General features: G+C 40.2%; 2 protein-coding genes and 1 pseudogene across 2 annotated transcripts in view; 2 read left to right on the top strand and 1 right to left on the bottom strand.

The window, feature by feature from the left end:
• Positions 1-4,149, bottom strand: part of MLANA (melan-A) — an 18,919-nt gene extending 14,770 nt beyond the window's left edge. Inside the window, exon 1 of the mRNA XM_036737693.1 lies at positions 4,073-4,149. Within this exon, the coding sequence (XP_036593588.1) occupies positions 4,073-4,149 (77 nt within the window). The remainder of the gene's footprint in view (positions 1-4,072) is intronic.
• Positions 4,150-26,405: 22,256 nt separating this feature from the next.
• On the top strand, positions 26,406-26,755 carry LOC118831488 (60S ribosomal protein L37a). The gene has a single exon (XM_036738858.1). The coding sequence runs from the start codon at positions 26,411-26,413 to the stop codon at positions 26,687-26,689; it is 279 nt and encodes a 92-aa protein (XP_036594753.1). The 5' UTR covers positions 26,406-26,410; the 3' UTR covers positions 26,690-26,755.
• A 13,674-nt stretch (positions 26,756-40,429) lies between these two features.
• LOC118832177 lies at positions 40,430-42,058 on the top strand (annotated as a pseudogene).
• Positions 42,059-57,167: the final 15,109 nt, after the last annotated feature.

The following is a 57,167-nucleotide window of genomic DNA, read 5'->3' as shown; positions in this document are numbered from 1 at the left end:
AGCAGGGGTAAAGGAAGACCCCTCTGAATGTCAAAACTCAGTGGGAGATACAAAGCAGGTGGGAAGTACCCTACCTAAGAGCAGGGGGATGGGGAGACATATGTGAAAATTTACCCCAATGTATTCAGGAGTGGAAAATGGATACTCATTTGAGCAGGGCAGAATCTGAGGAAGTCCTTTGTAGTCTGGGGAAGAAGGAAAGGATACAGGCTCTGACTGTGCAAATCACTGACAAGGTAAAGTGATTCTCCTCCTTTCTAGGTCTTGTTTTTAAAACAAGGGGAGAAGGCAGGGCAATTGGGGTTAAGTGACTTGCCCAAGGTCACACAGCTAGTAAGTGTGTCAAGTGTCTGAGGTCATATTTGAACTCAGCTCCTCCTGATTCCAGGGCCGGTGCTCTGCTCACTGCGCCACCTAGCTGCCCCTGAAAGGGGTCTTCTATGGAACACATCAAAGAACAGAAAGAGTCCGTACTTTGGTGTCTTCCTGGCCCTGAGCATGAGGACTTGGGACATTGTCAGTACCTCCCCTGGTTCAGGATCCCCTAAGAAACTTAAGCCAATTCCTGAGGAGGAACAACTGCCTGAAAACTTCAAGAGCAGAGGATTAAATACCCAGAGCCACCCTGTCCCTTGGGATTAAGGTATTGTAACATTGTCAGTCTCTCCTGGTCCAGATGTTGTACAGCTAGCACCATCTCCTGGGAAAAAAAACAACTGCATCTATAGACAGAAAGTCAAATAATAGGGAGTAAGTGGGACACAAAGCTGAGGGGCAAGGGTAAGTCTCTAACCCCACTCCCTGATGAGTACTGTGAGTCACACAGACGGCACCATTCTCCCCTGGGGTAAGATGAAAGTAACCCTCCCTGGGCTCTAGGGTGAGTCCTTCTGCGCTCTTCACTCTGTAAATAAAAATTGTTCTGTCTGATGCCTCGTGAACCTGAGGACTTTTAGGGGTTGGCTTGTCTTGGCTAGTGACATTGCCAGATACTACCTGATTAGATACAAAGTATGAGAAAGCAGAGATTCTCAAAGTGACCCAAGCACATTAGATTACAAGAGAATTTCTGACACAAGGATTATACACTAAGATGCGAATACTTCTTATGCTAAAATGCTCTAATCTTAATATTAGCATCTACACAAAATTCCCTAAAGGAGTATTTCTAAATTTGGGTCATCTCCTGGCATCAAAATGGCTCCATTTCCATCTTTTACACCACTGGCCCCCACATTGTGACCTACCAGCAGATTTGAGGGTCCTCTCAACAGGTTGTTACCAGCAGCCTAGAACTTGAAGAGATCTTAAAAGATTACTCAGTGAAACCTTCTCACTTTGCAAATGAAATTGTATGAAGAAAGCTAAGAAAGGTTAAATTACTTGCCTAAGGACCTTGAGTATATAGCTGGCAATTGGACCCAGATCAGCACACTGCAGTTCTAGTATGAATTCTAGGGTACCACACTGTCCTTCTATACTCTTTCTACAAAGGGGAGGTGCACAGAGGAGTGGCCCTGGTACACCCTACTCAATCAAGACCCATCCAGACCCAAACCACTGTTAAGACAGACCAAAAGAATAGCCCTACATGATATGAGATAAAAGAACTTTTCCATGAAGTGAAATCTCATTTGAAGCTATGTGGTTAATCTAAGAATTAGATGAATTTCTTCAATTTCAGGGCCAAAAAAATCCTGCATTTTCATAGGCTAAGAGTGGAAAAAACATGCCCCTGTATCTATAGGTTTTGCACTCCTTAACTTGAAAACCCAGTTTCCTGGGAATCCTAGCATAAAGGGAGAGGACCCGCCTCTTGTTAACTGCTTGACTATTCAGCGGTCCACCTGCCACTTCCATGATCATAAGGCTTTGAAGAAAATCAGAAATAACTTCTCATTAGGAAAAGAGTGGGAATTCCTGACCTAGGCCTTTATAACAAATACTTGCATTTATAACTTAATCCTCTTAAGTTATTAAATATTGTGGCCAACTTTTTCAAAGGACCAATATCTCCCATCATGGGTTTACAGAAAGGCATGTCATGAATGAGGGCAATTTTGTCTTCAGGATTTTCATTTAGAAAGCTCACCCACCTATTACTACCAATCAGATGAAGGGAGTAAATTCCATCTAGTTACTGCACATTAGCAGTTTTCACAGCCTGCCTATTTCTGGACTTATTCCATTCTAAGGACTTTTCACCAAGTGACTGCCCAAACCAGTCTGTGTTACAGACTCTGCATTTCAGCTTCTAAGGGAGGCTGGACTGACCTGGAAGTTTGAATTGGCCATCTACCAGAGAGAACTGAATATCAAGATTATCCCAAAAGTTTAGGGCAGTTTTAAATTTCAGTAGTTTAAAAGTGCTCTAAGACTTCTGGATGACCCTATATAAAAACTTGGATTAGATCATGTCATTTCTCTGTTCAAAAATATTCAGTGACTGTCCATTACTTTACCTAGTAGAGTTCAACCTTCTCTGGCATTCAAGGCCCTCCACAGTTGGATGCCACCTGACCTTTCTTGCCTTATACTTTATGGTACAGCCAACTTTATTATTCTCTGCACCACCACCCCCTCCCAGACATGCCCCATATCTTCTTACCTTCAATATTTTTGCTCACCCTCTTTTCAATGCCTAGAAATACTCTCATTCAGCTTCTTCTCTTATAGAATTCCTACCCATCCTTAAGGCCCAACTGAGAGGACACCTCCTCTGGAGACGTTGCCTAATCCTGCCTGGTTATCAGTTCCTTTCCTCTCCAGACCTCACAGAACCTTTTCTTTTCTAATTCTCTAATATGTCTATAAGGTAATGCTGTATCTTATCTCCCTACTGGACTAGAAATTCTAGGAGGGCAGGGATTGTGTCTTAATCCAAACTATAACTCTCCTAATGTCTAGTGCAGTGATTTACAATACAATGCAACAAATGTTTAAGCCCCTACTGTGTACTAGGATACAAATAAGAAAAAGAAAGATAATCCCTTCCCTCAAAGAGCTTACAATCTAATGGGGGAAGACAATACACAAAAAGGAAGCTGAGAAGCTGATGGAATTGGGGGTGGGGGGAGGGTACCCTGGTAGGGGCATGTAGATGGTGGAGTCTGTTCCAAGTGGAAATGAAGAGTTGGCAGGGCTTCTGAGCCTTCCTTAAATGGGCATTGGGAGGAGTTTTTTGCTCTGCCCTCCAGCCCTCCAGAGCAGAGACTAGTGCATACATAGCAGGCCTTGAATAAATGTTGACTTCGTTGTACTACATTGTTTTGTCCCTCTCTACTACTCCCCCACCCCCACCCCGGATATTTCTCCTTATCATGAGATGTTCTTCCCTTACTGTTCATTTGATGATTATACTTGTTTTATTCACCCTGAATTAGTACATTAGTTCCCACCGGTGTCCAATAACATATACCTAAGGAAAGTCTATCTGCCCATCTGTTCTCATGGGCACCATTTCTTACCCTCACCATTGTCCCATCCCACCACGAAGTAAGTCTATTCCTGGAACTTCTGGGTTTGGGCAATTCATGCTATGTAGCCTTAGAAGAGACTCCCTCATTTTCTAGATGAGGAAATTGAGGCAGGGAGAGGGGGAATGATTTACTTAGAGTCATAGAGGTGACAAGTGGCAGAGCCAGGACTCCTGACTCCAATTCCAGTCTCTTTCCACTGTACCACACCACTTATCTTCCATCTCCTGGCCACCTTCAAAACCCGAAATACATCAAACTAAGCACAATTATTTTCAGAGCATGTATTGCAGGCAAGGTCAGAAAGCCGGACAGTATCCAGATTGGGAGCTTTGGACTCAGTTCCAGTAAAACAGAATTCAGACAAAAATGCAAAGCCCACCTTTTTTTACCCTAGATGACAGCACCTGGCCTCAAACAATCCTGAACCTGGCTTCTGCCTAACTCAATCAAGTAGAAAGTTTCTTCCCCTTGCATCACACATTCTGTGAGAACAGACACAAAACACATTTATGGACAGGCACACACATTCTGGGATAGATAAGTCCCCATCCACAAACTACAAGTTGGAAATCTGCGTTGGGTTTTAGACTTACTCTTCCGCTGTAATGTGAGAAGGAGACTTCTTTTTCTTGAGGTAGGCATGTATAAAGTGAGCATTTTCTTTTGGCATCTTGTGAAGGCACGGTAAAAGTTACCTAACAGGAAGAATGACACCAAGATCATTTATTGAAACCAGAGCTAACTCAAGGGTCAATCCCTATGGTCTTAGTATCAGAAAACCTTCATTCAAGCGGGGGCGCCTACATTTAGATGCTGCACAGTTCCTGGCAAATATCTTAACCTCTCTGAGTCTGCAATAACATGTGGATGCTATTCTATCAAGGGTTTTGCTTACCTGTGTTTTTGAGAAATGTACTTTTAGCAGGGCTTGTTTGGGTGGCTGTTGGGAAGCTTCTGCTGTAGCAAAACAAAATGTGTCAACCTTTAAAAATAAAAGAAAATGGGTGGGGGGCTGGAATTTGTAGCCAGCCTCAAAGGAGCATTGTGAGGAAACATTTTCTAAGCAAAAGAAGGAGGCAGGGGAAGAAAGGGAAAGGAAAAGAGAGGAGATGAGAGGACAGGATTTTTTGATTATTAAAAAATAATAGTGGAGGAGAGAATTTGTTATTATTAAAAATAATAATAGCTAACATTTACATAGCAGTTTAAGGTTTGCAAAGCACTTTACAAATACTATCTTATTTGACCCTCACAACAACCCTGGGAGGTAGGTGCTGTTATTATCACTATTTTAGAGATGAGAAAACTGAGGCTGAGAAAGGTTAAATGATTTGCCTAGCGTCACACAGCTAGTAAGTGTATGCAGCAGAATTCAAACCCAGTTCTTGCTGACTGCAGGTACAATGCTCTCATCTACTGTTCTACCTAGCTGACAAGACAAGTCAGATCCACGAAGGGGTTCTCTTGCCACTTTAAGGGGCTATATCTTTAATAGTCTCCTTTAAAACCCCAAATCAAAGCAGAATAGCAGGTGGAGATTTTTTCCCCTATGACATTTACTTATCTTTCCTTTTGACAATTCTAGTGATTTTCAATTATTCAGTCCCCATGAGGAAGTATATTAATGTTCATTAAATAGGAACCTAATGAACTAGAAAAGGAAGAAGCTTAACTGTATAAATGACCGATTCCATGGAATATATGAAGGTAATTAACAATCTTAGTCTCCCTGTCTCCCAAAAAAAATGACAGCCAAACTCCCATATCTCAGATGAATAATGTAATGACAGGCCCTAAGTATCATTGTTCCAAATTGTATAATCCTAAATCAATTACTATTAGGTTAATTTGTACTTGTAAACCCATACCTTATGCTCAGATCCTAATAAAACTGAAACTCAAGATTTTAACCTTAAATAAGAGTTGTGTGCTATGGAGAATTTTATGGAAGGTCATGGACAACTATCATACAAGATGAGAAATCAAAAGGTCTTGTGCTCTGCCCTTGGGGAGGGCATGCTCACACTGTGAAAAGCTCTTAAAACTGCCTGTGCAGGACCTTAGAGATCATCTGGTCTAAGCCCCTAAAGAGGAGATGAGGAGCCCACCAAGGGGGAAGTGTCTTTGCCTGAGACCACCCGGGGAGTAAGCAGCATAGCTTGTACTAATGAGCAACTAAAAATTTAATAATGGTAACATTAATAATCATAATACTGTAATAATGATAATTACTAGCATGTACATGTGATTAACGTTTACAGAAAGGAAAGATACCACTAGGAAGGAATTGCTTAGCAAAGAGGAGAGTGCCTTGGCCTTGAGACTTGGTAAAGGTTTTTCAAAGAACTTTTAAATATTCTCATTAATAATATTTATATTTTAATTATATTATTCAAAATTATTTAAGTAACTGGAGCATGTGTTGGGGGGCACAACAGAGGGTCAAATTGGACAAAACATCTAAGGTTCCAAAAAGGTACCTAAATAATTCTCTCAGTTCTCTGATCTCCTTTTTGAGGAGAGATGAGGAAGAAAAAGCCTAGGAGGAAAAAGAAGGAAAAGAAACATTTCCACAATTGTGGACCTAGTGAGAACTATCTTCAATGTTCATGTTTTCCTGAAAAACAAACTCAGGAATGAAACCACTCCCAGGTCAGTCAGGAAAGAAACTACACTGAAAGTCAAAGTCTATGTGAAGAAAGGTGACTGGTCAGCGGAGCCCATGTAGGGTTTCCCAAAACAAGTACCAAAATTAAAGGAAGAAAATCCTGGATAAATAGAGCCCTTACCTTCCTTGCAGATCTGCCTTCTGTTCCGTGGCTGGTGAGACATGTGATGATTAGTCCTCTTTTTCTTAATCTTTTGGTTTCGGAGTTTTACTCCCATGATGATCACGGGTTAGGATTCCTGAGGCTGCAGCCTATGGAATTTATTTAATTGGCACGAAAGGAGCAAACCGAGAGGGACTTCTTCCCAACCTCATTCCTCGCCTTGACAACTATCCCTCAATATGTATTTGTTTCTTGTTTTCTTCACCAGATTAATTCCACCCCATTCTCATTTGTCATTACCCTACGACTCTTACAATAAAGGTGCCATCTAGATTCCAGAGAGCTTGGATGCTTCTCTAATTCCCAATGATAGGAAAACTCAATTGGAACACTGGCCCCTGCCTCTTTGTCTTCATAGTAAAAGAGGTTAAAAAATACGTTAGCCTAGTCTATTTCTAGAATGACCCACAGAATCTGAATAAGATGGTAGAGTGGGACATTGGACAAGGAATCAAGAAGAATTGGGTTCGAATTTTACATCAGCCAAGCAACTGTATGCAAATCACTTAACCTTTCTAGGCCTCAGTTTTCCCAATAGAAAAAAGGGGACATTAAACCCAATGATTTCTAAGCTTGACATGTAATCTTGACATGTTTCAGCTTGACCTCTGTGATCCTATTGTAGCACAAGTTCTGGAACTATAAATCCACACCTGAACTGGCTTGCAAGGTCCCCTGAGCATAGCTACTATATTTACCATTCTGGGTTCTAGGTTTAATCCTGAGTAGTTAGAACAGGATTTTTAGCTCACAAGACCACCTTTTCCCAGTGTGCTTCCCCCCCTCCCTCCACTATTGTTTATATCAATTAATCAACCAGACTTAATTAGATTTTAGAACAGGATATTTACTAAGACAATATAGTAGAACAGTTGTACAAAATATTTTCCCCTGAAGTCTGTGACACATTCACTCACAAGCACATACAGAGTCTAGAGGAACGGGGGCTCACATGTGAGACAAAGGGGTAGTACCCGTAAGTACTTTTGCTGGAGTCCTATACTTCACTGTAGTCATTACATCCAATCTGGGGGCCACTGTCAGTCGTTCTGACCTATGTCTTGCCACTGGACTGCGATGACTCTGGAGGAGAAAGTGAAGCTGATGACTTTGCATAACCCTGCCTCTCTCAAATCCAATTCACTTGCAAGTCAAGATATCACCCTTCTGATGATACTGGTCCTCTTCGAGAATGAAGGATGAACAACAACAATCCAATCTATCCTTAGTTCCTGATGTAGATACCACCACCAGCCTAGGGATGCTATTGGACTCCAACGGGAAAAACCAAATCCTCCGGTCCTCCAAATTTTACTAGATCTTCCTCTGGTTAAGGGGAATCGGAGGTAAAGAAGGCCAGGATATTCTCTTCCCCTCTAAGCTATTCCTTCTCAAGGGTGGCTCTCTCTCCTCTCCACCACCAGACACTTGAAATTTCAATTCCAAACAAGCTTCAGGTTTTTATACAAGCCCCATAGGACATGACCTGAGCTGCTGACCAATCTGAACAGGCTTTCTAACATACCTGGCTCATACTTCTGATTGATTCATTCAACCAATATACATTCTTACCAGATACCAGGGTATAGTGTCATATCATTTATTTTAAACAGAATGGGGTAATTGTCTAGGCTGACCTCTCCCCCCCCCACACACACATATATACACATAATGCTATGAATCTGTGGCATATGTTAGCAGTACAAGGGAACTATGTCTCCGCTAGAAATGGGCTAAGATTCATACATCACTAGGGCTAGAAGGGACCTTAAAGATGATCTAGTCCAACCTTCTCATTTTACAGATGAAGAAACTGAGTCTCAGAAAATTTACGGCAGTTAGCTGGTGCAATAGATAGAACACTAGGCCTGGAGTCGGGAAGACACGAGTTCAAATCCATTCTCCAACACTTACTAGTTATGTAGCTGTGGGCAAGGCATTTCAGCTCTTTGCCTCAGATTCTTCCCAGAGTAGTTAAAAGGATCAAGTAAGGTAATATTTGTAAAACACTTAACCAGTGCCTGGCCCACAATAAACATTATATAAATGTTTATTCTCTTCCCTTCCCCCTCACTTCTGGATCATAGAGTTTAACTAGATCATAGAGTTCTGCTACTACTCAGGAGGGGAGAGGGACCTTAGAGATAATCTAATCCAACCCCTCCATTTTACGGAGAAGGGAACGGAGGCTGTCCATGGCCACACCCAGCTGGTTAGCTGCCAAGCCTGGACCACCACACAAGCTCCTAGTTCAGTGTTCTTTCTTCTCTCCTACTCTGTCTCTCTTAACTCTCTGCTGTCTATTATTGCTTCTTAATTGTTTAACTTGTGCATATCTTATTTCCAAAACCAGGCTTTGAAGTCGCTGCTCCTCGAGGGACTAATGTTGGGCACACATGCTGGGCATACAACCAGTTGAAATCAGTTTGAAGCTCCATGTCCTTGCTGCCTAGGAAAAAGAGATCACGTGCTCTGTGCCAAGTCTTAATGTGTGGGAAGGCCCTCTGGCCCATCCACTTTGAGATGTCTTCTTAATAGTGTTGGAGAAGTGGAGTAGTACGTAATAAAGCTGGAAAGACAGAGCTGGATATCTGATACTCTGGACACACCCTACGGGTCCCTGCTATTACCCAGTATGCATTTTCAAAGGCAGCCTATACATTATAATGTATGTATATATGGGGTGGGGGCGGAGAGGGTCAGCCTAGACAATTACCCCATCCTGTTTAAAATAAATGATATGACACTATACCCTGATATCTGGTAAGGGGTTTTAGCTTTTGGCATGACCTCTTAACATGTTCTTCCATCTCCACTGTCCCTACGGTTCAATCTTTCTCCAAATACTGTGGGAGTTATCTTCATTATATACATTTGGTCGAATCACTCTTCCACTCAAAAATCTTCAGTGGGTCTTTACGTTTTGCCATCCTTCCCTGGCATTCAAGGCCCTCCACAGTTTGATACAATTCCTCCTTTCTGGCACAACTCAGAGTACTCCCCTCCAGAAACAAAACTAAGCTACTTTCTTTCTCTTTGAACATGCCCTATGTCCTCCCACATCTGTGTTTTTGCTTTGGTTATTCTCCAAGCCTTTATCTGTCCCCTCTTTATTTTTCCTTTCCCCTCTTTATCTGTCAAACTCTAATCCATTTTTTAAAGTCTAACCCAAATAACATCTCCAAAGAAATCCTTTTCTGGTATCCCCACTCAGCAACAAGTCTGTCCTTCAGACCTCATGTACCACTTTGGTTTGTAGCTCTCTAATGTGCTTATAATATGTATATATAATATAATATGTAATATATATTTTGTAACATTTGTGTACCACAGTCTCTGAAAAGTTAAAGTTCAAGGTTACCCAAAAAGATAATGGAGATATACATAATGGACATAATCAGATAGCAATACATTATAAACAAAGAATAGTGAAAGAGCAACGCTATGAAGGATGCCATCAGAGAGATATATGACTAGGAAAAAAAGATGATCTGGTCATGTAGTCAGAGTGAAAGGTAACCAATGGATATCCCCATGCACCATTGGTAACCACGTCTGCAAACAAGTGTAACCAAGAAAGCAGTCCAGAAGCTGCAATAGTAAGGACTGAAGAACCTATCAACCAACACTCTATCATCACAACTACGTCACCATTATATCACAGATTCTTAGCTAGGAGCATGACCCACTGAGTTCCTGACCTAGTTCCTACCTACTTGACCACACCCTTTCCTTTGCCTTCCCTTCATGTGGCTTCATTTATTGACCTTCACTTAAGGTCATTACTTAAGAACACTGTTTAATTAGATTAGTAAATACATAATAAAAGCAGCATTAATCATATGCAACAGACTACATTCTTTTTGTTCCTTGAATCATGCCTCTTCCAAAGCAGAAACTTCTTTTAGGTTAAACCTTCCCTCTATCCCCTTCAGTCTCCCAGCCACAGCAGGAAGATGGTAAGGACAGTTAGCCCAGAAGTGTTTTACTGTAGAACTTCCTTCCCCTTGTGAAACCAGAGGTGGATATAAAGAGTTAACTCGTGACTGGATTAGAGAGAGCACCATAGAAACTTCAGTGATTCTCATTATAATAGTCATATGGACAACCAGGAACACAGGATCACTCATTTTGAGGCTCTGTTCTGGGGTCTGCTCATACCCTTGTCTGTCCCTATAACTCGAGCCCTGAAATAGGGTGCTGATCAACTCACTCAAAAATGAACACCTTTATGGCATTGCCTGACTGTCACAAACCCAACAGAAAGCAGCAAGGGGACAAATGAGCCTTGGCCTCCACTGTACTTCTTCTAATCCTATCTTTTATCTTCAAAGTCCACCAGCAATCCTGGACTTCTTATGAAGCACTGATAATATTGTCAAGCACGGCTGGGCCGCCAGCTGTCTAGTCAGAGAGATTACCCTCAGTGGCGGTATCTCAGATCCATCAGAGTAAGTTATCCATGTGTATGGGCCAAATAGCTCTTTTTAGTAGTTTTCATGAGCCAAGCCATTTGTTAAGCAATTATTAGGTGAATACTATGTGCCAGATTGTGCTAAGAGCTGGTGATATAAAGGAAGGTATGAGAACACAGACTGTCTTAACTTCGTGTCTCCTCCAGTGCAGCCCAGCACCCTAAGAGGTTTTTCTCTATGAAAAGTTAACAGGCCCACATGGGAAATAAATGCATGAAGACATTTTAGCCTCACTCATACTATGATTAAAACCAATTGTCCTTAAACTTCTTTAGCCTAAAGACAACTTCAATGGTGATGGAATCCCCCAACCCCAATATTCTAACTTCCTTATGGGCCCCACTGAACAGCAGGCATGTCCTGATTCAACCGCACAATCTGGCTTTAATCACGCCACAGGCCCCAGACTCAATCATAGGTCTCACAAACAGCAGGCGTGCCCATGCACTCAACCACAACAGCCATCATCAGACAGAACCACGATAATCAGCCAATCAGAAAACAGCACCACCAGGATGCCTAAGCAGCATGTGGACCCCAAAACAATCGAAGGGACTTTTCCCTAAGTAGGCACCTGTGAAGTAATAACAAAAGCAGTCCTTTAGGTGAACTTATGATACAAAGAGGTTTATTATAATATCATTATCATACATATAAGCTCCCTGCTCCATGGGTTTTTCTGTATGCATTGTAGGTAATCACATGCACAGTTCCACTGAGGCTGGGACCGCTCCCCATTACCTAATCCCTTAACAAACCTCTCCTGACTTTTTAATATTCATAATTTCTGCTGTGTAATCAGCATCAATTGCTTGTCTTGTCTTACTAAGTTGCTGGTTCCTCTTGGAACTCAGTCCGTTGGCTGAGTTCCAATAAATGCCCATACTTGAATCAGAGGCAGTCTGAATCTGAATTCTTTGAGGCAATAACCCCCACAAGAAAGCATGAAACCATAGCAATGGGACAAAAAGACTTCACTGACCACCCTCCTCAGTGGCTTTCACTTACCTTTGGAGAGAGAGAGAGAAAGAGACAGAGAGAGACAGAGAGAGAGAGAGACAGAGAGACAGAGACAGAGAGAGAGAATTTATTAAGCACTTACCATATGTAGAATAGTATATTAGGCACTAAGTGAGATACAAAGTACAGATTGATTGATATGATCCCTGATTTCATGGAGCTTATAGTTTAGAAGGGAGGCTATATATATATACACACACATACATATACATATATGAATGTGGATAATAAGATATCATTTAGAAGATGCAAAATAATGTATAGTAAGTACATTAGATGCAAGACAAAGTGCTATATTAGGTTGAAGAGGAAAAATTAATGTAAAAGACTGGAGCTGCTTTTGATTAAACACCAGTGGGATGTTATCTGCTTTGATTTTGTATTAAATAACATGGGTCAATTATTTATGGTGGAAATAAAAATTATGTTATAAATATGGATGCTATGAGAATTGCAACCTTCATGGATTCCTTGTGGCCCAAATGTTAGGTTTAGGATTCTCAAGTATACCCTTAGGTTGATGCAGCAGTCCCAATAGCCTTGTCTGCCTCTGAAAGGTCTTATCAGAGACTAAGCTCTGCCTGCAAATTAACCATTTAACATCAGGGCAGAGGGTAGGGAATGGGATATCATTTGTGACATGGAGAAAGGCAAACAGACACTCAACCTTCCTATTACATTATCATGTTGTGGAGGGAATATAGAAACATGTCCACGGTCCATATCAAGAAAACTCCCAAGACCCCTAAATATTGCAGCAAAGTCATATAGGCTTCCCTTGGTCTACTTCTCACTCTGAAAATAATGCAAAATGCCTGAAGTTATTAAGATAACAGGCATCCTAAAAGTCCACCAGTCTTCAGAAAAAGTCCTTCCTGCTCCTAAAATGTCCCTTGCTGCCCCCCCTTGCCCCACCCCTTGCTTTGGAAACGAAATCACAATTACTCGTAATGTACTTTTCCTGGTCCAGAAAGAGCTGTCATTCTTTCAGAACCATGGCCCTAAGCAACTGAGCTGATAGCACTAAATGAAGTGCCTTTCACATCTTCCACACTTCAATCATTGGCAATCTGGGAAAAGGGCTATGATACGGAAGTAAAGAAGGAAAGCTGAATCTAGGGACAAGATCAAGCCTTAGTATTTGAAACTAACATTTTTCTTCTTTCTTTGGGAAGGAAAATACTGACAACACAAACTGCTCCCCTGTCTACATCCCTCTTAAGTTTCACTTTCTGCTTGGATTAGCTGCCAACAGATGCCTTCCCAGAAGTACCTCTCTTCTGTATGGTATCTGACACAGCTCTTTCTCTTTCTTTCTTTCTTTTTCCTTCTTCCTCTTTCTTTCTTTCTTTCCTTCTTTCTTTCCTTCTTTTTCTCTCTTTCTTTCTTTTTTTCTTTCTCTTCCTTCCTTCCTTCCCCCCCTCTCTCTCCCTCCTTCCCTCTCTCTCTTTCTTCTTCCTTCCTTTCTTTCCCTCTCTCCATATAGGGCATCACACCATTATCTGAGGGTGCTCTGCCCAAAAGGAATGTAAATTTTAATCTCTGAAACTTTTTTGTTTTTGTTTTTTCTCTTAAAAACCAGCCTTAACCCCAAATCACTCTGGCTCTCATTGATTGGCCAACAGTAAGTCCCAAGCCAAGCCCTACTTGGTCATTGTTTGGGCCCTGACTGGCTCAGAATGAAAGTAAATAAAAATTGTTTCTGTTTTGGCCAGAAACCTTGAAGGTCTTTCTCTCCCAGATCTATTCTTTAAAAGGTCATTCGTTGCCTCATTTCTTATTAAGCCTTAATCACTGAATGGGCTTTGCCTCAGTCAAAATGAGACCTATTAAAGACCTTAGCTTGAAAAAGTCAAGGTCCCCCACTGCATCCTGGGTCATCTCCAGTTGCCCTGACCCAGATGGGACTCCAGTTGCACTGGACCCAGATGGCTCTGGAGGAGAAAGTGAGGCTGGTGACTTTGCACAGCCCTCTCTCAGTTAAACCAATTCACTTGCATGTCATGGCATCACCTCCCTGATGTCACGGCCCTCCTCGAGAACGAAGAACAAGCAGCAGCAACCAGTACCCAGCTGTGAGAGATTGAGCGCTGGACTTAGAATTACAGTATCATAGAACTGAAAGGGACCTCAGAGATCACTTAGTCCAAACTCCTTATTTTACAGATGAGGAAAACTGAAGTCCGGGAAAGTTGAACTATTTGGCCAAGGTCACATAGATAATAACTAACAGAAGCAGGCTTTGAACTAAGCTTCTCTTACTTCACATCCAGTACCCTTTCCATTCCACCCTGCTGCTACTCAGAAGACTTGAGTTTGAGTTGTGACACTGCCACTGAATAGCTGTGTGTCCTTGGGGAAGTCATTTAATCTCATCTGTAAAATACAGGAAATAATAGATGCCTTATCTAATTCATAGGGTTGTTGTGGGAAAGAGCCATTTAAACCATATAGGAATATGAAAATGGAAACTATTATTAATTAAATTAAAGTTCCTCATATAGGCCATCAGGGAGCAGCCAATGTCAAATATAATCGATTGGCATTATTTTGGAAAGTCTTTGTGCTTCGTTGGTACCAAATGCAATGTCAAAGTATATAGGGGAAAGTGGAGAAACTCCGAAAAAACATGAACAAAAGTTCCACAGGAAGAGAAAATGTGAGTCGCAATCTGCACTGTTGGAAAGAGTACCTACATGGATGAGGTAACCGATACATCTGAGTATTGAAGTTATGAAAGTGGGCAAAAGTGGGCATTACAACTGGTGATGTCTGGAGCCATCTTGGGTTTTTAGTCAATTCGTAATTGGGTATTATGGCTGGTCATCTCTGTATCCGTTTTGGGTTTGCAGTCAATGCGTGAGAGGTTCTTTCCCTTCAAAGGAGCAGCAAAGGTAATTAGGGCATGTGACCACCAGGTGGGGTTGCTCACCATGCGAGAGCACCATTTGAATTTTTCTTGCATCTTCTCATATGGAGCCTGATTCAAAGACTTTGCATGTGCCCTGGGATCCGATTGGCCAGTTTGCCTAATCCATCTTTATCAACAGAACGATAATTCACATGTATATGGTGTTTTATGGTTTACAACAATACTCTCTTTACAATAAGGACCATTATTCTCCCAGTGTTTTAAACTAAAAACCACAAAGTTCTCATTTTTCTCTGCTGTCCTTTATCCCTTCCATTCAATTAGTCATGGCTACAAGATCAATAAAAATAATGATAAATGATATTGATATTGTGATTTAAAGTTTCCAAAGTATTTTACATAGTTTATCTCTAGCCCTTTCCCTTTAGGCCTGTGTATACCTTTGTACATTGTTATCTCCATGTTGTCTCCTCCATTAGAATGTGAACCCCTTAAGGAAAGGGCTATCTTTTGCTTTTCTTTGTATCCCCAGGAATTAGCACAGTCCCTTGGCACATAATAGGTGCTTAATAAATGTTGATTGACTAGACCATGGTCATTAGAATCTCTGATCCTTTGTTTCTACTGGTCTTTCTACCTAGAATTTCCCTCTTCCTTTCCAATTGAACTCAACAAAAATTTATGTGGAACACATGCTGGGCACTGGAGATTCAAAGACAAAAATGAAATAATCTCAGCCCTTAAGGAACTTAATTCTATAAGGAGATAAAGTATAGACAAAAATAAATACAAGGTAATTTAGGAGTGGGGGGAGAGACAAAGAGACAGAGAGGGAGGAAAAGAGAGAGAGGAAGAGGGTGGAGGTAGAAAGAGAGTGAGAACATTAACAACTGAGTGTGGAGGAGATCAGGAAAGGCTTCATAGGAGGTAACATTAGATTTAAACCTCAAAGGGAAAGCTAAAGATTAAAATAGGTGAAAGGTGAAGAGGAAGTACATGCCAGGCGTGGAGAACAGTCTCTGCCTATGAAGCGCGTAGACAGGAGATCGAATGCCAAGTTTTGGGAACAGTTAGTACTATCTGGCTAGAATGCAAAGGCTGTGAAGGGGAATAACATAACATAAATTTGGAAAGACAGGTGAGAATGAGCCTGATTACTGAGGGCCTTAAAGGTCAGGTTGGGGAATTTCTAATTTCTCCTAAGGGCAATGGGAAGCCACTGAAGCTTTTCAAGCAAGGGAATGTCATGATCAGGCAACCCAATAATTCTGACTGCAGGCAAGAACTATTCATGTGAATTTGGTTGCTTTGTAAATATAACTTTGTATTGGGTAAGAGTGAGAGAAAACAAGTAAAGAAGAAGTAATAGTAAGTAGGAGTGGGGTGAGGTGCAGAGGAGGAGTGATATGTGCAAAAAAGAGCCTCTTGAGTCACAAGGACGAGGATCACAAAGAAAGGATTGAGAAAGAGAAAAACCAGGTCACAGGATTTAGAACTCGTCAGGACATGAGAGATCTAGTCCAACCCTTTCACTTTATAGAAGAGGAAACTGGAGTTCAGAGGATGGGAAGTGGCTTGCCCAGAGTCATACAAGTATTAAATTTAAACCACATTCCTCCACCTCCAAATCCAGCGTTCTTTTCACCACCCTATGCAGCTAATAATGTATATCCATCCATAAGCTCTTGGAAAATCTCTATCTATGAAAAAATGACAGATGGGAACCAGAAGAAAGAGGCATCAGAAACTGGTGAAAAGAATAGGCCAACCCTCATTTTGTCAAAGATTTTTAAAGTTACTGGAGAAATATATGACCCTAAAAAGATGGGCCAGTCATATATCAAGAGTAATGTATACCTCATGGATAGTCCGTGTGCTCCCCTATGGTATTGATGCCATGTTGAGATAAAGAAGGCCTTCCCAGAATATTGAGCAAACCTGTCCTATGGGAGGACGTGGGACAAGAGTCCCATGTGCAGGCAGGCATGTGGAAGGGAATGCCTATGTCAGTATCACAGATCCACTGGAGTTGGATATAGGGTTGGAGATACAATTCATTTCCCACTCTGGGCTGCCATGTTACTTAGGTTTAATACCAGGGGGAAAACTCCAGTCCTCATCCAATGATGACTTTCCTCACAGTCCAGAGAAAAACCACAAATCAAAATGTAAAGCATTTAGGTGAAACATTTTATAAAATAACAGGAGGAAACCATCCAGTAGAAGTCATTCTTGGCTCCCATAAACAAACAATAACAAATTCCCACAGTCTAATGTAACAAGCAGACCAAAAAAGGAAAAAAGAACAAACCCCTCCATGGAATCTCACACTCTGAGGTAGCCAAGGAGAGAGAGCGCTGGACTCAAAGACAGGAGGATCTGAGTTCAGGTCGTGCCTCGGCTGCTCATTAGCAGAGTGGCCCTGGATGAGTCACTTAACCTCTCTCCGATTCATTTCCCTCATTTCTAAAATGGAAGTCAATAATAGCACCTGCTTCATAGGCTGTTGTCAGAATCCGAGATAACATGTGTAAGTGCTCTGGAACCTTAAAATGTCATAAAAATATTGACGAATATTATTGTAGTTAGCATTTATACAGCACTTTAAGTACTTCACATACGTCTACGCATATCACAACATGTTTACACATTAGCTCATTTGGTCCTCAAAACAACCCTGTCAGGTAGACCTTATTATTATCCCCAAGGAAACTGAGTCTGAGAGAAGGGAGACAACTTGCCCAGGATCACACAGCTGAGTGTCTGGGGAAGGCTTTGAACACCTCTCTGGGCAGCTCCTTGCCTTCTATACCATCGTTTGATGAGGCTCCACCTCTAAACACCTCCATTAAAGGTGTTCGGTAGCTTACCAGTGCTTCGCACACAACAGGTGCTTAATAAATGCTTGTTAATTTGTCTTATCTTTAATCAGCAGGGTTGGGGGGGAAATGATTTTAAAACCTTAAAAGTGCTACATAAGGGTGAGTTATTCTTCCTATTGGTTGTGAGGGTGAGTTCTCCAATCAAATAACTAAATGATAGTTTGTGTTTTATAGAAACCTTAACAAAACACCTTCCACATGTTATCTCGTCTGGTCCTCATGCAAGTGTTATTGGCCTCATTTCGAAGATTAAGAAACTCAGTCTTGGAAGGATGGTGTGACTTGTCCCAAGGCACACAGCTAATAATAAGTAATGGCTAACATTTCTATAACAGACATTTGTATAGTGCTTTTAAGGTTTACAAAGTACTTATCCCCATTTTACAAATGAGGAAACTATGAGAGGTTAAGAAGTATTTTACCCAGGGTCTCACAGATAGCAGGGGTCTAAGGCAGAATTCTACCTGAGGTCTTCCTAATTCCAAGTCCAGTGCTCTATTAACGGTGCCCTTGGGCTTCCTGTCTGACTAATTTTTTCTCAGTCTTTTTTGCTGGTTCATTATTATATGTAATGCATCTTAATTGTGGGCTCGGTACTGGGGTCTCCTTTATACACTCTATCACTTGGTAACACTATCAAACAGATCCGGGCTAGCCCTGGCTTAGGCCTAGCCCTTGGTACTTTACGTTCCAAATTAGAACAAAATGAGACACTCATAGGTCATTCAACAGTCAACAAAAACCATCACGAAAGATATTCAACAAGGATGTGCATCGAGGACACTCCAAGTTGATTCAGTTGAACAAATCTCCCTCGCCTGAGAAGGCCACAGCAGTCTCGTCCGCCAGCTATTAGTGTTTACCTGAACACCTTATGATGACTTTGTGCTCTGGCAACCAGGAAGTGATGTCAATAGCCTGAGTCTTTAGCCCTCTTAGCCAATAGGCCTTGAAGATCCTTTCAATGCCTTTTAAGAAAAAAACAAATTAACTTCCGTGGGAGTAGGTTGCTTAGGTTCTTTCTCCCATCATAGCTCCCAGGAGTTTAATTACCATCACTAGGAATATCTCCCAAATCTATATATTCAGCCCTAGTCTCTCTCCTGAGCTCCAGTCCTGCACTGTGGGCTGAATAGTGGATATTTCAAACAGGATGCCCTGCAGGCATCTCAAATCCAACATTTCTAAAACCGATCTCTTTCCCCTCCCCTCCAAACCTACCCCATTCTTCATATCTCACAAACTTTCTCTTTCAATCAAGGGTGTCTCCATCTATCCAATCACCCAATTTCACAACCTCGACGTGACTCTTTGCTCATTACTTTCCTTCATCCCATATTAAATGAAATGTAAATTGCCAGATTGGTAGTTATTTTTACTGTGCTTTTACTTGCACAGTACCCCTTGCATCCTTTTCCTTATCTCTAGTCACATAACTACCACCAGAATCCTTGATCACCTCTTACCTATGGTGACAACTTCCTAATTAATTCTCCCTTCTACAATTCTTTCTCCAACAAGTGGTGCTTATCTGGTCACCCAATTATCACCTCTAGAATCAAACAGAAATTCCTCTATTTGATGTTTTCAAAAATCAATTTCATTGACTTTTTTAGTTTTTTATATCACCAGAGTATCTCCCATTATCCTTTCCTCTCTCCCTTACCCTCTTAGAAAGCCATACTCGATAACAAAGAATATTTTTTTCAAGGAAAAAAAGAGAAAGAGAGAAAGAGAGAGAGAGAGAGAGAGAGAGAGAGAGAGAGAGAGAGAGAGAGAGAGAGAGAGAAGAGCCAAAATATCAGCCAAAAAAAATCAATTAAGACATTGAAAAAAATCTGAATGTTCCACACTTGTGGACCTCCCACCTTTACAAAGGAGTGGGATATGGTTGTCTCCTTCTGTTTCTTCTTTGGAGTCATACTAGTTCTTTTCATTTTACAACAATCCCTTTTGACTTTTTCATAGTTGTTCTTTCCATTTATACTGTTGTGGTCACTGTATCTATTGTTTTATTTTGGTTTTTTGGCTTTGCTTACTTTACTCTGCATCAGACTGTGTAAATCTGTACTCATCATATTCATGGTTTCTTACAGTGCAGCAATATTCCATTATATTCATGGATAACAATTTGTTTAGGTATTCCTCACTTGATGGGCATCCACTTTATCTGTTACAACCACAAAAAGTGCTGCTTTAAATATGGTAGCATACATTCTGGAGAGTAATTTGGAACTATGCCCAAAGGGCTATAAAATTGCACATCCCCTTTGCCCCTGCAATGCCATTACTAGGTCTATATTCTAAAAAGATTTAAGAAAAGGATCTAAATGTAGAAAAATATTTATAGCAGCTCTTTATTATGCTGGCAAAGAATTAGCAATTGAGGGGATGCCTATCAATTGGGGAATGGCTGAGCAAATTGTAGTTTATGGTTGTAATGGAATACTATTGTGCTATAAGAAATGACAAGGAGGATGCTTTCAAAAACAACCTGAAAGACTTACATGAACTGATGCAAAGTGAAGTGAGCAGAACCAGGAGAACATTGTACACAGTAACAGCAATTATATCACCATCAATTGTGAATGACTTAACTATTTTCAGCAATACAATGATCTAACACAATTTAGAAGGACTTATGGTAAAAAATGCCATCCGCCTTCAAAGAAAAAACTGATGGAGTTGGAATGCAGATAGAAGCATAATATTTTTTTTTGCTTTCTTTATTTTTTTTCTGGTCTGTGTTTTCTTTCACAACATGAGTAATATGAGAAATATGGTCTGCATGACTGCACATGTATAACCCATATCAAATTGACTGCCTTCTCAATGAAGGAAGAGGAAAAGAAGGGAGAGAATTTGGAACTCAAATTTTTCAAAAATGAATGTTAAAAACTATTTTATATGTAATTTGAAAAAATAAAATATTTTAAAAGAAAAAAGAGTTGGTATATATGGAGACTTGGTTTATCAATGACCTCCTTGAGGTATAAGCCTAAAAGAATAAGTAGTGGAACTTTTGGGTCACAGGGTATGGATATTTTACCCAAAATGATATGACTGATTCACAGCTCCACCAACAGTTCACTAATGTGCCTACTTTTCCACAACCCCTCCAACATTGACTATTCCCATTTTTTTTGCCATCTTTGCCAGTTTGCAGGATGTAAGATAAAGCCTCAGGATTGTTTTAATTTGCATTTCTCTTATTATTAATCACTTGTATACTTCTATATAGTTGCAAGCTCCTTGAAGGCAAGGACTCTTTCATCTTGTCTTCATATCCTTTGAACCTAACAGAGTGCCTGGCACATAGTAGGCACTCAATAAATGCTTGTTGATTTATTGCAAGCCTTAAGATTTACCTCTCTTTGCATAGCACCAATTGGTAGTAATTTGTCTGTAGTCTTCTAGCATCTCCCACCCCTTTAAACGATAAAATACTAAAGGCTATAGAAGATTGAATAAATAAGTAAAAATAAAATAAAATAAAATAAAATAAAAATGAAAAGTCATTTCTTCAATTTCTCCACCTCTTCTATCTCTCTATCAGTGTAGAATCCTTTGCCAGACCAGCTCAACTCATGCCTATCAAATCTGAGCTCTCATAAGAACTATTGTAAGCCTTCTTCTGAAGGATTAATATCTTAATGGCTTCTGTCTTTAGGGTGGAAAGGAATGGCCATTTATATACTTGGCTTTTGACCATGGTTCAGTAGAAACACAAAGGAACATTCAGAAATCTTACTGGTACCCTGTAGCCCCTGGTAACCAACTGGCTCTCTGGAGTCTAACAGATAAAATGCCAACTATCTCTAGACAGAGAATGAATGGTTTCTATGTATTTGGAAAGAACATGACTGACCTTTTAACAGAGAACTCATTGTTTGATTCATAGGTTGCTTCATCTATCTGGAGTGAGATCTTGTGACTTCAAGGGTGAAATTGGAGAAAAGGAAGGCAGGGTTGCAACTAGAAGTGCCATAGGTAAGAAACAGTCAAACTACATAATATTCTTTCTCAGCATTTGTGTGGTATGAGGGAATCCATACCAGCTGATGGAGCAAACAAATTAGATTTGGTGCCTGAGTTCAGATTTACTCTATAGTTAAGAGCTTGATTTCCAATTTTTTTTTAAAAAGAAACTAGTGTACAACTTTGATTTTGTTTGCCATCTTTAGAACACATCTCACATGTACTCTAACATGGATATTCCAGTTATATACTGCATACCGTAGAACTATACTGACACTTAAATACTTTGAGTGAGCTGTGAACCAGTAGGGTCTCCCCCTCCACCCGATGCTGGTTTTGTCTCTCTTTATATCCCCAGTGCTTAGCATAGTACCTGGCACATAGTAGGCACTTAGCTTGTGGATTGATAGTGTGGATGCCCTCTCCATTGGTGCACATCACATGCCTTCCATATATTCTTCTCCAAGCCTTCCTGTAAAATCCAAGACTTTCTGTAAAATCCTCTGCAGATACATACATATATACAGATAGACAGATATACAATATATATACATACACATATTATATATATATATATATATCTCACATCCTATAGGTCTGCCTTTAGTTGTATTACTTTCTCAGAGATTCCAACATAGTCTGTCTATTTACTCTTATTCTCAATATCTTACCAGCCTGCTCAGTTTTTAGATCATAAAAATCTTTAATGATATTTTAGGCCACTTGCCTTGTACAGCTCACCATTGTTAAAATGTGATGGCCTACTTACCCTTTCATAAGTCTTTCTATAGCCAGAAGAATCATCTACAATTTTGACTCATAGGGTTATAGTGATAAAAAAAATGGATTTGGAGCCAAGATGGCGGCTGGTAAGCACGGACTAGAGTGAGCTCCGTACCCAAGTCCCTCCAAAAACCTATAAAAATGGCTCTGAACCAATTCTAGAATGGCAGAACCCACAGAACAGCAGAGGGAAGCAGGGCTCCAGCCCAGGACAGCCCGGATGGTCTCTGGGTGAGCTCTATTCCACACGGAGCTGGGAGCTGGGAGCTGGGAGCTGGGAACGGAGTGGAGCAGAGCCCAGCCTGAGCAGCGTGGACGATCCAGACCAGAAGCCGGGCGGAGGGGGCCCTAGCGCCCTGAATATGTGAGCTGCGGCAGTTACCAGACCCCTCGACCCACAAACACCAAAGACTGCGGAGAAGGTTAGTGGGAAAAGCTGCGGGAGTGGAAGGAGTTCGCGGTTCGGCTTCCAGCCCCGGGGGCAGCGGAGGTGGGGCAGCTACAGCTGTTGTTACTTCTGGCTCCAGGCCCACCTGGTGGGAGGAATTAAGTGGCGGATCGCAGCAGGGGTGCACAGCCTGCCGAAGATCTGAGCCCAGTCTGGACTGGGGGTCCTTGGGGAAGGAGGAGTGCGGCTCTGACAGAGCTGGCACCTCCCCCCCAAACGTAGAACATAGAACTCTGTAATCTACAAGCAGTCATACCCCACTGAAAAACTCAAGGGTCAAGTTAGTTGGTTGGGAATATGGCCAGGCAGCGAAAACGCGCCCAGATTCAGTCTCAGACTTTGGATTCTTTCTTTGGTGACAAAGAAGACCAAAACGTACAGCCTAAAGAAGACAACAAAGTCATAGAGCCTACAACCAAAGCCTCCAAGAAAAACATGAACTGGCCCCAGACCATAGAAGAACTCAAAAAGGATTTGGAAAAGCAAGTTAGAGAAGTAGAGGAAAAATTGGGAAGAGAAATAAGAAGGATGCGAGAAAACCATGAAAAACAAGTCAATGACTTGCTAAAGGAGACCCCAAAAAATACTGAAAAATACACTGAAGAAAACAACACCTTAAAAAATAGACTAACTCAAATGGCAAAAGAGCTCCAAAAAGCCAATGAGGAGAAGAATTCCTTGAAAGGCAGAATTAGCCAAATGGAAAAGGAGGTCCAAAAGACCACTGAAGAAAATACTACTTTAAAAATTAGATTGGAGCAAGTGGAAGCTAGTGACTTTATGAGAAATCAGGATATTATAAAACAGAACCAGAGGAATGAAAAAATGGAAGACAATGTGAAATATCTCCTTGGAAAAACCACTGACCTGGAAAATAGATCCAGGAGAGATAATTTAAAAATTATTGGACTACCTGAAAGCCATGATCAAAAAAAGAGCCTAGATACCATCTTTCAGGAAATTATCAAGGAGAACTGCCCTGATATTCTAGAGCCACAGGGCAAAATAGAAATTGAAAGAATCCATCGATCGCCTCCGCAAATAGATCCCAAAAAGAAATCTCCTAGGAATATTGTTGCCAAATTCCAGAGCTCCCAGATCAAGGAGAAAATACTGAAAGCAGCCAGAAAGAAACAATTTGAGTATTGTGGAAACCCAATCAGAATAACCCAAGATCTGGCAGCTTCTACATTAAGAGATCGAAGGGCTTGGAATGCGATATTCTGGAGGTCAATGGAGCTAGGATTAAAACCTAGAATCACCTACCCAGCAAAACTGAGTATCATGTTCCAAGGCAAAATATGGAGTTTCAATAAAATAGAGGACTTTCAAGCTTTCTCAGTGAAAAGACCAGAACTGAATAGAAAATTTGACTTTCAAACACAAGAATCAAGAGAAGCATGAAAAGGTAATCAAGAAACGGAAATTGCAAGGGACTTACTAAAGTTGAACTGTTTTGTTTACATTCCTACATGGAAAGATGATGAGTATGATTCATGAGACCTCAGTATTAGGATAGTTGAAGGGAATATGCATATATATATATATGCATATATATATATATGTTTAAGTATATATATAAGTGAATGTGTATGTATGTATGTATCTATGTGTATATGTATGTATGTGTATGTATGTGTATATATATATATATGTAAAAGAGAGAGAGCAGACACTGGGTGAGTTGAGGATGAAGGGAAGATATCTAAAAGAAATAAAATGAAATTAAGGGAGGAGAGAGTAACATACTGAGAGAGGGAGATAGGGAGAGATAGAATGGGGTGGATTATCTCGCATAAAGGTGGCAAGAGGAAGCAGTTCTATGGGAGGAGGGGAGAGGGCAGGTGAGGGAGGAATGAGTGAACCTTGCTCTCATCAGATTTGGCCTGAGGGGGAATACCATACATACTCAGTTGGGTATCTTACCCCACAGGAAAGAAGAGGGAGGAAGATAAAAAAAAAAATAAAAGGCAGGGGGATGATGGAGTGGAGGGCAGATGGGGGTGGAGGTAATCAAAACAAACACTTTGGAAAGGGGACAGGGTCAAGGGAGAAAATTCAATAAAGCGGGATGGGTTGGGAAGGAGCAAAATGTAGTTAGCCTTTCACAACATGAGTATTGTGGAAGGGTTATACATAATAATACATGTGTGACCTAGGTTGAATTGCTCGACTTGTTAGGGAGGGTGGGTGGGAAGGGAAGAGGGAAGGGAATTTGGAACTCAAAGTTTTAAAATCAGATGTTCAAAAACAAAAAAACTTTTTGTATGCAACTAAAAAATAAGATACACAGGCAATGGGGCGTAGAAATTTATCTTGCCCTACAAGAAAGGAAGGGAAAAGGGGATGAGAGGGGAGGGGGGTGATAGAGGGGAGGGCTGACTGGGGAACAGGGCAACCAGAATATACGCCATCTTGGAGTGGGGGGGGAGGGCAGAAATGGGGAGAAAATTTGTAATTCAAACTGTTGTGAAAATCAATGCTGAAAACCAAATATGTTAAATAAATAAATTGCATTTAAAAAAAATGGATTTGAGAACTATTGCCAAGAATTCATAGGCTGTTGATAGTTTATTAGATTTGGAAGGTGTGGGATAGGGAAGCATTACGGAAGATGACTTGGAGGTTTTGAGCCTGTTGCCTGGGAGGATAATTGAGTCATCAACAGGAACAAGGAAGTTGGGAGGACAGTTGGGTTTGAGGAGAAGATGGAGCATGTGTACAAATCCTTCCTGCCAGTGCGGTACATCCTGAGAATTACTGCTTTTGCTGTGGAGATCTAATATGTCTGTGCCCAGACCCTAGAAATTCAGTTGGCCTAAGAAATGCACTCACTAGGCTCCTGCTTTTTAAAGTCTTATTTGTTTGGGGTGATAACGGGTTTAAGTTAAGAGGGAGCTGGGGAGAAAGGTCATATCAACTTTGGGGGTATCATTTCATAGGCTAATATACCAGAGAAGGCAACATTATATAGTGGAGCCAAAGAGACCTCAATTCAAATCTCCATTCTATCATTTACTGGTTTTGACCTTGGGCAACTCACTTTATCTCTCAGTTTTAGTTCCCTCATACTTGCAATAGTTAAATTCACAGGGTTATTGAAGGAAGCATTGTGCAAACCTTAAAGTACTTAATAAAAACTACAATATTTTACAACTTTAAGCTTTGCAAAGTGCTTTATATATGCTATCATATTAGAGTCTCACAACAACCCTGTGAGGCTGGTGCTATTACTATCCCCATTTCACAAATGAGATCATTGAAGCTGAGAGCCGTCAAGTGATTTGCCCAGGACCGATCATCCCTCAGATTTTTTTCCCCTAGTGCTTTGTCTAGGTCAGGGGTGTCATTTCTTCAATTTCTCCACCTCTTCTATCTCTCTATCAGTGTAGAATCCTTTGCCAGACCAGCTCAACTCATGCCTATCAAATCTGAGCTCTCATAAGAACTATTGTAAGCCTTCTTCTGAAGGCTTTTTGCATGTCATGGATCCCTTTGGCATTCTGGTGAAGTTCATAACCCCCTTCTTAAGAATGATTTTTTAAATGTATAGCATTGAAAAGCAAACCAATTACATTGAAATAAAAAAAATCTATTAAAAAAATAAGTTGCTCTCCGAGCTCCAGCCCCACGACTGGTAACATGGCTAAACGCACCAAGAAGGTTGGAATTGTTGGTAAATATGGAACACGTTATGGTGCATCCCTCAGAAAAATGGTGAAGAAAATTGAAATTAGCCAGCATGCCAAGTATACCTGCTCCTTCTGTGGCAAGACCAAAATGAAGAGACGGGCCGTGGGTATCTGGCATTGTGGATCCTGTATGAAAACTGTAGCTGGTGGTGCATGGACCTACAATACCACCTCTGCAGTCACAGTCAAATCTGCCATCAGAAGACTGAAGGAATTGAAAGACCAGTAAAATCTTCTTATCAAATACCTGTAGCCCATAGTCCAACAATAAATGGGTTAATTTATGGAATAAAAAAAAAAATAAGTTCATGAGCCACAAGTTTAAGAACCTCCCATCTAAGTAGATTTTTCCTTGCATCTTGACCACATTTTATCTTGTACTTAAGTACTCAAATGTCCTAAATGGTAGCAAGATAGTAATTTGTCCCGGGATCATTTTTATCTGAAATCCACTGAACAAAGATGAGAGTAAGATACTAATAATAACCAATAATTAGGGTTTGTTGAATGCCCTAATTAGTGAATTCTTCATATGGCCTACTATCTCTAAGTAGTTCCTAGCCATGCCTCACTTTATCCCCAGATGTCTTCCTGCTAACCCATGACCCTCTCCCCTTTCCTGTTCTGGAATCGTAGCAACATCAATATTGCCACTGTAACCAAATAACAACAACAAGAATAGCTAGTATTGATACAGTGTTTTAAAGTCTACAAAATGCTTTACATACAGTATCTCATTTCATCCTTACAGCAGCCCCAGTGAGGTAGATGTTACCACGATGCCCATTTTACAGCTGAGGAAATTGGGGCTGGGAGAGGTTCAAGTGACACCTAGGCTCATACAGTTTGTCTCTAAGACAGGATTAGAACTCAGAATATGAACTCTTATTGGGAAGGGCATGTCAATTTGCTCCCCTTTGCCTCTGATCAGCTCAACACTCCTATAACTTTCCAAACCAAAACCCCTTTCCCCAGCTACAACTCCCCTATATTTGTCATCTTTTCCATTAAAACCCAAGTTCTTGAGGGCAGGTACTGTCTTCATTTTTGCATCAGTATCTCCAATGAATAACACGTGTTTGGCAAATAGGAAGTGCTTAAATGTATTCCTTTAATTGAACCTGTTCTGTAGCTAGAGCACATCTACTTAATTATGTTTACCCTTTGAAGTCTGAACCTGCCCACCAAATGCAGTCTGCACTGTCATTTTGAAGGAACTTCACCAACTCACTCATGAATTGAACCCTTTGAATTAAAGGTGAGAGCTTAAGTCTCAAGGCTATTAAGATCCAGATCTAATTGACTGGTGGTGCTACAAAAAGCAAGGAAAAAAATGGTAACTTGACTTAGTGTTTCATCCCTGAAAGCTGTTCTCTGCAGTTTGGTGCCCCTGGGTTTTCAAAGGCTATGCCCATTGGAGTACAAATTAATAAGTTTACCACACTGGAAAGATTTCAAATTCAGGCAGGGAAGGGTCAGCCTCATCAAGTGTGGCCAGGCTCAGCATCAGATGGTTAGGCATGAAGTGATGAATACCCTGGCTGCAAGGACTCAAGCATATCATTTCCTATGGTATGAAAAGGGCCACAATCAGAAATGGTGGAGGGAATGACTACAGTGATGAAATCTTGCATCCTTGAAGTACTGACTATTGAAACCTTAGCAATATCACAGAATCCGGAGATCTGGGACATATTCTTTTACATGGCTAGGGGTTAGAGTAGGGAAAACATCTAGAAAAAAGCCTCCCTCCCCTAATGCCCTCCTGACTAGTACAAGGTTTAAGACAGAATCAAATTCCTCTTATTTGGAAAAATTAAAGACTCATGAAAAGGTAGGAGTCTATTTTTAATGGTTGGAGAGACTTCAAAAGATTTTGTTTTTCCAAGTTCAAGGTCTGCCACACTCCAGTGAAAAATGGAATGTAGTTACATGTGGACCTACAGTTTGGGCCTGCATGAATGTCCTTGGAGAACTACATTCTTTTACACAAAAGGCCTCAAAGGCAGCATACCATATGCAGAGTCATTTGTTTTGTTTGAATTTAATGAGAAATGGACTCACATAATATCTTGTACCTCCCTTTTAATGCCATCCCAGCAGTTCATATTCATTATCAAGGAGACACCTGTAATAAATTTAAAAGCACACACAGGGAAGAAATGCTATTTGCAGCATACATACCCCACAAGGCCTAGCATCTGGGGCATTAGGCATATTTTGTGCCAGTATTATTTCCTTAAGTTACCCCCAGACGCCTAGGAATGAGGTAGGAGGGAAAAATAATTACAGACTTTATATTTTATAAGGCAAATAAACCCAAATTACAAGTAGATGAAATAACTTGCCCAAGACTATATTCTAAGTCAGTGTTGGAATCAAGAATAAAAGGGTGGCTTAATACCTGCCTGTTCCAGTCTTCAGGATCTTCTGAAGAGGATGCCTTCAATTCTTACAATCTTTTGAAGGGAATAGCAACAGAAACCAAAGATATTCTGTAAATGGTGATTATAAAGCATTTAATTACCCTGTTTCCCAATTAGGACATAGCATCTAAAAAATAACCATCAAAATTTACCAGTGGGCACAGGGCTGCATTTCCCCCTCCACTATTTCCCTATCCCGTCCCAATCCATTCTTCCTACAAACCAGAATAAGTTTTTTCCTAAGTAAAGTTTATACTCCTCTGCTTATCATTCAATGCCTTCCATAATCTAGCGCTTTCCTACTTTTCATCCCTGATCTGATCTCATTCCCTAGCAAAACCTCTATACCCAGTCAAACTAGTCTAAAGTGTCCAACTTTGACCATTTATCAATTGGGGAATGACTTGTATTCTTATAAATTTTACTCAGTTCTCTATATATTTGAGACATAAGGTCTTTATCAGAGACATGCTGCAAAAATTGTTTCCTAGCTTTCTGCTTTCCTTCTAATCTTGGCTGCATTGGTTTTGTTTGTGCAAAAATCTTTTAAATTTAATATGATAAAAATCATCCATTTTACATCTCATAATGCTCTGTATCTCTTGTTTTGTCCTAAATTTTTCCCTTATCCATAGGTCTGACAGGTCCTAATTTGCTTATGTTATCACCTTTTATGTTTAAATCATGTACTCATTTTGACCTTATCTTGCTATATGGTATGAGATGTTGGTCTATACCTAGTTTCTGCCAAATTATTTTCCAGTTTTCTCAGCAGTTTTTGTCAAATAGTGAGTTCTTGTCCCCAAAGCTTGGATCTTTGGGTTTATCAAACACTAGATTATGATGGTCATTTACTATTGCGTATTGTGTTTCTATCTATTCCATGATCTACCACTCTTTTATTAGCCAGTAACCAGACTGTTTTGATGATTACCACTCTATAATATAGTTTGAGATCTGATATGACTAGACCATCTTTCCTCATTTTTTTCATTAATTCCCTTGACATTCTTGACCTTTTGTTCTTCCAGGTAAATTTTGTTATTATTTTTTCTACCTCTATAGGATGACTTTTGGTAGTTTAATTGGCATAACACTGGATGACTAAATTAATTTACATAGAATTTTCATTTTATTTTATTGGTTTGGCCTATCCATGAGCAATTGATATTTTTCCAGTTGTCTAGATCTAACTTCATTTGTGTGAAAAGTGTTTTGTAGTTGTGTTCATAGAGTTCCTGAGTTTTCTTGGCAGATAGACTCTAAAATATTTTATGTCATCTTCAGCTATTTTAATTGGAATTTCTATTTGTATCACTTGCTGCTAAACTTTATTGGAAATATTTGAAAATGCTGATGATTTATATGGGTTTATTTTATATCCAGCAACTTTAATAAAGTTGTTAATTATTTCAAATAGTTTTTTAGTTCATTCTCTAGGGTTCTGTATGTATACCATTATATCATCTGCAAAGAATGATAGTTTTGTTTTCTCATTGCCTATTCTAATTCTTTCAATTTCTCTTTATTCTTTTATTACTATAGCTAACATTTCTATTCTTTTTCTTTTTTTTGAATTTATTTATTTAACATATTTGGTTTTCAGCATTGATTTTCACAACAGTTTGAATTACAAATTTTCTCCCCATTTCTACCCTCCCCCCGACTCCAAGATGGCTTATATTCTGGTTGCCCTGTTCCCCAGTCAGTCCTCCCCTCTATCACCCCCCCTCCCCTCTCATCCCCTTTTCCCTTCCTTTCTTGTAGGGCAAGATAAATTTCTACGCCCCATTGCCTGTGTATCTTATTTTTTAGTTGCATGCCAAAAACTTTTTTTTTTGAACATCTGATTTTAAAACTTTGAGTTCCAAATTCTCTCCCCTCTTCCCTTCCCACCCACCCTCCCTAAGAGGTCGAGCAATTCAACCTAGGCCACACATGTATCATTATGTATAACCCTTCCACAATACTCATGTTGTGAAAGGCTAACTACATTTTGCTCCTTTTCAACCCATCCCGCTTTATTGAATTTTCTCCCTTGACCCTGTCTCCTTTCCAAAGTGTTTGTTTTGATTACCTCCACCCCCATCTGCCCTCCCCTCCATCATCTCCCCCCCTTTGATTTTTTTTTTATCTTCCTCCCTCTTCTTTCCTGTGGGGTAAGATACCCAACTGAGTATGTATGGTATTCCCCCTCAGGCCAAATCTGATGAGAGCAAGGTTCACTCATTCCTCCCTCACCTGCCCTCTCCCCTCCTCCCAGAGAACTTCTTCCTCTTGCCACCTTTACGTGAAATAATCCACCCCATTCTATCTCTCCCCATCTCCTTCTCTCCGTATGTTGCTCTCTCATCCCTTAATTTCATTTTATTTCTTTTAGATATCTTCCCTTCATTTTCAACTCACCCTGTGTCTGCTCTCTCTCTTTTACATATATACATACATATATATACATACATATCTATAAAACAAGACATATATATACACATACATACACATACATACATATACACATAGATATATACATACATACACATTCACTTATATATATACATAAACATATACATATATATATATGCATATTCCCTTCAACTACCCCAATACCGAGGTCTCATGAATCACACACATCATCTTTCCATGTAGGAATGTAAACAAAACAGTTCAACTTTAGTAAGTCCCTTGCAATTTCCGTTTCTTGATTACCTTTTCATGCTTCTCTTGATTCTTGTGTTTGAAAGTCAAATTTTCTATTCAGTTCCGGTCCTTTCACTGAGAAAGCTTGAAAGTCCTCTATTTTATTGAAAGCCCATATTTTGCCTTGGAACATGATACTCAGTTTTGCTGGGTAGGTGATTCTAGGTTTTAATCCTAGCTCCATTGACCTTCGGAATATCGCATTCCAAGCCCTTCGATCTCTTAATGTAGAAGCTGCCAGATCTTGGGTTATTCTGATTGGGTTTCCACAATACTCAAATTGATTCTTTCTAACTGCTTACAGTATTTTCTCCTTGATCTGGGAGCTCTGGAATTTGGCAACAATATTCCTAGGAGATTTCTTTTTGGGATCTATTTGAGGAGGCGATCTGTGGATTCTTTCAATTTCTGTTTTGCCCTGTGGCTCTAGAATATCAGGGCAGTTCTCCTTGATAATTTCTTGAAAGATGGTATCTAGGCTCTTTTTTTGATCATGGCTTTCAGGTAGTCCAATAATTTTTAAATTATCTCTCCTCGATCTATTTTCCAGGTCAGTGGTTTTTCCAAGGAGATATTTCACATTGTCTTCCATTTTTTCATTCCTTTGGTTCTGTTTTATAATATCCTGATTTCTCATAAAGTCACTAGCTTCCACTTGCTCCAATCTAATTTTTAAAGTAGTATTTTCTTCAGTGGTCTTTTGGACCTCCTTTTCCATTTGGCTAATTCTGCCTTTCAAGGCATTCTTCTCCTCATTGGCTTTTTGGAGCTCTTTTGCCATTTGAGTTAGTCTGTTTTTTAAGGTGTTGTTTTCTTCAGTGTATTTTTCAGTATTTTTTGGGGTCTCCTTTAGCAAGTCATTGACTTGTTTTTCATGGTTTTCTCGCATCCTTCTCATTTCTCTTCCCAATTTTTCCTCTACTTCTCTAACTTGCTTTTCCAAATCCTTTTTGAGTTCTTCTATGGCCTGGGGCCAGTTCATGTTTTTCTTGGAGGCTTTTGTTGTAGGCTCTATGACTTTGTTGTCTTCTTTAGGCTGTATGTTTTGGTCTTCTTTGTCACCAAAGAAAGAATCCAAAGTCTGAGACTGAATCTGGGCGCGTTTTCGCTGCCTGGCCATATTGCCAACCAACTAACTTGACCCTTGAGTTTTTCAGTGGGGTATGACTGCTTGTAGACTAACGAGTTCTATGTTCCACGTTTGGGGGGGAGGTGCCAGCTCTGTCAGACCCGCACTGCTCCTTCCCCAAGAACCCCCAACCCGAACTGGGCTTAGATCTTCGGCAGGCTGTGCACCCCTGCTGTGATCCGCCACTTAATTCCTCCCACCAGGTGGGCCTGGAGCCAGAAGTAACAACAGCTGTAGCTGCCCCACCTCTGCTGCCCCCGGGGCTGGAAGCCGAACTGTGAACTCCTTCCACTCCCGCAGCTTTTCCCACTAACCTTCTCCGTAGTCTTTGGTGTTTGTGGGTCGAGGGGTCTGGTAACTGCCGCAGCTCACATATTCAGGGCGCTAGGGGCCCCTCCACCCGGCTTCTGGTCTGGATGGTCCACGCTGCTCAGGCTGGGCTCTGCTCCACTCCGTTCCCAGCTCCCAGCTCCCAGCTCCCAGCTCCGTGTGGAATAGACCTCACCCAGAGACCATCCAGGCTGTCCTGGGCTGAAGCCCTGCTTCCCTCTGCTGTTCTGTGGGTTCTGCCATTCTAGGATTGGTTCAGAGCCATTTTTTATAGGTTTTTGGAGGGACTCGGTAATGGAGCTCACTCTAGTCCCTGTTTACCAGCTGCCATCTTGGCTCCGCCCCTATAGCTAACATTTCTAATACAATACTGAAAAAAATGGTGATAATGAGCAACCTTGCTTCACCCCTGATCTTTTTTAATTTTAATTTATTTAATATTTTTAGTTTTCGGCTTTTTACAACAGTTTGAATTACAAATTTTCTCCCCATTTCTACCCTCCCCCCCACTTCAAGATGGCGTATATTCAGTTTGCCCCATTCCCCAGTCAACCCTCCCTTTTGTCACCCCACTCCCCTCCATCCCCTTTTCCCTTACTTTCTTGTAGGCCAAGACAAATTTCTATGCCCCATTGCCTGTGTATCTTATTTCCTAGTTGCATGCAAAAACTTTTTTTTTTGAACATCTGTTTTTAAAATTTCGAGTTTCAAATTCTCCTTCCTCTTCCCTCCCCACCCTAAGAAGGCAAGCAATTCAACATAGGCCACATGTGCAACATTATGCAAAACCCTTCCACAATACTCATGCTGCGAAAGACTAACCATATTTTGCTCCTTCCTATCCTATCCCCCTTTATTCAACTTTCGCCCTTGACCCTGTCCCTTTTCAAAAATGTTTGTTTTAGATTACTTCCTCCCCCTATCTGCCCTCCCTTCTATTGTCCCCCCTTTTTATCTCCTTCCTCCTTCTTTCCTGTGGGGTAAGATACCCAATTGAGTATGTATGTTATTCCCTCCTCAAGTCAAATCTGATGAGAGCAAGATTCACTCATTCCCCCTCACCTGCCCCCTCTTCCCTTCCAACGAACTGCTTTTTCTTGCCACTTTTATGTGAGATAATTTACCCCATTCTATCTCTCCCTTTCTCCCTCTCTCAATATATTCCTCTCTCATCCCTTAATTTGATTTCATTTTTTTAGATATCATCCCTTCATATTCAACTCACCCTGTCCCCCCCTTCCCCCTCCCTCTCTCTATACACACACACACACACACACACACACACACACACACATATGTATGTATGTATATTCCCTTCACCTACCCTAATACTGAGGTCTCATGAATTATACACATCATCTTTCCATGTAGGAATGTAAACAAAACAATGCAACTTCAGTAAGTCCCTTATGATTTCTCTTTCTTGTTTACCTTTTCATGCTTCTCTTGATTCTTGTGTTTGAAAGTCAAATTTTCTATTCAGCTCTGGTCTTTTCACTGAGAAAGTTTGAAAGTCCTCTATTTTATTGAAAATCCATAATGTACCTTGAAGCATGATACTCAGTTTTGCTGGGTAGGTGATTCTTGGTTTTAATCCTAGCTCCATTGACCTCTGGAATATCGTATTCCAAGCCCTTCGATCCCTTAATGTAGAAGCTGCTAGATCTTGTATTATTCTGACTATGTTTCCACAATACTCAAATTGTTTCTTTCTGACTGCTTGCAGTATTTTCTCCTCAATCTGGGAGCTCTGGAATTTGGCAACAATATTCCCAGGAGTTTTCTTTTGGGGATCTTTTTCAGGAGGTGATTGGTGGATTCTTTCAATTTCTATTTTACCCTCTGGCTCTAGAATATCAGGGCAATTCTCCTTGATAATTTCTTGAAAGATGATATCTAGGCTCTGTTTTTGATTATGGCTTTCAGGTAGTCCAATAATTTTTAAATTATCTCTCCTGGATCTATTTTCCAGGTCAGTGGTTTTTCTAATGAGATATTTCACATTGTCTTCCATTTTTTCATTCCTTTGTTTCTGTTTTATAATATCTTGATTTCTCATCAAGTCACTAGCTTCCACTTGCTCCAATCTCATTTTTAAGGTAGTATTTTCTTCAGTGGTCTTTTGGACCTCCTTTTCCATTTGGCTAATTCTGCCTTTCAAGGCATTCTTCTCCTCATTGGCTTTTGGAGCTCTTTTGCCATTTGAGTTAGTCTATTTTTTAAGGTGTTATTTTCTTCAGTATTTTTTTAGGTCTCCTTTAGCAAGTCATTGACTTGTTTTTCATGGTTTTCTCACACCACTCCCATTTCTCTTCCCAATTTTTCCTCTACTTCTCTAACTTGCCTTTCCAAATCCTTTTTGAGCTCTTCCAGGCCTGAGACCAATTCATGTTTTTCTTGGAGGCTTTTGATGTAGGCTCTTTGGCTTTGTTCACTCCTTCTGGCTGTATATTTTGGTCTTCTTTGTCACCAAAGAAAGATTTCAAAGTCTGAGTCTGAATCTGAGTCCATTTTCACTGCCTGGCCATGTTCCCAGACAGGTACTTGACCCTCAAGTTTTTCATGGGGGTATGACTGCTTGTAAAGTAAAGAGTACTTTGTTCCAAGCTTGAGCGGCTGTGCTTTTGTTTTCAGAGTTATTTCTACACAGCAAGCTCTGCCATACCAGCATTCCTCCTCCCCCAAGAACCCCTAACCTGGACCTGACTCAGATCTAAGCTGGCTCTGCACTCCTGCTCAGATCCACCACTTAATTCCTCCCTCCAGGTGGGCCTGGGGCCAGAAGCAACTGCAGCTATAGTTCTGTAGCTGCACCACCTCTGCTGCCCCCTGGGGTGGTGGCCAAACTGTGAACTCCTTTCACTCTGCCCCAGCAGCTTTTCCCACTAACCTTCTCTGTTGTCTTTGGTATTTGTGGGTTGAGAGGTCTGGTAACTGCCGCAGCTTACTGATCCAGGGCTCTAGGACCTGTTCTGCCCGGCTCCTGGTCTTGTTGGTCCGGGTGTGGCTCACACTGGGCTCTGCTCTGCTCCCAGTTCCGTGCAATATACCTTACCCAGTGACCATCCAGGCTGTCCTGGGCTGGAGCCCTGCTTCCCTCTGCTATTTTGTGGGTTCTGCCGTTCTTGAATTTGTTCAGAGCCATTTTTATAGGTGTTTGGAGGGTCCTGGTGGGAGCTCATGCAAGTTCCTGCTTTCCAGCTGCCATCTTGGCTCCACCCCCTAGTAACCATCCACCCCTGATCTTACTGGGAGGGCTTATCCCCATTACAGATAATGCTTGTTGGTGGTTTTAGAAAGATATAACTTATCATTTTAAGGAAAGGTTCAGTTATTCCTAGGCTTTCTAGTGTTTTTAATAGGAATGGGTATTGCATTTTGTCAAAAACCTTTTCTGCATCTACTGAGATAATCATATGATTGCTGTTGGTTTTGTTATTGATATAGTCAATAATGCTGATATTGAATATTGAACTAGCCCTGCATTCCTGTATAAATCCTATTTGGTCATAGTGTATGATCCTCACGATATATTGCTGTAATCTCCTTGCTAATATTAATTTGATTTAAAAATTTTGCATAAATGTTCATTAGGGAAATTGGTTTATAGTTTTCTTTCTTTTTTTTGTTCTTCCTGGTTTAAGTATCAGCAAAATATTTGTATCATAAAAGGAATTTGGTGGAACTCTTTCTTCACCTTTTTTTTTCCAAATAATTTATATAGTATTGGAATTAATTGTTCTTTAAATGTTTCCCAGAACTCACTTGTGAATCCCTCTGGCCCTGAGGATTTTTTCTTAGGGAGTTCATTGATGACTTGCTCGATTTCTCTTTGTAAGATGGGGTTATTTAAATATTCTATTTCCTCTTTTGTTAATCTGGGCAATTTATATTTTTGTACGTATTCATTCATTTCACTTAGATTGTCAGATTTATGGGCATCTAATTGGGCAAAAAACTCTTAATAATTGCTTTAATTTCCTCTTCATTAGTGATGAATTCACCCTTTTCATTTTTTGATACTATTAATTTAGTTTTCCTCTTTTTTTTTAAATAAAATTAACCAATGGTTTATCTATTTTAGTGGTTTTTTCGCTCCTAGTTTTATTTATTAGTTCAATTGTTTTCTTACTTTCAAATTAATCTCTCTTTTGATTTTCAGGATTTACAATTTGGTGTTTAATTGAAGATTAAAATTTTTTTCTATTCTTTTTTAGTTGCATGCCCAATCCATTAATCTTCTCTTTCTCTATTTTATTGATGTAAGCATCTGAAGATATAAATTTCCCCTAAGTACTTCTTTGGCTCCATCCCATAAATTTTAGTATGTTATCTCATTCTCTTTAATGAAATTATTGTTTCTATGGCTTGTTCTTTGACCTACTCATTCTTTAGGATTACATTATTTAGTTTCCAATTAACTTTATTCCATCTTTCCATGGCCCTTTATTTAATTTAATTGCATTATGATCTGAAAAGGATACATTTAATATTTCTGTTCTTCTAAATTTGATCGTGAGGTTTTTATGCCCTGATACATGGCCAATTTTTGTGTAGGTGCCATGTACTGCTGAGAAAAAGGCATACTCCTTTCTATTCACATTCAGTTTTCTCCAGAGGTCTGTCATATCTAGCTTTTCTAAAATTCTATTCATCTCCTTAAGGTTTTTTTTTTTTAATTTGATTTACCTGGTTCTGAGAGGGGAAAGTTAAGGTCCCCACACACACTGGTATAGTTTTACTATTTCCTTCTGTAACTCATTTAACTTCTTTAAAAATCTGGATGCTATACCGTTTAGTACTGATATTACTTCACTGTCCATGGTACCTTTTGGCAAAATGTAGTTTCCTTGTTTATCTCTTTTAATTAGATCTTTTTTGGCTTTTTCTTTGTCTGAGATCATGATTGCTACCCTTGCTTTTTTTTTTTTTTACTTCAGCTGAAGCATAATAGATTCTGCTCCAGTCCTGTACCTTTATGAGCGTCTCTCTGCTTCAAATTGTTTCTTATAAACAACATATTGTTGGATTCTGGTTTTTAATCCACTCTGCTATCCACTTCCATTTTATGGGTGAGTTCATCCCATTCACAGGTATGATTACTAACTGTGCACTTCCCTTCATCCTATTTTTCCTCTGTTTATCCTCTCTCTCTCCTTTCATCCTGTTCCTCCTCACCAGTGTTTTGCTTTTGACAAATGACTCCCCCAATCTGCCTTCCCTTCTATCAGTTCCCCCCTCCACTTATCACTCTCCTCTCCTACTTCCCTATAGGGTAACACAAATTTCTATACTCAATTGAGTGTTTATTGTTTCTTCTTTGAGCCAGTTCTGATGAGAATAAGGTTTAAGTGCTGCCCACCATCCTCCATCTTTCTCTCCACTATAATAGGTCTTTTATGCCCCTCCAGCCTGGTGATGATTTATTCCCTGAGCCTTCTACTGCACTCCTGCTGAGCTCAAGAAATATTTATAGAACAATTCAGGGTTGTGTTTGTAAATGTTTAACAACCAGTTTGGGGTAGGCATGGAGAATGTACACACACTTTTAGGTTTAATCCGCATTATCAATACTAAGTTAAGACAATCCATAAAACAATAAATCAAGCCTTAATGTACAGCAATTTTCATTTTCAGGGAAAGTAAATGCTCTGTTACAACCCAGTAAAACTGTCTCAGCAGATGGGCTAAACCAGGTTGAGGGTAACTGATAGACCTCAGACCTTTCAGTGAGTTAAGGCAATGTCTACCCCAAGCATGTCAAGACTTACCCTGGTTGAATGGGTGAACGAGAAGAATTTGTTCCAACGGCCATGAAGGTGGCTGAAGCAGACTCTGTGGAGTGCTTAGAGCTTAGTCAGACATCGAAGATGCCAAGTTATCCACTGCATTCTGGGCCATCATCAGTTGTCCTAACTTTTGTCTTGCCACTAGAATTTGATGACTCTGGAAGATAGAGGGAGGCTGATGACCTTGTGCAATTCTGCCTCACTTAAATCCAATTTCATGCACTAGTCAAAACATCACCCATCGATGTTGTTAGTTTTCTTTGAAAATGAAGGATGAATAACAGAACAACAACAAATGCTTATTTTGGAAAATTAATAACAAAAGCCAATTAGAGCTGGTTCCAGCACACCCCTGGTCATAGATCAGCCATAACTACACATGCAGCTAGCTAATGCTATCCACAGGATTATCCTCCCATAAGAAGTAGGATGATAAACCCTTTATTTGTTGCTAACTGGGGCGATATGTCTCTTCCCAAGTCTGCCTCTGTTTCTTTTGGGCAAATTAGAAATCATAGATTGAGAGCTGGAAGAGATCTAAGAGAGTACCTGCCCCACTTGAAACGGAGTTTAAATGATTTGCTTCCTGTCACTTATTAGTAAATAGCAAAGCCCAAATTTGAACTCAAATCAACTTCAAAAGTGATATTTATAGGCTCTATGTATCAGTCTTCCAAAGAGCTCAAACAGCTTAAGTAAGAAAAATGTAACTTCTGACCAACCAAGGTCCATAAACAAAAAACAACTATCAACAAAACCCTTCCACAACTTTCATGTTTACTCTTCAATTGTTAGCTGTTATCATTTATTTGAACTTAGGCCTGCCCTGCCCCTCACAGTTTGTTACCAAGAGATAACACACTTGGATTTCTCAAATGTGTGAGACCTAGTCCTTGAGAACAAAAGCAGTTTCACTGAATGTTTTTAACATATCTTTGCATAGTGTACACAATGACTATTCATTCTCATTAAAGCACAGGTTCCTACTGCAACTAACAATCATCTCCACGCTAGAATAAGAGATTGTTAGAACTGGGAAGGAATTTAGAGGTTATCTACTGTACTCCACCCCGACATTTTACAGATGAAGAAAGTAGGATCTGGAGAAGTTTTAAGGGACTTCTCCAAAGTGCATAGTCAGTCACAAATATTTATTAAGCTGTACCACGTACCAGACACTGGAGATACAAAGAAAAGCAGAAGACTTTCCTTGCTCTCAAAGAACTCAGTTTAACAAGGGAGAAAACATGAAAACTAGGTGCAAACAAGATGCATACAGGATAAATTGGAGGTGGAGTTAGAGTTTGAACCTACACCTCTTGACTCTGCATTCAGGATTCACAAGTAGACAATGCTCTTTGATGACATTAATTAGGTATTTAACCATAACATAACCGGGTACCTGACTACTATGGATATTTAATAATACCTTTGATTTGCGTAGCAATTTGTAGTTTACCAGAAACTTTTACGAACGTTAATGTGATTCTCACAATAACCCTGTAAGACAGGGCAAGCATTACAAAGTATGACCAACTAAGATAATGTACATAAAATAATTTACAAAATTTAAAGCAGGAGCTCATAACCTTTCTTGCGTCATGACCCGTTTGGCAGTCTGGTGAAGCGTATAGACTCCTCAGAGTATTGCTCTCAAATGCCTAAAACAAAATGCATAGGGTTACAAAAGGAGGCCAATTATTCTGAAATGCAGTTATCAAAATATTAGAAAAAACAAAGTTTGGGGGTCGCACGGCGTTTTCTGCTGCTCTAGCAGCCGCTTTGGTTAAGTGCCCAATACCCGAGCGGCAGATAACAGGGGGAGGAGCAAGAGGAGGGAGTCGGAACGCAGCCTCGAGCCGGGGGCGGGGTGGGAACCTGAAGGGCCTGGGAGCTCAGCTGCTGCCGTTCCGGCTCCATCATCCCCGCCCCTCTCCCTTCTGTTCGGGTTCCCAGCTCCTCCCAGGCCCCTCTCCGCGCTCCCGAACCCGGGTCTGAGGCTGTGGTTGCAGCGGCGGTGACGAGGGAGGGCGAAGGGGAATCGTCGGCCAGGGCGGTCAGGGTGAAGGCACTGTTGGACCTGGCCCAGGAGGGAATGGCCGTTTAGGGGCTGACAGTCCTTGTGGTGCCATGACTCATTCATTTCATGTGCATTGTCTACACACGTTTACATCTCAACAAGAAGGCAGCAAACTCCCTGGCATTACACTTCTGAAACCATTGAAAGTTGTGGATCCTAACTTAATCAACAATTTAGAAACATTCTTTGAATTGGATTATCCCAAATATGAAGTATTCCTTTGTGCACAAGATCGCGATTATCCAGCCATCGGTGTACCTGTAAAAAGCTTGGCAAATACCCAAATGTGGGCGCTAAACTGTTTATAGGTGGCAAGAAGGTTGAAACTAGTCCTAAAATTAGTAATTTAATGCCAGAATAAGAAGTTGGGAAACATGACCTTATATGGATTTGGGATAGTGAAATCAAAGTGATTCCTGACCCACTTATCGACCTGGTTAATCAAATGACGGAAGAAGTGGGCTTGGTTCATGGTCTACCCTATGTTGCAGACACACCGGGTTTTGCTGCTGCATTAGAACGGGTGGATTTTGGAACTTCGAATCCACGGTCCTACATCTCAGCTAATGTTACTGGGTTCAAATGTGTGGCAGGAATGTTGTGTTTGATGAGGAAGGATGTATTAGATGAAGCTGGAGGGCTTATAGCTTTTGCCTAAGTTCACTGCTGAAGATTGTTTTAGGGCTAAAGCAATAACTGAACAAAGTGGGAGATTTGCAATGGCCACTCAAGTTGCAACGGAAAATTCTGGGTCCTGTTCAGTTTATCAGTTTCAATCCAGAATGATCAGGTGGACCAAGTTAGGAATCAATATGCTGCCTGTAACAATAATTTGTGAACCAATTTCTGAATGTTTTGGTGCCAGTTTAATTATTGGTTGGGCTGCTCACCAGGTATTCCGATGGGATATCCTGGTATTTTTCATGTGTCGTTGCCTGGCCTGGTTTATATTTGACTATATTCAACTTAGGGGTGTCCAGGGTGGGGCTCTATGTTTTTCAAAACTTGGTTATGCAGTAGCTTGGTTCTTCCGAGAATCCATGACAAAATATAGTCGGTATGGTGGGACCCTACTATGAGGTGGCAGACAGGACGCTAAAGATTATGCTTTGGAGGCACTGCAGATAGCCACAGTTTTGTAACTATTTAATAAAATAAAAAGAAAAAAAAGAGAGAGAAGTATTATACATTATGTTTATATAAACGCTTTAAAAATCCATATTCAGTAGTTTTAGTATTTGTGCATTTTGGTATCTGTTCTTTATTTTGCATGGCATTTGCATCTGTGAAAAAGAAAAAAAATACATGTCTTCAAGTCCAACTGGTACCTTGTTTTGTACAAATGGAGAATCAAGAGCATTGGTTCCAGGACCTTTAAAAAAAAAGAAAGGAACACATAATTGCTCTGCGGCAAACACTGTGATAGTATCCTTCAGTAGAGAAAGTTTCAGATTTGGCAGTAGAATAGTCTGGTAAATTTATGGGATGAAATCAGCTTTGTCCCACTGGTTAGCAAAGGGCTAGATAGTAATTTTATGCCTATATGGAGTGTCTAATATCATTGTACAACAGTTCACAGAGAGGGACTAGTGGAGAAACTTTTTCATGCTTTATGACTACCTGTTGTAGCTGTTGCAGAGAAAATATAAGTTGTATTAGGTAACTAGGTCTTGCAAAAACAAAAAAAAAAAACTTAAAAAAAAGCTGGGAGAGTCTTGTATTTATATGAATATATGAGAGAGGTTTTTTTTTTGGTCTCACTGCAATGAACATAAAGTGGACTGGGTTTGGGTTTTTTTTTCAAGAATTCCTTTATTTATTTACTGAAAAGTTTGACATGAGGGCACTTAAACTGTGGGAAGTATTTGTATTGTGCTCTTTCAGATTCTCGGTAAAAAATCACATACTTGAAAAGTAAATGATTGAAAAGCACTTGAAAATTATTTTTCCCTTGAATAAGACATTATGGTCAATTCAATTCCACCTAAATTTAAGAAGCCCCTATCACCTGCAAGGCCCAGTCGTTTTTTTTTAAAATCTTATTTAATATTAATATGGAAAGAATTAATATGTGTTGTAGAAAGCATAACAACAGAATTGGAGTCCAAATTTAATTTAATAAGCTACACATTATGGTCAATTCAATTCCACCTAAATTTAAGAAGCACCTATCACCTGCAAGGCCCAGTCATTTTTTTTTTAAATCTTATTTAATATTAATATGGAAAGAATTAATATGTGTTGTAGAAAGCATCACAACAGAATTGGAGTCCAAATTTAATTTAATAAGCTATCTTTAAAGATACCAACAAATGTCTAGAACAGACTTTACCATGTTTTATTATTTAAAATCATTGTCTTGAGTTTTTTGTTGAAAATAATAAAATTTTTAATACAGTCAGAAAAAAGTTTGCCAGACACTAGGTTAAGAATTCCTGTCTTCATTTTATATAAATGTCAGCTACTATGTTTGTTATCGAGAAAACTGAGGCTTTAATAGGTTTCGATAATTTTCCCAAGATCACACAGCTAGGTCTTGGAGAAATCTAGCCAAGGGTTTGTTATCAGAGAAATATCTCTTCTCTGATTCATGTGGTGGGTAACTTCTGCCAAATATGTATTTACCACAACACAGAAATTACAGAGGTAAAAATTCGGTTTTATTATTTATACTCAAGCATATGTTTAGGCCTCAGAGAAAACCTGGACTCCTGTTAGGAGTCTCACAAACCCTCTTATAGGCCAAATTACATAAGAGTGATGGAGAAATAATTCTTTTCCATATTGCAGTCTTGTACATTCCTTTTTGACCATAAAGGTTAAAGATAAGATGGATGCATGATCCCATACTTCCTTCAATGTCATAAAAGTTGAACTTAGTTAAACAGCAATAATTTCATCTATCTCCTAAGGAGATAAACCTCTTCAAACTTTATATGTAAACTAAGTCAGATACAGATTAAATTACTTTTACAGGAGTCACAAATAGGCTGATTGAGGAGGAAAACTAACATGTCACCAAGGTAATCAGGGACAGCTGAGATTCTTCCTGTGACTTCTTATTTAAAGAAGGCTCTAAGTAAATTTTCACATTTCATGTGCTAGGTTTTGGTCAGGTGAAGTTAATATTAATTTACTAGTTAATATTAATAACAGACTTTTAGTTAATCAAAATTTGCAGAAGGAATGATCTTAAGTCCCAAATAATGAAGGAAATAAAAAAAATACCCATCGGATATTCTTAATAACCTGAGGATCTATGAATTTTTAAAAAATTGATAACTATATTTCACTATACCTTATTTCCTTTGTCATCTTATGTTTTATTTTATGCATTTGAGAATATCATTCTGAGAAGGAAGGGATCCCTAGATTTCACTCAGACTACCAAAAGGGTCCATGATAATACAAAACCAGGATTTTCTAATGCTGGCCTTGAACTAGAAGAGGCCAGGTTAGAATCCACATCTTAATATTTTCCCAATCATCATCATCAGCTTCTGCTCATACTACTTTCCCTAAAAAGGGACAATTAACAGGCCAACTGTACCTTTGAAAGACCAGGCCTGCCTGTCTAAACTGAAAGGAAGGAGTCGATAGAATTCTGAATCGTGTATGTAATATTGTTAGGTTTGTTTTTGCCACCAAACATTAGCAACCAGCCTTGCCTTGGTCATGACTACCCTCCAACTAAACTCATGACCTTGCATTTCCAGACACATCACGAGGTGAGCCTGAGGCTGAGCTTCCAGCTCCTTCCTTCTGCCTATCTCTCTTCTGCTTATTCTTACCCAAGTAGAGAACTACCAAATCCATGTAGTCCCTTTGACTGTGACCTCGAAAGTAAACAGGAACCACCAGCTACCTACACCAGCCCCACAATCCGTTTCTAGATGTGTGGTTTGACAGAAACATCACTTTCCCCTACCCACTTCTTGGTTTGTTCTTCTCCCATCTGTCTACGGCGATCTCCCCCTAATTTTGTTTTGCAATAGGCTGGATATGTGATTTTATTGGCATAGGAAAATCTCAGATGAGGAAATTCCCTCTGCCAGTGAAAGTTGGCAGTTTCTCCACAAATTATTGTCTTAGAGAGTTGTCTAGATCATACTGGGAGGTTCAAACACCTGCCGAGGTCACATAGCCAGTACATGCCAGGTGGCATTTGAACCTAGGTCTTCATGTCTTCAAGGCCAGTTCCCTATCTACTATGATATACTAGGATCAAGGGATCATATATTGGAAGCCGGAAGGAACTCCTAGGGCAACTAGTCCAGTCACCTCATTTTACAAATGAGAAAGAGGACTAGAGAGGTCAAGTTACTTGTGCAAAGTGACATAGAAACAGAACCAGAATTTGACCCCAGACCCTCCAACTCCAGCACTAAAAAGTAAAAAAGGAATATATATGATCAAAATATATCAGAACAACTACTCTCCAGACTATTCCCAAAAGCTTCTCTAAACCTAGGCCACCCATAACCATTTTATAAACACGACCCAAAAGAGTATAGTCTGGGAGCCTAAACTTGGCTGCTCCCACCCAGAGCTACAAGTCTGTCCAATGCAGGTTGAGTGAATGCCCCCTAAACTTTCCCATCATAGCCTAAATGTCTTCCCAAAGGGTCTCAGTTAAATCATTTGGGGAGCCAGATGGCACCTAAAACTGTTTTTCATTCACAATTCTATCACTGGCAGCAACCTGGAATCCTGCTTTTTGATTGTTTCTTGAAGTAATTGCTCATCAGCTGGGTTTTATCAGACTGCCTCTTTGTTAATGTTTCATCTCTAGGAGAGGCAGCATAATCAAGGACAGGCCAGGTGTATAGAAACTCTTCCAGCCACCATGACCTACTTTCCCTCCCTTTGTATCTCCTTCTGGGACCCTGAATTCAATTCAACAAGACATTATTAAATCATTAAGCTATTATTACATGCTAGCAGCTGGGGAGGCGAGGAAAATGCAGACCTGTTCTTGTACTCAAGGAGCTTATGTGACACGCACACAGATGTAAATACAAAGTGTATTTAAAATAAATGCAAAGTAAGGAGTGGGGAGGGGCCTCTGATAATTGGAAATCAGGAAAGGCTTCTTGGAACAAGTCATTCAACTCTAGTTGAGCCCAGAAGGGAGCAAAGCATTTCTGACATGGAGAAAGCCTATGCAAATGCACATAGGCAGGAAATGGTGAAAAGCAAGTAAATCAGTTTGGCTGGAACACAAAGTGCATAAGGAAAATTAATTTGTGATCAACCTGGGGAAATTATCTGGAGCCAGATTATAAAAGGTTTTAAATGCCAAGCTCAGAGGTTCCTTTTTTTAATCCATGAGGTAATAGGGAGCCACTGAATCTTCTTGATCAGAGAAATGACATTGTTAGACTTGTGCTTTAGGAAAAGCCCAATCTGCCATGCCTTACGTAATTTTCTTCTCTGTCTTTTCCATTCTCCTGAAGCATAGCCACTCCTTCTGCTTCTTCTGCTCCTTTAGTCATAGAAGAAAAGAAGGTGGAGTAAGGGTGCTCCATCCATTTACCCGGCTTTCCAGATCCACAGGATCTAGCTGAACTTACCCACTCTTCCCCTTTCCCACTTCCCTTCACTATCTTCTAGCACCCTTCAAAAAAGGACTGTCCAGCAGCATTCTCTCACCTCATTATGTTTGTTCATGATATTTCCCATCCCTAGAATGCTCACCCCTCCCTCCATCCCCTCATTTGTTTAATTCCTACTCATCCAACTCAAATTCTGTCTCCTCTGGGGAGTCTTCCCCAATCCTCTAGTCAAGCCTTATTCAGTCTTTTGTTTTATAATTGCCTTATGGAACATTGTGTATTATATTTATCTGGATATGGACCATATTCTCTTACTATAAATTCCATGAGGACAGGGTCTATGTATTTTCTACACTTTGTATTTCCCGTAGCATCTAAAATAGAATAGGAGCTTTAAAATATTTGATAAATCAATGAATGAATATGCAAAAAAGTAGGAACTCTAACTCCAAAATGAGAAGATGAATCTCACCCCTTAGTCAGATGTCATACTCTCATAGAGGACTAAATTTACTCATATACCTGCAATAGTTTGATTTCAGGGAAGGCCCTAAGGACTTGAAAGTCAACCTTAAAGCTTGATTACTTAATGATTTATAAAATCTCTTTCCTAAAATCACATTTGAATTGAGGCAGAGCAGTGTAAGGGAAAGATTACCGAATTTGGAATCAGAAATACTTCTGCTGCTTGTTTTTGGTGTAGATTTGAGCAAATCATTTGGCCTGTCTAAGCCTCCTTTACCTGTTCTGTGAAATGAGAGGCTGGATAAGGTCTCTAACATCTCCTCCGGCTGTAAAGTCTATGTTGCATTGTCCATGGGGACATTGGGATCAGAAGGTGGCTGGAGAGACAAGGTAGACCTGCCTAGGACTAATCTAACTCTGATCTGGTTTGGAAAGAGATCCTCTATAAACATTGACAGGCACTTAAGATGTGGGGAAAGAGATCTATAATGTTTAAAAAAGGACCCTAGGAACAGCTAATGAGAAAGAAAAGTACTTACCCCTAGCAGTTCATTGTCTATTACCATACATATAGCATATAGTTAGGGAGAAGCGCCCAACAGATAAGCCAAGCAGCTCACCCAAATACTCCTGGCAAGAGAGCTCAGTTCTAGCCAGAGCCAGGCAAGGCCTCAGCATCCAGTCCCACTTTCAAGTTCGGGAATTACCCTATGATTTGAAGCCTTTTCCTCAGAACCTGAGTGTAAATGAGAACAGCCACTGTCTGACTAGCTTTTAAGTTTTATAAATGCAGCAAAAATTATAGGATTGTTTTCTGATGGTTTGTATCTTTGCATTGGAGTGTTGGGACAGGATATAGTTTCTTGGAATGCACTGTAACCACAGAAATAATCTCCATTAGGGTTCCTGATTATAATTAAAAAAAATTCACTGAAGTCTGGTTTTGGTGAAGAACATTTTTACCTGAGAAAATATTGCTTTAAACTCTTACTGAGGCTAAATTGGGTTGATACCATCCCACATTTGTATAATGCTTTACATTTTTAAAGTGATAAGATGGATAAAGCATCAGATTTGGAGTCTCAAGTTTGAATTTGGCCTCACATATTGACTAGCTGTGTGGTCCCAGGCAAGTCACAATCTCTGCCAGCCTCAGTTTCCTCATCCATAAAATGGAGATACTGGTAATACTTCATTCACAGGGTTGTTTTGAGGAACAAATGAGATAATTAATATAAAGCTCTTTGCTGACTTTAAAGAGATGTGTGAATGCTGTTGTTGTTCAGTGGCTTCAATCGTGTCTGACTCTTAATGACCCCATTTGGGGTTTTCTTGGCAAAGATACTAGAGTGGTTTGCCATTTCCTTCTCCAGCTCATTTTACAGATGAAAATTTGACTCGAACAGGGCTAAGTGACTTGCCCAGGGTCACACAGCCAGTAAGTGTCTGAGGCCAGATGTGAATGCAGGAAGATGAGTCTTCCAGACTCCAAGTCCAGCACTCTATCCATTGTACCATCTAGCTGCCCATGTTAACTATTGTTATTATTATTAATTATTACAACTTGCACAAATACTGTTATCTCCCAAGATCACATAGTGAGTAACAGAATTAGGATATGGACTCCTGATTTCTGGACCAATGCTTTTTCTCTACAAAGGAGAATGACTTTTACCCAGGGAACTGAAAGAATAAAAATGACTAATAGGGAATTGATACCTGAGATAAGTAAGGAGGCAGTAAGAGTTACCTAACTTCTCTTGTGAAATTCAAGTTGCCTGGCCCAGAGGAGCCCCATCCCTCTACATTGTCAAAGAGCTGGCAGGTGGGATTGCTGAGCCACTGCCAGCAATACTGGAAAGATCATAGAAAATAGAAGATTCTCTTCATGATTAGAGAAGGGCAAGTGTTTTACTAGTTTGTTTTTTTTAAATTGAAGAGAACAGAGTTGGCAAACTACAGGCCAGTGAGCTTTACCTCGATTTCCTGGGAACATTCAAAAACAGATCCTTAAAGTGCTGGTAAGTGGTCTCCTAGTAAGGGAAATCGTGAAAGACCAACATGGCTTCATCAAGGACAGGTCATACCACACTGACCTCGTTTCCTTTTTTTTTTTTTTTTTGATAGCACTGACTACTAAAATGGTAGATGAGGGCCCTGATAAGAATACAGGTTTCCTAGATTTTAGCAACGTTTTTAATAAGGCCATATTTATTCTTGTGTAGAAGATGAAGAGATATGAATTAGATGATAATTAAATCTAGAAAGTGGAGCACCTGGGTGGGGCCGTGGATGGAGTACCAGAGCCTGGACTCAGGAAGACTCATCTTTGTGATTCAACCTCAGACACTTACTAGCTGTGTGTCCCTGGGAAAGTTGCTTAACCCTGTTTGCCTCATTTTCCTCATCTGTAAAATGAGCTGGAGAAGGAAATGGCAAACGACTCCAACGTCTTTGCCAAGAAAGGGTAGGACATGACTGAAATGACTCAACAACAGCAAAAATCTAGAGTAGGAACAGTGCAGAAAGAATTGCAGTAAGATCACACATGTTGAACAGGAGACAAAAATTTAAGAAAGGACCCAGCATTAAAACCTATAGCTTCAGGTATCTTTATGCTTTATTTTATACTTTTATAAAATATTAGAAACAAGCAAAGTGAACTAGAGAATCTAGTTCCAGGATTTAATTATGACCTTACACCGAGACTTGGTGAGTAGAAAATTATTCTGAGAAGGAATATTTTATTCAAAGGTAATAGATTAGATAAAAGGGGAATAGAACAGTATTGTATGTTAAGACATTTGCATCTAAGGATATTCACGGTGAAGAGCATTTCCATGAAGTTCAGTGGAGGCAGAAACAGGATCAAGTTTATCGTGAGGTGTATGCCATAGATACAACACCTAGACAGAAGGGGGAAGTGGATGAGGTAGGTCACACTTATATATATTCAAAGGATTATGAACAGATATAGAAAGAATAACAAAATATTAATAAACATAAAAGATTACATCTTAAATACAGATATCTGAAATTCAATATGCCCAGAATTGCCCTTTTCCAGACTTCTGAACTACTGTCAGGGGCACCACCATCCTTCCTGTTACCCAGGCTTGCAACCTAGATGTGATCTTTGACTCCTCACCCTCTCTCACCTACCGCATCCAATCTTTTGTCAAGTCCTGTTAGTTCTACCTTCACCACATCACTCCTCTTCTCCGACACTGCTACCACCCTGGTACAGGCCCTATCACCTCATGCCTGGATTATTGCAATAGTCTTTCCTCACTCCAGTCCTTCCTCCTTTCAGTAAGTGATCTTCCTAAAGTGTAGGTCTGATCATGTAATCTCTCTGTTTCAGTAGCACCCTATCACCCCCAAGGTCAAACACAAAATCTTCTGTTTGGTCCTTCACAACCTGGCCCCTTTCTACCTTTACAGCCTTTTCGTACTGGGCTTTGAGATTATGCCATATGAAGGCTGGTTGAAGAAACTAGCCAAGTTCAGCCCAAAGAGAAGACTTAGTGGGGACAAGCACTATATGTGAAGAAGTGGAAGAGAAATTTGTGTTATTCTACTTGGCCTAAGAGGCCAAATGTCAGAGCAATGGGTAGAATTTGCAAAAAGGAGGGGCGGAGCCAAGATGGTAACTGGAAAGCAGGGACTAGAGTAAGCTCCCTGCCAAGTTCCTCCAAAAACCTATAAAAAATGGCTCTGAACCAATTCTAGAACTGCAGAACCCACAAAATAGCAGAGGGAAGCAGGGCTCCAGCCCAAGACAACCTGGATGGTTGCTGGGTGAGGTCTATCATGCATGGAGCTGGGAGCGGAGTGGAGCAGAGCCCAGCGTGGGCCGTGGGGATCAACCAGACCAGAAGCCAGGTGGAGCGGGGCCCTAGCTCCCTGAATCAGTGAGCTTTGGCAGTTACCAGACTTCTCAACCCACAAACACCAAAGACAACAGAGAAGGTTAGTGGGAAAAGCTGCTGGGGACAGGGTGATAGAGTTCGTGGTTCAGCCACCGCCAGGGGCAGCAGAGGTGGGGCAGCTACAGAACTATAGCTGCAGTTGCTTCTGGCCCCAGGCCCACCTGGTGGGAGGAATTAAGTGGCTGATCAGAGCAGGAGTGCAGAGCCTGCTGAAGATCTGAGTCCAGTCCGGGTTGGGGGTTCTTGGGGAAGGAAGAGTGCTGGTGTGGCAGAGCTGGCTGTATAGAAATAGCTCTGAAAACAACAGCGCATCCCCTCAAACTTGGAACAAAGTACTCTTTACTCTACAAGGAGTCATAGCCCAACAAAAGACTCAAGGGTCAAGTACCTGGCTGGGAACATGGCCAGGCAGCGAAAACACACCCAGATTAAGTCTCACACCTTGGAATCTTTCTTTGGTGACAAAGAAGACTAAAACATACAGCCAGAAGAAGTCAACAGAGCCAAAGAGCCTACAACAAAAGCCTCCAAGAAAAACATGAACTGGTCTCAGGCCATGGAAGAGTTCAAAAAGGATTTGGAAAAGCAAGTTAGAGAAGTAGAGGAAAAATTGGGAAGAGAAATGAGAAGGATTCGAGAAAACCACGAAAAACAAGTCAATGACTTGCTAAAGGAGACGCAAAAAGAATACTGAAAAAATACTGAAGAAAACAACATCTTAAAAAATAGACTAACTCAAATGGCAAAAGAGCTCCAAAAAGCCAATGAGGAGAAGATTGCCTTGAAAGGCAGAATTAGCCAAATGGAAAAGGAGGTCCAAAAGACCACTGAAGAAAATACTACCTTAAAAATGAGATTGGAGCAAGTGGAAGCTAGTGACTTTATGAGAAATCAAGATATTATAAAACGGAACCAAAGGAATGAAAAAGTGGAAGACAATGACAAATATCTCATTAGAAAAACCACTGACCTGGAAAATAGATCCAGGAGAGATAATTTAAAAATTATTGGACTACCTGAAAGCCATAATCAAAAAAAGAGCCTAGATATCATCTTTCAAGAAATTATCAAGGAGAACTGCCCTGATATTCTAGAGTTATGGGGCAAAATAGAAATTGAAAGAATCCACAGATCACCTCCTCAAATAGATCCCCAAAAGAAATCTCCTAGGAATATTGTCGCCAAATTCTAGAGCTCCCAGATCAAGGAGAAAATACTACAAGCAGCCAGAAAGAAACAATTTGAATATTGTGGAAACACAATCAGAATAACCCAAGATCTGTCAGCTTCTACATTAAGAGATCAAAGGGCTTGGAATACGATATTCTGGAGGTCAGTGGAGCTAGGATTAAAACCAAGAATCACCTACCCAGAAAAACTGAGTATCATGCTCCAAGGCAAAATACGGACTTTCAGTAAAATAGAGGACTTTCAAGCTTTCTCAGTGAAAAGACCAGAGCTGAATAGAAAATTTGACTTTCAAACACAAGAATCAAGAGAAGCATGAAAAGGTAATCAAGAAAAAGAACAAGAAAAAGAAATCGCAAGGGACTTACTAAAGTTGAACTGTTTTGTTTATATTCCTACATGGAAAGATGATGTGTATGATTCATGAGACCTCAGTTATTAGGGTAGCTGAAGGGAATATGCATATATATATGTTTATGTATATGTATATATAAGTGAATGTGTATGTATGTATATATGTATGTGTGTGTGTGTGTATATATATATATATATATATATAGAGAGAGAGAGAGAGAGAGAGAGAGAGAGAGAGGACACAGGGTGAGTTGAAGATGAAGGGAAGATATCTAAAAGAAATAAAATTGAATTAAGGAATGAGAGAGGAATATATTGAGAGAGGGAGATACGGAAAGATAGAATGGGGTAAATTATCTCACATAAAAGTGGCAAGAAAAAGCAGTTCTGTAGGAAGGGAAGAGAAAGCAGGTGAGGGGGAATGAGTGAATCTTGCTCTCATCAGATTTGACCTGAGGAGGAAATACCATACATACTCAGTTGGGTATCTTACCCCACAGGAAAGAAGGAGGAAGAAGATAAAAAAAAGGGGGGATGACAGAAGGGAGGGTAGATGGGGGAGGAGGTAATCAAAAACAAACACTTTCGAAAAGGGACAGGGTCAAGGGATAAAATTGGATAAAGGGGGATAGGTTAGGAAGGAGCAAAATATAGTCTTTCACAATATGAGTATTGTGGAAGGGTTTTACATAATGATACACATGTGGCCTTTGTTGAATTGCTTGACTTCTTAGTGAGGGTGGGTGGGAAGGGAAGAGGGGAGAGAATTTGGAACTCAAAGTTTTAAAAACAGATGTTCAAAAACAAAAAAAAAAAGTTTTTTGCGTGCAACTAGAAAATAAGATACCCAGGCAACAGGGCGCAGAAATTTATCTTGCCCTACAGGAAAGAATGGGAAGAGAGTGGGGTGACAGAAGGGAGAGTTGACTGGGGAACAGGACAAGCAGAATATATGCCATCTTGGAGTGGGGGGGGAGGGTAGAAATGGGGAGAAAATTTGTAATTCAAACTCTTGTGAAAATCAATGCTGAAAACTAAATATAATAAATATATTAAATTTTTAAAAAAAAGAGTTTGCAAAAAGGCTTTTAAAAGGCTGTATAACCTAACCAGTCATGAGATAGCAGGCATTAAAGGAATATGAGGATTTTGAAACAGGGAAATGAAGAGGATTTTCCAGTTCTGGGGAGAGCCAGGACAAATGCATAGAAAAAGGCAGGAAATGGAATGCTGAAAGCAGAGAACAGTCAGTAAGTCCCATTTAACTAGAATGTAGAGTATGCGAATAGGAATAATGTGAATTAAGGCTGGAAAGGTAGATTGGAACCAGACTGCAAAGATCCTCGAATATCAGGCTGAAGAGTTCATTTTTTCCTTGAAGCAATGAAGAGCCATTGAAGATTTTAGAGCAGAGGAATGACACGGTAAGCTTACTTTGTCCGTTACGAGAAGTATGGATTGGAAAGGACAGACTGGAATTGAGAAGACTTAAGAGGCTACTGTAATAATCCAAATGGGAAGTGGCAAGGTCCTGAATTACGTGGCAGCGAGAGGAAAGAGAAGGGGATGGCTGCAGGAGATATTGTGAACGTAGCATTGCTAAGACTTGATGATTGATGGGGATGCGTGAGATGAAGGAGAAGAAAAAGTCAAATGTGACGCTGAAGTTTCAAAGCCGAGCAAATAGAAAGATATTAATGCCTTTCACAGAAATAAGGATGTTCAGAGGAAAGGCAGCTTCAGAGTGGGGATGTTAAGTTCTGTTTTGGATACACTGAGTTTGACATATTAGTGGATGCGTATGGATCTAAAAGATGGAGTGAGAACAAACTCAATCACTTCTGGGCAGCAGTAACTTGTATTAAATAGAAGGAGGCACCAGACCTATGATTTCATTGGTGTAGAGGAGAGGTGTCAAACACGGGCTGAGTACTGTGGGTGGCCCACAGCACTGGAGTGCAGCCTGAAGTAGATTAAAATGTAAATGTAGTAAAATGTTATATTTAACAAATTAAATAAAAATGTAATAGAACATAGATAATATCACATTTAATGCCCCTGCCCATTTCTATGTGAATTTGTCCCTACTGGTATAAGGAACTGCCATATGAGAAAATGCCACTACCAATACAGACTTAAACCCAGGCAGCTTTTCCATTCATTACCCCTCTGCCTCTAATATTTCCATAGTGCTTTAAACTTTAACATGTTCTTTCCTCTCAACCACCCTGCGAGAAAGATAGCATAATTAGAGAATAGAAAATTGAGGCCCAGCAGTCTGACTTGCTGACTTCTCACACTAGCGTTGGAGTCAAGATTCAATTCTAGATTTCCCTGACTGAGGTAGAGCAGTTTCTACTATTGCCACATGGTAAGTCACTTTCTCTTTCTGGGATTATTTCTCTGAAAGCAAAAATGAGGAAGCTAAACTTCAAGAAGTATAAAGATCCTGTCCATTTCTAATCATCTATGACTCTACAAAACACACTTACAGACACTCCCTTTCCCCAGGGCACACATTGTTTTTCTCACATAGCTCAAGAGAGGCCCTGATGAACCAGACTGTCTTGCTTTCACTAGAATAGCTAATGACTAATTAAACACTTACTACCTGCCAGGTGCCTGTTACCTGTAGGCTTGGACACCCATTGATCTCAGATAACAAGCCAGGAGGAGTAGTAATACATGCCAGTGATGCAGCCTTAGAATACGAAGGATAGTTTTTTTCTATACAAAAAAAAAAAAAAGGATTTATTAATTTGTGGACTGAAAGGGTACCAAGTTTCCTAGCAATTTTCATGGCCACTAGAGGGAAGTCAAGTAACATTGCTACCATCTGTCTTCATTTAGGAGCAGCATTTAGGATCATTGGATTTAGGGCTGAAATCAGGAACCTTGACGATCATAGGATCATAGATTTAGAGCTAAAAGGGGCCTTAGAGGTAACCTGGTCAGAGCCCCTCAGCTCCAGCCAGAAGGTTTACCCTCTGCCCTGCACCCAGGGGTGTGCAGGTAAATGTTTAACTGACATTCTGGGGGGAAAAGAGTACACGTGACACACTTTTGCACACTTTTGAGTTTAATCTGCGTGATTAACATTTTCTCCATCACTTGCTTAAGTCAAGACAATCAACAAAACAATAAATCAAGCCCTGATTGGTACCACTGCTTCTAGGTGTAAAGGCTTGCACTGAAAATTTAACCATCAGCTCTCTCTCTCTCTCTCTCTCTCTCTCTCTCTCTCTCTCTCTCTCTCTCACACCCCGGCTTGCTCCTCTTCTATCCTCCTTCCTCCTTCCTCTTTACTCTTGGTGCTTTTCCTATTGCATGGACTGTCCTCCAAAACCTGTTAAATTCCTATCTCACCTTTAAATTCAAATGCTACCTCCTCCAGGAAGACTTCCCTGTTCTCTCCAAACCCTCCCACTGCTATTGGTAATGACTGTCTCCTAAAACAGTGGTGTCAAACTCAGTTAGAAAAGGAGGCCACTAATCTGTATATAAGGATCCCTGCTGTTGAATATTAGTTTTAAAATGCAATGTTCTCCATGTTTTATTGTATTCTTTTATTTGTTTTGTTAAATATTTCCCAAGTACACCTTAATCTGGTTTAGTCCACACCAGGGAATTTTGCAGGCTGCACCTGTGACCCATGGGACATGTGTTTGACACCTCTGTTATAAAGAATCACATACTGCTTTTCCAATTCATTTATCACATAGTATGGTATATGTAGTTATCAGTTTATGGGCCTTATCTCTTTCCTGGATTGGTACAGAGTCAGTCTGAGTGACCCACGACCTTTTAGACTTTGGGTACGAGTCCAATCAGCCTGTGTGACATGGCCATCTGGAAAATGCCCCTAGGCGTATGCTAAGGTAATGGGGGAGGAGCTGAGGCAGCCCTAACCCCATTACCTCATTGTCCCCTCATTGAAAGCATGTATCAATGGATATTATCTTTCCTCCTTATGGAAGTTTATCTCTGTCTATAATGGAAGCAGCAATTTGAATTCTGGGCCTCTTGCATTCCAGGTGCAAGCTGCCTTGGCGTTCTAATAAATGTCTCTGTCTTAATGATCACGGCAGGGCCTGAACCAAGATTTCTTTTAACAAGGGCAGAGACTTTGCTTTATTTATACTTGGACTAATGAATTCAAGGGAGCTGGTCAAAACCGGGCAACAGGTAATAGTCCAGTTTTGCCTGACTCAGAGTACAAAGGAGCTTATCATAACGGGGTAGGAAAAGGTAGAGTGGAGCTATATTTCCTTTGAATTTCTACAGAATGCATGTTCTAGAGAAGCTCTGAGTAGGAAAAGACCTTCCAAGGGAATCTGCAATACACTGCTAGAACCTTTCTAGGACTTCCCTGACAACCAGTCATCTCTTGAGCACTTCTAGTCGCAGGGAACTCACCAGCCCTTCTCCCAACTCCCACCTTCCATTTGAGGACTGACTTTCCTTGTAATTCCCCACTTTTGCCCCCTGGAAGCAAACAGAAAAGATGTAGTTTCTCTTCTATCTTCCCATTGTTTGAAACTAGCTATCATGGCTCCCCAGCCTCTGGGTTCCTGCATTTTTTTTTGTCAGGCTAAATATTTCCATTTCCTTCAATTATTCTCATATGATATTATTCGCTCTATTCCTCCTTACCTGGACTTTGACAGTGTTTTCATTTAATTTTGTACAAAGAAATGAAATGACAGTTATGGCAAAAGAAGGCTGAATGCAGAGTTCATTTTCTACCTCAGAAATTTACTCTACT

This window comes from Trichosurus vulpecula, chromosome 9, assembly GCF_011100635.1.
Source record: "Trichosurus vulpecula isolate mTriVul1 chromosome 9, mTriVul1.pri, whole genome shotgun sequence".
Lineage (NCBI taxonomy): Eukaryota > Metazoa > Chordata > Mammalia > Diprotodontia > Phalangeridae > Trichosurus > Trichosurus vulpecula.
This window is presented reverse-complemented; position numbering and strand designations above follow the sequence as displayed.

Bases quoted from the DNA above. Each gene is read 5' to 3' on its own strand.
- LOC118831488 (XM_036738858.1), top strand. From the start codon at position 26,411: ATGGCTAAACGCACCAAGAAGGTTGGAATTGTTGGTAAATATGGAACA.